Below are 72089 nucleotides of genomic sequence, written 5' to 3' on the forward strand. Positions count from 1 at the left end.
CTTCACGCTCGTGCCTCTCTACTGTTTCCCCGCTATCGCCTCTCTACTGCTTCACGCTCGTGCCTCTCTACTGATTCACGCTCGCGCCTCTCTACTGCTTCACGCTTGTGCCTCTCTACTGATTCACGCTCGCGCCTCTCTACTGTTTCCCGCTATCGCCTCTCTACTACTTCACGCGCGTGCCTCTCTACTGATTCACGCTATCGCCTCTCTACTGCTTCACGCTCGCGCCTCTCTACTGATCTACGCTATCACCTCTCTACTGCTTCACGCTCGCGCCTCTCTACTGCTTCACGCTCGCGCCTCTCTACTGATCCACGCTATCACCTCTCTACTGCTTCACGCTCGCGCCTCTCTACTGCTTCACGCTCGCGCCTCTCTACTGATTCACGCTCGCGCCTCTCTACTGCTTCACGCTCATGCCTGTCTACTGTTTCCCCGCTATCGCCTCTCTACTGCTTCACGCTCGTGCCTGTCTACTGATTCACGCTATCGCCTCTCTACTACTTCACGCTCGTGCCTCTCTACTGATTCACGCTCGCGCCTCTCTATTGTTTCCCGCTATCGCCTCTCTTCTACTTCACGCGCGTGCCTCTCTACTGATTCACGCTCGCGCCTCTCTACTGCTTCACGCTCGTGCCTCTCTACTGATTCACGCTCGCGCCTCTCTACTGTTTCCCGCTATCGCCTCTCTGCTACTTCACGCGCGTGCCTCTCTACTGATTCACGCTCGCGCCTCTCTACTGCTTCACGCTCGCGCCTCTCTACTTTTTCTCGCTATCGCCTCTCTACTGCTTCACGCTCGTGCCTCTACTGTTTCTCGCTGTCACCTCTCTACAGCTTCACGCTCGTGCCTCTCTACTGATTCACGCTCGCGCCTCTCTACTGCTTCACGCTCGTGCCTCTCTACTGTTTCCCCGCTATCGCCTATCTACTGCTTCACGCTCGTGCCTCTCTACTGATTCACGCTATCGGCTCTCTACTACATCACGCTCGCGCCTCTCTACTGCTTCACGCTCGCGCCTCTCTACTGTTTCTCGCTATCGCCTCTCTACTGCTTCACGCTCGTGCCTCTCTACTGTTTCTCGCTATTGCCTCTCTACTCCTTCCCGCTCGCGCCTCTCTACTGCTTCACGCTCGCGCCTCTCTACTGATTCACGCTCGCGCCTCTCTACTGCTTCACGCTCGTGCCTCTCTACTGTTTCCCCGCTATCGCCTCTCTACTGCTTCACGCTCGTGCCTGTCTACTGATTCACGCTATCGCCTCTCTACTGCTTCACGCTCGCGCCTCTCTACTGCTTCACGCTCGTGCCTCTCTACTGCTTCACGCTCGCGCCTCTCTACTGCTTCACGCTCGCGCCTCTCTACTGATTCACGCTCGTGCCTGTCTACTACTTCCCGCTCGCGCCTCTCTACTGCTTCACGCTCGTGCCTCTCTACTGATTCACGCTCGCGCCTCTCTACTGCTTCACGCTCGCGCCTCTCTACTGATTCACGCTCGCACCTCTCTACTGTTTCTCGCTATCGCCTCTCTACTGCTTCACGCTGGCGCCTCTCTACTGCTTCACGCTCGCGCCTCTCGACTGATTCATGCTATCGCCTCTCTACTGCTTCACGCTCGCGCCTCTCTACTGCTTCACGCTCGTGCCTCTCTACTGCTTCACGCTCGTGCCTCTCTACTTATTCACGCTCGTGCCTGTCTACTACTTCCCGCTCGTGCCTCTCTACTGATTCATGCTCGCGCCTCTCTACTGCTTCACGCTCGCGCCTCTCTACTGTTTCTCGCTATCGCCTCTCTACTGCTTCACGCTCGTGCCTCTCTACTGTTTCTCGCTATCGCCTCTCTACTGCTTCACGCTCGCGCCTCTCTACTGCTTCACGCTCGTGCCTCTCTACTGATTCACGCTCGCGCCTCTCTACTGTTTCTCGCTATCGCCTCTCTACTGCTTCACGCTCGCGCCTCTCTACTGCTTCACGCTCGTGCCTCTCTACTGCTTCACGCTCGTACCTCTCTACTGCTTCACGCTCGTGCCTCTACTGCTTCACGCTCGCGCCTCTCTACTGCTTCACGCTCGTGCCTCTCTACTGATTCACGCTATCGCCTCTCTACTGCTTCACGCTCGCGCCTCTATACTGATCTACGCTATCACCTCTCTACTGCTTCACGATCGCGCCTCTCTACTGATTCACGCTCGCGCCTCTCTACTGCTTCACGCTCGCGCCTCTACTGCTTCACGCTCATGCCTCTCTACTGTTTCCCCGCTATCGCCTCTCTACTGCTTCACGCTCGTGCCTGTCTACTGATTCACGCTATCGCCTCTCTACTACTTCACGCTCGTGCCTCTCTACTGATTCACGCTCGCGGCTCTCTACTGTTTCCCGCTATCGCCTCTCTACTACTTCACGCGCGTGCCTCTCTACTGATTCACGCTCGCGCCTCTCTACTGCTTCACGCTCATGCCTCTCTACTGTTTCCCCGCTATCGCCTCTCTACGGCTTCACGCTCGTGCCTCTCTACTGATTCACGCTCGCGCCTCTCTACTGCTTCACGCTTGTGCCTCTCTACTGATTCACGCTCGCGCCTCTCTACTGTTTCCCGCTATCGCCTCTCTACTACTTCACGCGCGTGCCTCTCTACTGATTCACGCTCGCGCCTCTCTACTGCTTCACGCTGGCGCCTCTCTACTGCTTCACGCTATCGCCTCTCTACTGCTTCACGCTCACGCCTCTCTACTGCGTCACGCTCACGCCTCTCTACTGCTTCACGCTCGCGCCTCTCAACTGCTTCACGCTCGCGCCTCTCTACTGCTTCACGCTCGTGCTTCTCTACTTCTTCACGCTCGCGCCTCTCTACTGCTTCACGCTCACGCCTCTCTACTGATTCACGCTATCGCCTCTCTACTGCTTCACGTTCGCGCCTCTCTACTGATCCACGCTATCGCCTCTCTACTGCTTCACGCTCGCGCCTCTCTACTGCTTCACGCTCGCGCCTCTCTACTGATTCACGCTCGCGCCTCTCTACTGCTTCACGCTCGTGCCTCTCTACTGTTTCCCCGCTGTCGCCTCTCTACTGCTTCACGCTCGTGCCTGTCTACTGATTCACGCTCGCGCCTCTCTACTGTTTCTCGCTATCGCCTCTCTACTACTTCACGCGCGCGCCTCTCTACTGTTTCTCGCTATCGCCTCTCTACTGCTTCACGCTCGCGCCTCTCTACTGATTCACGCTCGCGCCTCTCTACTGTTTCATGCTCGCGCCTATCTACTGATTCACGCTCGCGCCTCTCTACTGCTTCATGCTCGTGCCTCTCTACTGATTCACGCTATCACCTCTCTACTGCTTCACGCGCGTGCCTCTCTACTGATTCACGCGCGTGCCTCTCTACTGATTCACGCTCGCGCCTCTCTACTGCTTCACGCTCGTGCCTCTCTACTGATTCACGCTATCGCCTCTCTACTGCTTCACGCTCGCGCCTCTCTACTGATTCACGCTCGTGCCTCTCTACTGCTTCACGCTCGTGCCTCTCTACTGATTCACGCTCGTGCCTGTCTACTGATTCACGCTCGTGCCTCTCTACTGATTCACGCTCGCGCCTCTCTACTGATTCACAGCTCGCGCCTCTCTACTGATTCACGCTCGCGCCTCTCTACTGCTTCACGCTCGCGCCTCTCTACTGATTCACGCTCGTGCCTCTCTACTGCTTCACGCTCGCGCCTCTCTACTGCTTCACGCTCGCGCCTCTCTACTGCTTCACGCTCGCGCCTCTCTACTACTTCCCGCTCGCGCCTCTCTACTGATTCACGCTCGTGCCTCTCTACTGATTCACGCTCGCGCCTCTCTACTGCTTCACGCTCGTGCCTCTCTACTGATTCACGCTCGCGCCTCTCTACTGTTTCTCGCTATCGCCTCTCTAATGCTTCACGCTCGTGCCTCTCTACTGATTCACGCTCGCGCCTCTCTACTGCTTCACGCTCGCGCCTCTCTACTGATTCACGCTCGCGCCTCTCTACTGATTCACGCTATCGGCTCTCTACTACTTCACGCTCGTGCCTCTCTACTGATTCACGCTCGCGCCTCTCTACTGCTTCACGCTCGTGCCTCTCTACTGATTCACGCTCGCGCCTCTCTACTGATTCACGCTCGTGCCTCTCTTCTGCTTCACGCGCGTGCCTCTCTACTGATTCACGCTCGCGCCTGTCTACTACTTCACGCTCGTGCCTCTCTACTGATTCACGCTATCGCCTCTCTACTGCTTCACGCTCGCGCCTCTCTACTGCTTCACGCTCGTGCCTCTCTACTGCTTTACGCTCGTGCCTCTCTACTGATTCACGCTCGTGCCTGTCTACTACTTCCCGCTCGTGCCTCTCTACTGATTCACGCTCGCGCCTCTCTACTGCTTCACGCTCGCGCCTCTCTACTGTTTCTCGCTATCGCCACTCTACTGCTTCACGCTCGTGCCTCTCTACTGTTTCTCGCTATTGCCTCTCTACTGCTTCCCGCTCGCGCCTCTCTACTGCTTCACGCTCGCGCCTCTCTACTGATTCACGCTCGCGCCTCTCTACTGCTTCACGCTCGTGCCTCTCTACTGTTTCCCCGCTATCGCCTCTCTACTGCTTCACGCTCGTGCCTGTCTACTGATTCACGCTATCGCCTCTCTACTGCTTCACGCTCGTGCCTCTCTACTGCTTCACGCTCGCGCCTCTCTACTGCTTCACGCTCGCGCCTCTCTACTGATTCACGCTCGTGCCTGTCTACTACTTCCCGCTCGCGCCTCTCTACTGCTTCACGCTCGTGCCTCTCTACTGATTCACGCTCGCGCCTCTCTACTGCTTCACGCTCGTGCCTCTCTACTGATTCACGCTCGTGCCTCTCTACTGTTTCTCGCTATCGCCTCTCTAATGCTTCACGCTCGTGCCTCTCTACTGCTTCACGCTCGCGCCTCTCTACTGCTTCACGCTCGCGCCTCTCTACTGATTCACGCTCGCGCCTCTCTACTGTTTCTCGCTATCGCCTCTACTGCTTCACGCTGGCGCCTCTCTACTGCTTCACGCTCGCGCCTCTCGACTGATTCACGCTATCGCCTCTCTACTGCTTCACGCTCGCGCCTCTCTACTGCTTCACGCTCGTGCCTCTCTACTGCTTCACGCTCGTGCCTCTCTACTTATTCACGCTCGTGCCTGTCTACTACTTCCCGCTCGTGCCTCTCTACTGATTCATGCTCGCGCCTCTCTACTGCTTCACGCTCGCGCCTCTACTGTTTCTCGCTATGCCTCTCTACTGCTTCACGCTCGTGCCTCTCTACTGTTTCTCGCTATCGCCTCTCTACTCCTTCACGCTCGCGCCTCTCTACTGCTTCACGCTCGTGCCTCTGTACTGATTCACGCTCGCGCCTCTCTACTGTTTCTCGCTATCGCCTCTCTACTGCTTCACGCTCGTGCCTCTCTACTGTTTCTCGCTATCGCCTCTCTACTGCTTCACGCTCGCGCCTCTCTACTGCTTCACGCTCGTGCCTCTCTACTGCTTCACGCTCGTACCTCTCTACTGCTTCACGCTCGTGCCTCTACTGCTTCACGCTCGCGCCTCTACTGCTTCACGCTCGTGCCTCTCTAATGATTCACGCTATCGCCTCTCTACTGCTTCACGCTCGCGCCTCTCTACTGATCCACGCTATCACCTCTCTACTGCTTCACGCTCGCGCCTCTCTACTGCTTCACGCTCGCGCCTCTCTACTGATTCACGCTCGCGCCTCTCTACTGCTTCACGCTCATGCCTCTCTACTGTTTCCCCGCTATCGCCTCTCTACTGCTTCACGCTCGTGCCTGTCTACTGATTCACGCTATCGCCTCTCTACTACTTCACGCTCGTGCCTCTCTACTGATTCACGCTCGCGCCTCTCTACTGTTTCCCGCTATCGCCTCTCTACTACTTCACGCGCGTGCCTCTCTACTGTTTCCCGCTATCGCCTCTCTACTGCTTCACGCTCGTGCCTCTCTACTGATTCACGCTCGCGCCTCTCTACTGTTTCCCGCTATCGCCTCTCTACTACTTCACGCTCGCGCCTCTTTACTGATTCACGCTCGCGCCTCTCTACTGCTTCACGCTCGCGCCTCTCTACTGTTTCTCGCTATCGCCTCTCTACTGCTTCACGCTCGTGCCTCTCTACTGTTTCTCGCTATCGCCGCTCTACTGCTTCACGCTCGTGCCTCTCTACTGATTCACGCTCGCGCCTCTTTACTGCTTCACGCTCGTGCCTCTCTACTGATTCACGCTCGCGCCTCTCTACTGTTTCTCGCTATCGCCTCTCTACTGCTTCACGCTCACGCCTCTCTACTGTTTCTCGCTATCGCCTCTCTACTGCTTCACGCTCGCGCCTCTCAACTGCTTCACGCTCGTGCCTCTCTACTGCTTCACGCTCGCGCCTCTCTACTGCTTCACGCTCGCGCCTCTCTACTGATTCACGCTATCGCCTCTCTACTGCTTCACGTTCGCGCCTCTCTACTGATCCACGCTATCGCCTCTCTACTGCTTCACGCTCGCGCCTCTCTACTGCTTCACGCTCGCGCCTCTCTACTGATTCACGCTCGCGCCTCTCTACTACTTCACGCTCGTGCCTCTCCACTGTTTCCCCGCTATCGCCTCTCTACTGCTTCACGCTCGTGCCTGTCTACTGATTCACGCTCGCGCCTCTCTACTGTTTCCCGCTATCGCCTCTCTACTACTTCACGCGCGCGCCTCTCTACTGTTTCTCGCTATCGCCTCTCTACTGCTTCACGCTCGTGCCTCTACTGTTTCTCGCTATCGCCTCTCTACTGCTTCACGCTCGTGCCTCTCTACTGATTCACGCTCGCGCCTCTCTACTGCTTCACGCTCGCGCCTCTCTACTGATTCACGCTCGCGCCTCTCTACTGCTTCATGCTCGTGCCTCTCTACTGATTCACGCTATCGCCTCTCTACTGCTTCACGCGCGTGCCTCTCTACTGATTCACGCTCGCGCCTCTCTACTGCTTCACGCTCGTGCCTCTCTACTGATTCACGCTATCGCCTCTCTACTGCTTCACGCTCGCGCCTCTCTACTGCTTCACGCTCGTGCCTCTCTACTGCTTCACGCTCGTGCCTCTCTGATTCACGCTCGTGCCTGTCTACTACTTCCCGCTCGTGCCTCTCTACTGATTCACGCTCGCGCCTCTCTACTGATTCACGCTCGTGCCTCTCTACTGATTCACGCTCGCGCCTCTCTACTGCTTCACGCTCGCGCCTCTCTACTGATTCACGCTCGCGCCTCTCTACTGCTTCACGCTCGCGCCTCTCTACTGCTTCACGCTCGTGCCTCTCTACTGCTTCACGCTCGCGCCTCTCTACTGCTTCACGCTCGCGCCTCTCTACTGATTCACGCTCGTGCCTGTCTACTACTTCCCGCTCGCGCCTGTCTACTGCTTCACGCTTGTGCCTCTCTACTGATTCACGCTCGCGCCTCTCTACTGCTTCACGCTCGTGCCTCTCTACTGATTCACGCTCGTGCCTCTCTACTGTTTCTCGCTATCGCCTCTCTAATGCTTCACGCTCGTGCCTCTCTACTGATTCACGCTCGCGCCTCTCTACTGCTTCACGCTCGCGCCTCTCTACTGATTCACGCTCGCGCCTCTCTACTGATTCACGCTATCGGCTCTCTACTACTTCACGCTCGTGCCTCTCTACTGATTCACGCTCGCGCCTCTCTACTGCTCCACGCTCGTGCCTCTCTACTGCTTCACGCGCGTGCCTCTCTACTGATTCACGCTCGCGCCTGTCTACTACTTCACGCTCGTGCCTCTCTACTGATTCACGCTATCGCCTCTCTACTGCTTCACGCTTGCGCCTCTCTACTGCTTCACGCTCGTGCCTCTCTACTGCTTTACGCTCGTGCCTCTCTACTGATTCACGCTCGTGCCTGTCTACTACTTCCCGCTCGCGCCTCTCTACTGCTTCACGCTCGTGCCTCTCTACTGATTCACGCTCGTGCCTCTCTACATTTTCTCGCTATCGCCTCTCTAATGCTTCACGCTCGTGCCTCTCTACTGCTTCACGCTCGCGCCTCTCTACTGCTTCACGCTCGCGCCTCTCTACTGATTCACGCTCGCGCCTCTCTACTGTTTCTCGCTATCGCCTCTACTGCTTCACGCTGGCGCCTCTCTACTGCTTCACGCTCGCGCCTCTCTACTGCTTCACGCTCGCGCCTCTCGACTGATTCACGCTATCGCCTCTCTACTGCTTCACGCTCGCGCCTCTCTACTGCTTCACGCTCGTGCCTCTCTACTGCTTCACGCTCGTGCCTCTCTACTGTTTCTCGCTATTGCCTCTCTACTGCTTCCCGCTCGCGCCTCTCTACTGCTTCACGCTCGCGCCTCTCTACTGATTCACGCTCGCGCCTCTCTACTGCTTCACGCTCGTGCCTCTCTACTGTTTCCCCACTATCGCCTCTCTACTGCTTCACGCTCGTGCCTGTCTACTGATTCACGCTATCGCCTCTCTACTGCTTCACGCTCGCGCCTCTCTACTGCTTCACGCTCGTGCCTCTCTACTGCTTCACGCTCGCGCCTCTCTACTGCTTCACGCTCGCGCCTCTCTACTGATTCACGCTCGTGCCTGTCTACTACTTCCCGCTCGCGCCTCTCTACTGCTTCACGCTCGTGCCTCTCTACTGATTCACGCTCGCGCCTCTCTACTGCTTCACGCTCGTGCCTCTCTACTGATTCACGCTCGTGCCTCTCTACTGTTTCTCGCTATCGCCTCTCTAATGCTTCACGCTCGTGCCTCTCTACTGCTTCACGCTCGCGCCTCTCTACTGCTTCACGCTCGCGCCTCTCTACTGATTCACGCTCGCGCCTCTCTACTGTTTCTCGCTATCGCCTCTACTGCTTCACGCTGGCGCCTCTCTACTGCTTCACGCTCGCGCCTCTCGACTGATTCACGCTATCGCCTCTCTACTGCTTCACGCTCGCGCCTCTCTACTGCTTCACGCTCGTGCCTCTCTACTGCTTCACGCTCGTGCCTCTCTACTTATTCACGCTCGTGCCTGTCTACTACTTCCCGCTCGTGCCTCTCTACTCATGCTCGCGCCTCTCTACTGCTTCACGCTCGCGCCTCTACTGTTTCTCGCTATCGCCTCTCTACTGCTTCACGCTCGTGCCTCTCTACTGTTTCTCGCTATCGCCTCTCTACTCCTTCACGCTCGCGCCTCTCTACTGCTTCACGCTCGTGCCTCTCTACTGATTCACGCTCGCGCCTCTCTACTGTTTCTCGCTATCGCCTCTCTTCTACTTCACGCGCGTGCCTCTCTACTGATTCACGCTCGCGCCTCTCTACTGCTTCACGCTCGTGCCTCTCTACTGATTCACGCTCGCGTCTCTCTACTGTTTCCCGCTATCGCCTCTCTGCTACTTCACGCGCGTGCCTCTCTACTGATTCACGCTCGCGCCTCTCTACTGATTCACGCTCGCGCCTCTCTACTTTTTCTCGCTATCGCCTCTCTACTGCTTCACGCTCGTGCCTCTACTGTTTCTCGCTGTCGCCTCTCTACAGCTTCACGCTCGTGCCTCTCTACTGATTCACGCTCGCGCCTCTCTACTGCTTCACGCTCGTGCCTCTCTACTGTTTCCCCGCTATCGCCTATCTACTGCTTCACGCTCGTGCCTCTACTGATTCACGCTATCGGCTCTCTACTACATCACGCTCGCGCCTCTCTACTGCTTCACGCTCGCGCCTCTCTACTGTTTCTCGCTATCGCCTCTCTACTGCTTCACGCTCGTGCCTCTCTACTGTTTCTCGCTATTGCCTCTCTACTCCTTCCCGCTCGCGCCTCTCTACTGCTTCACGCTCGCGCCTCTCTACTGATTCACGCTCGCGCCTCTCTACTGCTTCACGCTCGTGCCTCTCTACTGTTTCCCCGCTATCGCCTCTCTACTGCTTCACGCTCGTGCCTGTCTACTGATTCACGCTATCGCCTCTCTACTGCTTCACGCTCGCGCCTCTCTACTGATTCACGCTCGTGCCTCTCTACTGATTCACGCTCGCGCCTCTCTACTGCTTCACGCTCGCGCCTCTCTACTGATTCACGCTCGCGCCTCTCTACTGCTTCACGCTCGCGCCTCTCTACTGCTTCACGCTCGTGCCTCTCTACTGCTTCACGCTCGCGCCTCTCTACTGCTTCACGCTCGCGCCTCTCTACTGATTCACGCTCGTGCCTGTCTACTACTTCCCGCTCGCGCCTGTCTACTGCTTCACGCTTGTGCCTCTCTACTGATTCACGCTCGCGCCTCTCTACTGCTTCACGCTCGTGCCTCTCTACTGATTCACGCTCGTGCCTCTCTACTGTTTCTCGCTATCGCCTCTCTAATGCTTCACGCTCGTGCCTCTCTACTGATTCACACTCGCGCCTCTCTACTGCTTCACGCTCGCGCCTCTCTACTGATTCACGCTCGCGCCTCTCTACTGATTCACGCTATCGGCTCTCTACTACTTCACGCTCGTGCCTCTCTACTGATTCACGCTCGCGCCTCTCTACTGCTCCACGCTCGTGCCTCTCTACTGCTTCACGCGCGTGCCTCTCTACTGATTCACGCTCGCGCCTGTCTACTACTTCACGCTCGTGCCTCTCTACTGATTCACGCTATCGCCTCTCTACTGCTTCACGCTTGCGCCTCTCTACTGCTTCACGCTCGTGCCTCTCTACTGCTTTACGCTCGTGCCTCTCTACTGATTCACGCTCGTGCCTGTCTACTACTTCCCGCTCGCGCCTCTCTACTGCTTCACGCTCGTGCCTCTCTACTGATTCACGCTCGTGCCTCTCTACTTTTTCTCGCTATCGCCTCTCTAATGCTTCACGCTCGTGCCTCTCTACTGCTTCACGCTCGCGCCTCTCTACTGCTTCACGCTCGCGCCTCTCTACTGATTCACGCTCGCGCCTCTCTACTGTTTCTCGCTATCGCCTCTACTGCTTCACGCTGGCGCCTCTCTACTGCTTCACGCTCGCGCCTCTCTACTGCTTCACGCTCGCGCCTCTCGACTGATTCACGCTATCGCCTCTCTACTGCTTCACGCTCGCGCCTCTCTACTGCTTCACGCTCGTGCCTCTCTACTGCTTCACGCTCGTGCCTCTCTACTGTTTCTCGCTATTGCCTCTCTACTGCTTCCCGCTCGCGCCTCTCTACTGCTTCACGCTCGCGCCTCTCTACTGATTCACGCTCGCGCCTCTCTACTGCTTCACGCTCGTGCCTCTCTACTGTTTCCCCACTATCGCCTCTCTACTGCTTCACGCTCGTGCCTGTCTACTGATTCACGCTATCGCCTCTCTACTGCTTCACGCTCGCGCCTCTCTACTGCTTCACGCTCGTGCCTCTCTACTGCTTCACGCTCGCGCCTCTCTACTGCTTCACGCTCGCGCCTCTCTACTGATTCACGCTCGTGCCTGTCTACTACTTCCCGCTCGCGCCTCTCTACTGCTTCACGCTCGTGCCTCTCTACTGATTCACGCTCGCGCCTCTCTACTGCTTCACGCTCGTGCCTCTCTACTGATTCACGCTCGTGCCTCTCTACTGTTTCTCGCTATCGCCTCTCTAATGCTTCACGCTCGTGCCTCTCTACTGCTTCACGCTCGCGCCTCTCTACTGCTTCACGCTCGCGCCTCTCTACTGATTCACGCTCGCGCCTCTCTACTGTTTCTCGCTATCGCCTCTACTGCTTCACGCTGGCGCCTCTCTACTGCTTCACGCTCGCGCCTCTCGACTGATTCACGCTATCGCCTCTCTACTGCTTCACGCTCGCGCCTCTCTACTGCTTCACGCTCGTGCCTCTCTACTGCTTCACGCTCGTGCCTCTCTACTTATTCACGCTCGTGCCTGTCTACTACTTCCCGCTCGTGCCTCTCTACTCATGCTCGCGCCTCTCTACTGCTTCACGCTCGCGCCTCTACTGTTTCTCGCTATCGCCTCTCTACTGCTTCACGCTCGTGCCTCTCTACTGTTTCTCGCTATCGCCTCTCTACTCCTTCACGCTCGCGCCTCTCTACTGCTTCACGCTCGTGCCTCTCTACTGATTCACGCTCGCGCCTCTCTACTGTTTCTCGCTATCGCCTCTCTTCTACTTCACGCGCGTGCCTCTCTACTGATTCACGCTCGCGCCTCTCTACTGCTTCACGCTCGTGCCTCTCTACTGATTCACGCTCGCGTCTCTCTACTGTTTCCCGCTATCGCCTCTCTGCTACTTCACGCGCGTGCCTCTCTACTGATTCACGCTCGCGCCTCTCTACTGATTCACGCTCGCGCCTCTCTACTTTTTCTCGCTATCGCCTCTCTACTGCTTCACGCTCGTGCCTCTACTGTTTCTCGCTGTCGCCTCTCTACAGCTTCACGCTCGTGCCTCTCTACTGATTCACGCTCGCGCCTCTCTACTGCTTCACGCTCGTGCCTCTCTACTGTTTCCCCGCTATCGCCTATCTACTGCTTCACGCTCGTGCCTCTACTGATTCACGCTATCGGCTCTCTACTACATCACGCTCGCGCCTCTCTACTGCTTCACGCTCGCGCCTCTCTACTGTTTCTCGCTATCGCCTCTCTACTGCTTCACGCTCGTGCCTCTCTACTGTTTCTCGCTATTGCCTCTCTACTCCTTCCCGCTCGCGCCTCTCTACTGCTTCACGCTCGCGCCTCTCTACTGATTCACGCTCGCGCCTCTCTACTGCTTCACGCTCGTGCCTCTCTACTGTTTCCCCGCTATCGCCTCTCTACTGCTTCACGCTCGTGCCTGTCTACTGATTCACGCTATCGCCTCTCTACTGCTTCACGCTCGCGCCTCTCTACTGCTTCACGCTCGTGCCTCTCTACTGCTTCACGCTCGCGCCTCTCTACTGCTTCACGCTCGCGCCTCTCTACTGATTCACGCTCGTGCCTGTCTACTACTTCCCGCTCGCGCCTCTCTACTGCTTCACGCTCGTGCCTCTCTACTGATTCACGCTCGCGCCTCTCTACTGCTTCACGCTCGCGCCTCTCTACTGATTCACGCTCGCGCCTCTCTACTGTTTCTCGCTATCGCCTCTCTACTGCTTCACGCTGGCGCCTCTCTACTGCTTCACGCTCGCGCCTCTCGACTGATTCACGCTATCGCCTCTCTACTGCTTCACGCTCGCGCCTCTCTACTGCTTCACGCTCGTGCCTCTCTACTGCTTCACGCTCGTGCCTCTCTACTTATTCACGCTCGTGCCTGTCTACTACTTCCCGCTCGTGCCTCTCTACTGATTCATGCTCGCGCCTCTCTACTGCTTCACGCTCGCGCCTCTCTACTGTTTCTCGCTATCGCCTCTCTACTCCTTCACGCTCGTGCCTCTCTACTGTTTCTCGCTATCGCCTCTCTACTGCTTCACGCTCGCGCCTCTCTACTGCTTCACGCTCGTGCCTCTCTACTGATTCACGCTCGCGCCTCTCTACTGTTTCTCGCTATCGCCTCTCTACTGCTTCGCGCTCGTGCCTCTCTACTGTTTCTCGCTATCGCCTCTCTACTGCTTCACGCTCGCGCCTCTCTACTGCTTCACGCTCGTGCCTCTCTACTGCTTCACGCTCGTACCTCTCTACTGCTTCACGCTCGTGCCTCTACTGCTTCACGCTCGCGCCTCTCTACTGCTTCACGCTCGTGCCTCTCTACTGATTCACGCTATCGCCTCTCTACTGCTTCACGCTCGCGCCTCTCTACTGATCCACGCTATCACCTCTCTACTGCTTCACGCTCGCGCCTCTCTACTGATTCACGCTCGCGCCTCTCTACTGCTTCACGCTCGCGCCTCTACTGCTTCACGCTCATGCCTCTCTACTGTTTCCCCGCTATCGCCTCTCTACTGCTTCACGCTCGTGCCTGTCTACTGATTCACGCTATCGCCTCTCTACTACTTCACGCTCGTGCCTCTCTACTGATTCACGCTCGCGGCTCTCTACTGTTTCCCGCTATCGCCTCTCTACTACTTCACGCGCGTGCCTCTCTACTGATTCACGCTCGCGCCTCTCTACTGCTTCACGCTCATGCCTCTCTACTGTTTCCCCGCTATCGCCTCTCTACTGCTTCACGCTCGTGCCTCTCTACTGATTCACGCTCGCGCCTCTCTACTGCTTCACGCTTGTGCCTCTCTACTGATTCACGCTCGCGCCTCTCTACTGTTTCCCGCTATCGCCTCTCTACTACTTCACGCGCGTGCCTCTCTACTGATTCACGCTCGCGCCTCTCTACTGCTTCACGCTGGCGCCTCTCTACTGCTTCACGCTCGCGCCTCTCGACTGATTCACGCTATCGCCTCTCTACTGCTTCACGCTCGTGCCTCTCTACTGTTTCCCCACTATCGCCTCTCTACTGCTTCACGCTCGTGCCTGTCTACTGATTCACGCTATCGCCTCTCTACTGCTTCACGCTCGCGCCTCTCTACTGCTTCACGCTCGTGCCTCTCTACTGCTTCACGCTCGCGCCTCTCTACTGCTTCACGCTCGCGCCTCTCTACTGCTTCACGCTCGTGCCTGTCTACTGATTCACGCTATCGCCTCTCTACTACTTCACGCTCGTGCCTCTCTACTGATTCACGCTCGCGGCTCTCTACTGTTTCCCGCTATCGCCTCTCTACTACTTCACGCGCGTGCCTCTCTACTGATTCACGCTCGCGCCTCTCTACTGCTTCACGCTCATGCCTCTCTACTGTTTCCCCGCTCGCGCCTCTCGACTGATTCACGCTATCGCCTCTCTACTGCTTCACGCTCGCGCCTCTCTACTGCTTCACGCTCGTGCCTCTCTACTGCTTCACGCTCGTGCCTCTCTACTTATTCACGCTCGTGCCTGTCTACTACTTCCCGCTCGTGCCTCTCTACTGATTCATGCTCGCGCCTCTCTACTGCTTCACGCTCGCGCCTCTCTACTGTTTCTCGCTATCGCCTCTCTACTCCTTCACGCTCGTGCCTCTCTACTGTTTCTCGCTATCGCCTCTCTACTGCTTCACGCTCGCGCCTCTCTACTGCTTCACGCTCGTGCCTCTCTACTGATTCCCGCTCGCGCCTCTCTACTGTTTCTCGCTATCGCCTCTCTACTGCTTCGCGCTCGTGCCTCTCTACTGTTTGTCGCTATCGCCTCTCTACTGCTTCACGCTCGCGCCTCTCTACTGCTTCACGCTCGTGCCTCTCTACTGCTTCACGCTCGTACCTCCCTACTGCTTCACGCTCGTGCCTCTACTGCTTCACGCTCGCGCCTCTCTACTGCTTCACGCTCGTGCCTCTCTACTGATTCACGCTATCGCCTCTCTACTGCTTCACGCTCGCGCCTCTCTACTGATCCACGCTATCACCTCTCTACTGCTTCACGCTCGCGCCTCTCTACTGATTCACGCTCGCGCCTCTCTACTGCTTCACGCTCGCGCCTCTACTGCTTCACGCTCATGCCTCTCTACTGTTTCCCCGCTATCGCCTCTCTACTGCTTCACGCTCGTGCCTGTCTACTGATTCACGCTATCGCCTCTCTACTACTTCACGCTCGTGCCTCTCTACTGATTCACGCTCGCGGCTCTCTACTGTTTCCCGCTATCGCCTCTCTACTACTTCACGCGCGTGCCTCTCTACTGATTCACGCTCGCGCCTCTCTACTGCTTCACGCTCATGCCTCTCTACTGTTTCCCCGCTATCGCCTCTCTACTGCTTCACGCTCGTGCCTCTCTACTGATTCACGCTCGCGCCTCTCTACTGCTTCACGCTTGTGCCTCTCTACTGATTCACGCTCGCGCCTCTCTACTGTTTCCCGCTATCGCCTCTCTACTACTTCACGCGCGTGCCTCTCTACTGCTTCACGCTCGCGCCTCTCTACTGCTTCACGCTCGTGCCTCTCTACTGCTTCACGCTCGTGCCTCTCTACTTATTCACCCTCGTGCCTGTCTACAACTTCCCGCTCGTGCCTCTCTACTGATTCATGCTCGCGCCTCTCTACTGCTTCACGCTCGCGCCTCTCTACTGTTTCTCGCTATCGCCTCTCTACTCCTTCACGCTCGTGCCTCTCTACTGTTTCTCGCTATCGCCTCTCTACTGCTTCACGCTCGCGCCTCTCTACTGCTTCACGCTCGTGCCTCTCTACTGATTCACGCTCGCGCCTCTCTACTGTTTCTCGCTATCGCCTCTCTACTGCTTCGCGCTCGTGCCTCTCTACTGTTTCTCGCTATCGCCTCTCTACTGCTTCACGCTCGCGCCTCTCTACTGCTTCACGCTCGTGCCTCTTTACTGCTTCACGCTCGTACCTCTCTACTGCTTCACGCTCGTGCCTCTACTGCTTCACGCTCGCGCCTCTCTACTGCTTCACGCTCGTGCCTCTCTACTGATTCACGCTATCGCCTCTCTACTGCTTCACGCTCGCGCCTCTCTACTGATCCACGCTATCACCTCTCTACTGCTTCACGCTCGCGCCTCTCTACTGATTCACGCTCGCGCCTCTCTACTGCTTCACGCTCGCGCCTCTACTGCTTCACGCTCATGCCTCTCTACTGTTTCCCCGCTATCGCCTCTCTACTGCTTCACGCTCGTGCCTGTCTACTGATTCACGCTATCGCCTCTCTACTACTTCACGCTCGTGCCTCTCTACTGATTCACGCTCGCGGCTCTCTACTGTTTCCCGCTATCGCCTCTCTACTACTTCACGCGCGTGCCTCTCTACTGATTCACGCTCGCGCCTCTCTACTGCTTCACGCTCATGCCTCTCTACTGTTTCCCCGCTATCGCCTCTCTACTGCTTCACGCTCGTGCCTCTCTACTGATTCACGCTCGCGCCTCTCTACTGCTTCACGCTTGTGCCTCTCTACTGATTCACGCTCGCGCCTCTCTACTGTTTCCCGCTATCGCCTCTCTACTACTTCACGCGCGTGCCTCTCTACTGATTCACGCTCGCGCCTCTCTACTGCTTCACGCTGGCGCCTCTCTACTGCTTCACGCTCGCGCCTCTCGACTGATTCACGCTATCGCCTCTCTACTGCTTCACGCTCGTGCCTCTCTACTGTTTCCCCACTATCGCCTCTCTACTGCTTCACGCTCGTGCCTGTCTACTGATTCACGCTATCGCCTCTCTACTGCTTCACGCTCGCGCCTCTCTACTGCTTCACGCTCGTGCCTCTCTACTGATTCACGCTCGCGTCTCTCTACTGTTTCCCGCTATCGCCTCTCTGCTACTTCACGCGCGTGCCTCTCTACTGATTCACGCTCGCGCCTCTCTACTGCTTCACGCTCGCGCCTCTCTACTTTTTCTCGCTATCGCCTCTCTACTGCTTCACGCTCGTTCCTCTACTGTTTCTCGCTGTCGCCTCTCTACAGCTTCACGCTCGTGCCTCTCTACTGATTCACGCTCGCGCCTCTCTACTGCTTCACGCTCGTGCCTCTCTACTGTTTCCCCGCTATCGCCTATCTACTGCTTCACGCTCGTGCCTCTACTGATTCACGCTATCGGCTCTCTACTACATCACGCTCGCGCCTCTCTACTGCTTCACGCTCGCGCCTCTCTACTGTTTCTCGCTATCGCCTCTCTACTGCTTCACGCTCGTGCCTCTCTACTGTTTCTCGCTATTGCCTCTCTACTCCTTCCCGCTCGCGCCTCTCTACTGCTTCACGCTCGCGCCTCTCTACTGATTCACGCTCGCGCCTCTCTACTGCTTCACGCTCGTGCCTCTCTACTGTTTCCCCGCTATCGCCTCTCTACTGCTTCACGCTCGTGCCTGTCTACTGATTCACGCTATCGCCTCTCTACTGCTTCACGCTCGCGCATCTCTACTGCTTCACGCTCGTGCCTCTCTACTGCTTCACGCTCGCGCCTCTCTACTGCTTCACGCTCGCGCCTCTCTACTGATTCACGCTCGTGCCTGTCTACTACTTCCCGCTCGCGCCTCTCTACTGCTTCACGCTCGTGCCTCTCTACTGATTCACGCTCGCGCCTCTCTACTGCTTCACGCTCGCGCCTCTCTACTGATTCACGCTCGCGCCTCTCTACTGTTTCTCGCTATCGCCTCTCTACTGCTTCACGCTGGCGCCTCTCTACTGCTTCACGCTCGCGCCTCTCGACTGATTCACGCTATCGCCTCTCTACTGCTTCACGCTCGCGCCTCTCTACTGCTTCACGCTCGTGCCTCTCTACTGCTTCACGCTCGTGCCTCTCTACTTATTCACGCTCGTGCCTGTCTACTACTTCCCGCTCGTGCCTCTCTACTGATTCATGCTCGCGCCTCTCTACTGCTTCACGCTCGCGCCTCTCTACTGTTTCTCGCTATCGCCTCTCTACTCCTTCACGCTCGTGCCTCTCTACTGTTTCTCGCTATCGCCTCTCTACTGCTTCACGCTCGCGCCTCTCTACTGCTTCACGCTCGTGCCTCTCTACTGATTCACGCTCGCGCCTCTCTACTGTTTCTCGCTATCGCCTCTCTACTGCTTCGCGCTCGTGCCTCTCTACTGTTTCTCGTTATCGCATCTCTACTGCTTCACGCTCGCGCCTCTCTACTGCTTCACGCTCGTGCCTCTCTACTGCTTCACGCTCGTACCTCTCTACTGCTTCACGCTCGTGCCTCTACTGCTTCACGCTCGCGCCTCTCTACTGCTTCACGCTCGTGCCTCTCTACTGATTCACGCTATCGCCTCTCTACTGCTTCACGCTCGTGCCTCTCTACTGATCCACGCTATCACCTCTCTACTGCTTCACGCTCGCGCCTCTCTACTGATTCACGCTCGCGCCTCTCTACTGCTTCACGCTCGCGCCTCTACTGCTTCACGCTCATGCCTCTCTACTGTTTCCCCGCTATCGCCTCTCTACAGCTTCACGCTCGTGCCTGTCTACTGATTCACGCTATCGCCTCTCTACTACTTCACGCTCGTGCCTCTCTACTGATTCACGCTCGCGGCTCTCTACTGTTTCCCGCTATCGCCTCTCTACTGCTTCACGCTCATGCCTCTCTACTGTTTCCCCGCTATCGCCTCTCTACTGCTTCACGCTCGTGCCTCTCTACTGATTCACGCTCGCGCCTCTCTACTGCTTCACGCTTGTGCCTCTCTACTGATTCACGCTCGCGCCTCTCTACTGTTTCCCGCTATCGCCTCTATACTACTTCACGCGCGTGCCTCTCTACTGATTCACGCTCGCGCCTCTCTACTGCTTCACGCTGGCGCCTCTCTACTGCTTCACGCTCGCGCCTCTCGACTGATTCACGCTATCGCCTCTCTACTGCTTCACGCTCGTGCCTCTCTACTGTTTCCCCACTATCGCCTCTCTACTGCTTCACGCTCGTGCCTGTCTACTGATTCACGCTATCGCCTCTCTACTGCTTCACGCTCGCGCCTCTCTACTGCTTCACGCTCGTGCCTCTCTACTGCTTCACGCTCGCGCCTCTCTACTGCTTCACGCTCGCGCCTCTCTACTGCTTCACGCTCGTGCCTGTCTACTGATTCACGCTATCGCCTCTCTACTACTTCACGCTCGTGCCTCTCTACTGATTCACGCTCGCGGCTCTCTACTGTTTCCCGCTATCGCCTCTCTACTACTTCACGCACGTGCCTCTCTACTGATTCACGCTCGCGCCTCTCTACTGCTTCACGCTCATGCCTCTCTACTGTTTCCCCGCTCGCGCCTCTCGACTGATTCACGCTATCGCCTCTCTACTGCTTCACGCTCGCGCCTCTCTACTGCTTCACGCTCGTGCCTCTCTACTGCTTCACGCTCGTGCCTCTCTACTTATTCACGCTCGTGCCTGTCTACTACTTCCCGCTCGTGCCTCTCTACTGATTCATGCTCGCGCCTCTCTACTGCTTCACGCTCGCGCCTCTCTACTGTTTCTCGCTATCGCCTCTCTACTCCTTCACGCTCGTGCCTCTCTACTGTTTCTCGCTATCGCCTCTCTACTGCTTCACGCTCGCGCCTCTCTACTGCTTCACGCTCGTGCCTCTCTACTGATTCACGCTCGCGCCTCTCTACTGTTTCTCGCTATCGCCTCTCTACTGCTTCGCGCTCGTGCCTCTCTACTGTTTGTCGCTATCGCCTCTCTACTGCTTCACGCTCGCGCCTCTCTACTGCTTCACGCTCGTGCCTCTCTACTGCTTCACGCTCGTACCTCTCTACTGCTTCACGCTCGTGCCTCTACTGCTTCACGCTCGCGCCTCTCTACTGCTTCACGCTCGTGCCTCTCTACTGATTCACGCTATCGCCTCTCTACTGCTTCACGCTCGCGCCTCTCTACTGATCCACGCTATCACCTCTCTACTGCTTCACGCTCGCGCCTCTCTACTGATTCACGCTCGCGCCTCTCTAACTGCTTCACGCTCGCGCCTCTACTGCTTCACGCTCATGCCTCTCTACTGTTTCCCCGCTATCGCCTCTCTACTGCTTCACGCTCGTGCCTGTCTACTGATTCACGCTATCGCCTCTCTACTACTTCACGCTCGTGCCTCTCTACTGATTCACGCTCGCGGCTCTCTACTGTTTCCCGCTATCGCCTCTCTACTACTTCACGCGCGTGCCTCTCTACTGATTCACGCTCGCGCCTCTCTACTGCTTCACGCTCATGCCTCTCTACTGTTTCCCCGCTATCGCCTCTCTACTGCTTCACGCTCGTGCCTCTCTACTGATTCACGCTCGCGCCTCTCTACTGCTTCACGCTTGTGCCTCTCTACTGATTCACGCTCGCGCCTCTCTACTGTTTCCCGCTATCGCCTCTCTACTACTTCACGCGCGTGCCTCTCTACTGCTTCACGCTCGCGCCTCTCTACTGCTTCACGCTCGTGCCTCTCTACTGCTTCACGCTCGTGCCTCTCTACTTATTCACGCTCGTGCCTGTCTACTACTTTCCCGCTCGTGCCTCTCTACTGATTCATGCTCGCGCCTCTCTACTGCTTCACGCTCGCGCCTCTCTACTGTTTCTCGCTATCGCCTCTCTACTCCTTCACGCTCGTGCCTCTCTACTGTTTCTCGCTATCGCCTCTCTACTGCTTCACGCTCGCGCCTCTCTACTGCTTCACGCTCGTGCCTCTCTACTGATTCACGCTCGCGCCTCTCTACTGTTTCTCGCTATCGCCTCTCTACTGCTTCGCGCTCGTGCCTCTCTACTGTTCTCGCTATCGCCTCTCTACTGCTTCACGCTCGCGCCTATCTACTGCTTCACGCTCGTGCCTCTTTACTGCTTCACGCTCGTACCTCTCTACTGCTTCACGCTCGTGCCTCTACTGCTTCACGCTCGCGCCTCTCTACTGCTTCACGCTCGTTGCCTCTCTACTGATTCACGCTATCGCCTCTCTACTGCTTCACGCTCGCGCCTCTCTACTGATCACGCTATCACCTCTCTACTGCTTCACGCTCGCGCCTCTCTACTGATTCACGCTCGCGCCTCTCTACTGCTTCACGCTCGCGCCTCTACTGCTTCACGCTCATGCCTCTCTACTGTTTCCCCGCTATCGCCTCTCTACTGCTTCACGCTCGTGCCTGTCTACTGATTCACGCTATCTCCTCTCTACTACTTCACGCTCGTGCCTCTCTACTGATTCACGCTCGCGCTCTCTACTGTTTCCCGCTATCGCCTCTCTACTACTTCACGCGCGTGCCTCTCTACTGATTCACGCTCGCGCCTCTCTACTGCTTCACGCTCATGCCTCTCTACTGTTTCCCCGCTATCGCCTCTCTATACTGCTTCACGCTCGTGCCTCTCTACTGATTCACGCTCGCGCCTCTCTACTGCTTCACGCTTGAGCCTCTCTACTGATTCACGCTCGCGCCTCTCTACTGTTTCCCGCTATCGCCTCTCTACTACTTCACGCGCGTGCCTCTCTACTGATTCACGCTCGCGCCTCTCTACTGCTTCACGCTGGCGCCTCTCTACTGCTTCACGCTCGCGCCTCTCGACTGATTCACGCTATCGCCTCTCTACTGCTTCACGCTCGTGCCTCTCTACTGTTTCCCCACTATCGCCTCTCTACTGCTTCACGCTCGTTGCCTGTCTACTGATTCACGCTATCGCCTCTCTACTGCTTCACGCTCGCGCCTCTCTTCTGCTTCACGCTCGTGCCTGTCTACTGATTCACGCTATCGCCTCTCTACTGCTTCACGCTCGCGCCTCTCTACTGCTTCACGCTCGTGCCTCTCTACTGCTTCACGCTCGCGCCTCTCTACTGATTCACGCTCGTGCCTGTCTACTACTTCCCGCTCGCGCCTCTCTACTGCTTCACGCTCGTGCCTCTCTACTGATTCACGCTCGCGCCTCTCTACTGCTTCACGCTCGTGCCTCTCTACTGATTCACGCTCGTGCCTCTCTACTGTTTCTCGCTATCGCCTCTCTAATGCTTCACGCTCGTGCCTCTCTACTGCTTCACGCTCGCGCCTCTCTACTGCTTCACGCTCGCGCCTCTCTACTGATTCACGCTCGCGCCTCTCTACTGTTTCTCGCTATCGCCTCTACTGCTTCACGCTGGCGCCTCTATACTGCTTCACGCTCGCGCCTCTCGACTGATTCACGCTATCGCCACTCTACTGCTTCACGCTCGCGCCTCTCTACTGCTTCACGCTCGTGCCTCTCTACTGCTTCACGCTCGTGCCTCTCTACTTATTCACGCTCGTGCCTGTCTACTACTTCCCGCTCGTGCCTCTCTACTCATGCTCGCGCCTCTCTACTGCTTCACGCTCGCGCCTCTACTGTTTCTCGCTATCGCCTCTCTACTGCTTCACGCTCGTGCCTCTCTACTGTTTCTCGCTATCGCCTCTCTACTCCTTCACGCTCGCGCCTCTCTACTGCTTCACGCTCGTGCCTCTCTACTGATTCACGCTCGCGCCTCTCTACTGTTTCTCGCTATCGCCTCTCTACTGCTTCACGCTCGTGCCTCTCTACTGTTTCTCGCTATCGCCTCTCTACTGCTTCACGCTCGCGCCTCTCTACTGCTTCACGCTCGTACCTCTCTACTGCTTCACGCTTGTGCCTCTACTGCTTCACGCTCGCGCCTCTCTACTGCTTCACGCTCGTGCCTCTCTACTGATTCACGCTATCGCCTCTCTACTGCTTCACGCTCGCGCCTCTCTACTGATCCACGCTATCACCTCTCTACTGCTTCACGCTCGCGCCTCTCTACTGCTTCACGCTCGCGCCTCTCTACTGATTCACGCTCGCGCCTCTCTACTGCTTCACGCTCATGCCTGTCTACTGTTTCCCCGCTATCGCCTCTCTACTGCTTCACGCTCGTGCCTGTCTACTGATTCACGCTATCGCCTCTCTACTACTTCACGCTCGTGCCTCTCTACTGATTCACGCTCGCGCCTCTCTATTGTTTCCCGCTATCGCCTCTCTTCTACTTCACGCGCGTGCCTCTCTACTGATTCACGCTCGCGCCTCTCTACTGCTTCACGCTCGTGCCTCTCTACTGATTCACGCTCGCGCCTCTCGACTGTTTCCCGCTATCGCCTCTCTGCTACTTCACGCGCGTGCCTCTCTACTGATTCACGCTCGCGCCTCTCTACTGCTTCACGCTCGCGCCTCTCTACTTTTTCTCGCTATCGCCTCTCTACTGCTTCACGCTCGTGCCTCTACTGTTTCTCGCTGTCGCCTCTCTACAGCTTCACGCTCGTGCCTCTCTACTGATTCACGCTCGCGCCTCTCTACTGCTTCACGCTCGTGCCTCTCTACTGTTTCCCCGCTATCGCCTATCTACTGCTTCACGCTCGTGCCTCTACTGATTCACGCTATCGGCTCTCTACTACATCACGCTCGCGCCTCTCTACTGCTTCACGCTCTCGCCTCTCTACTGTTTCTCGCTATCGCCTCTCTACTGCTTCACGCTCGTGCCTCTCTACTGTTTCTCGCTATTGCCTCTCTACTCCTTCCCGCTCGCGCCTCTCTACTGCTTCACGCTCGCGCCTCTCTACTGATTCACGCTCGCGCCTCTCTACTGCTTCACGCTCGTGCCTCTCTACCGTTTCCCCGCTATCGCCTCTCTACTGCTTCACGCTCGTGCCTGTCTACTGATTCACGCTATCGCCTCTCTACTGCTTCACGCTCGCGCCTCTCTACTGCTTCACGCTCGTGCCTCTCTACTGCTTCACGCTCGCGCCTCTCTACTGCTTCACGCTCGCGCCTCTCTACTGATTCACGCTCGTGCCTGTCTACTACTTCCCGCTCGCGCCTCTCTACTGCTTCAAGCTCGTGCCTCTCTACTGATTCACGCTCGCGCCTCTCTACTGCTTCACGCTCGCGCCTCTCTACTGATTCACGCTCGCGCCTCTCTACTGTTTCTCGCTATCGCCTCTCTACTGCTTCACGCTGGCGCCTCTCTACTGCTTCACGCTCGCGCCTCTCGACTGATTCACGCTATCGCCTCTCTACTGCTTCACGCTCGCGCCTCTCTACTGCTTCACGCTCGTGCCTCTCTACTGCTTCACGCTCGTGCCTCTCTACTTATTCACGCTCGTGCCTGTCTACTACTTCCCGCTCGTGCCTCTCTACTGATTCATGCTCGCGCCTCTCTACTGCTTCACGCTCGCGCCTCTCTACTGTTTCTCGCTATCGCCTCTCTACTCCTTCACGCTCGTGCCTCTCTACTGTTTCTCGCTATCGCCTCTCTACTGCTTCACGCTCGCGCCTCTCTACTGCTTCACGCTCGTGCCTCTCTACTGATTCACGCTCGCGCCTCTCTACTGTTTCTCGCTATCGCCTCTCTACTGCTTCGCGCTCGTGCCTCTCTACTGTTTCTCGCTATCGCCTCTCTACTGCTTCACGCTCGCGCCTCTCTACTGCTTCACGCTCGTGCCTCTCTACTGCTTCACGCTCGTACCTCTCTACTGCTTCACGCTCGTGCCTCTACTGCTTCACGCTCGCGCCTCTCTACAGCTTCACGCTCGTGCCTCTCTACTGATTCACGCTATCGCCTCTCTACTGCTTCACGCTCGCGCCTCTCTACTGATCCACGCTATCACCTCTCTACTGCTTCACGCTCGCGCCTCTCTACTGATTCACGCTCGCGCCTCTCTACTGCTTCACGCTCGTGCCTCTCTACTGCTTCACGCTCGTGCCTCTCTACTTATTCACGCTCGTGCCTGTCTACTACTTCCCGCTCGTGCCTCTCTACTGATTCATGCTCGCGCCTCTCTACTGCTTCACGCTCGCGCCTCTCTACTGTTTCTCGCTATCGCCTCTCTACTCCTTCACGCTCGTGCCTCTCTACTGTTTCTCGCTATCGCCTCTCTACTGCTTCACGCTCGCGCCTCTCTACTGCTTCACGCTCGTGCCTCTCTACTGATTCACGCTCGCGCCTCTCTACTGTTTCTCGCTATCGCCTCTCTACTGCTTCGCGCTCGTGCCTCTCTACTGTTTCTCGCTATCGCCTCTCTACTGCTTCACGCTCGCGCCTCTCTACTGCTTCACGCTCGTGCCTCTTTACTGCTTCACGCTCGTACCTCTCTACTGCTTCACGCTCGTGCCTCTACTGCTTCACGCTCGCGCCTCTCTACTGCTTCACGCTCGTGCCTCTCTACTGATTCACGCTATCGCCTCTCTACTGCTTCACGCTCGCGCCTCTCTACTGATCCACGCTATCACCTCTCTACTGCTTCACGCTCGCGCCTCTCTACTGATTCACGCTCGCGCCTCTCTACTGCTTCACGCTCGCGCCTCTACTGCTTCACGCTCATGCCTCTCTACTGTTTCCCCGCTATCGCCTCTCTACTGCTTCACGCTCGTGCCTGTCTACTGATTCACGCTATCGCCTCTCTACTACTTCACGCTCGTGCCTCTCTACTGATTCACGCTCGCGGCTCTCTACTGTTTCCCGCTATCGCCTCTCTACTACTTCACGCGCGTGCCTCTCTACTGATTCACGCTCGCGCCTCTCTACTGCTTCACGCTCATGCCTCTCTACTGTTTCCCCGCTATCGCCTCTCTACTGCTTCACGCTCGTGCCTCTCTACTGATTCACGCTCGCGCCTCTCTACTGCTTCACGCTTGTGCCTCTCTACTGATTCACGCTCGCGCCTCTCTACTGTTTCCCGCTATCGCCTCTCTACTACTTCACGCGCGTGCCTCTCTACTGATTCACGCTCGCGCCTCTCTACTGCTTCACGCTGGCGCCTCTCTACTGCTTCACGCTCGCGCCTCTCGACTGATTCACGCTATCGCCTCTCTACTGCTTCACGCTCGTGCCTCTCTACTGTTTCCCCACTATCGCCTCTCTACTGCTTCACGCTCGTGCCTGTCTACTGATTCACGCTATCGCCTCTCTACTGCTTCACGCTCGCGCCTCTCTACTGCTTCACGCTCGTGCCTGTCTACTGATTCACGCTATCGCCTCTCTACTGCTTCACGCTCGCGCCTCTCTACTGCTTCACGCTCCTGCCTCTCTACTGCTTCACGCTCGCGCCTCTCTACTGATTCACGCTCGTGCCTGTCTACTACTTCCCGCTCGCGCCTCTCTACTGCTTCACGCTCGTGCCTCTCTACTGATTCACGCTCGCGCCTCTCTACTGCTTCACGCTCGTGCCTCTCTACTGATTCACGCTCGTGCCTCTCTACTGTTTCTCGCTATCGCCTCTCTAATGCTTCACGCTCGTGCCTCTCTACTGCTTCACGCTCGCGCCTCTCTACTGCTTCACGCTCGCGCCTCTCTACTGATTCACGCTCGCGCCTCTCTACTGTTTCTCGCTATCGCCTCTACTGCTTCACGCTGGCGCCTCTCTACTGCTTCACGCTCGCGCCTCTCGACTGATTCACGCTATCGCCTCTCTACTGCTTCACGCTCGCGCCTCTCTACTGCTTCACGCTCGTGCCTCTCTACTGCTTCACGCTCGTGCCTCTCTACTTATTCACGCTCGTGCCTGTCAACTACTTCCCGCTCGTGCCTCTCTACTCATGCTCGCGCCTCTCTACTGCTTCACGCTCGCGCCTCTACTGTTTCTCGCTATCGCCTCTCTACTGCTTCACGCTCGTGCCTCTCTACTGTTTCTCGCTATCGCCTCTCTACTCCTTCACGCTCGCGCCTCTCTACTGCTTCACGCTCGTGCCTCTCTACTGATTCACGCTCGCGCCTCTCTACTGTTTCTCGCTATCGCCTCTCTACTGCTTCACGCTCGTGCCTCTCTACTGTTTCTCGCTATCGCCTCTCTACTGCTTCACGCTCGCGCCTCTCTACTGCTTCACGCTCGTACCTCTCTACTGCTTCACGCTTGTGCCTCTACTGCTTCACGCTCGCGCCTCTCTACTGCTTCACGCTCGTGCCTCTCTACTGATTCACGCTATCGCCTCTCTACTGCTTCACGCTCGCGCCTCTCTACTGATCCACGCTATCACCTCTCTACTGCTTCACGCTCGCGCCTCTCTACTGCTTCACGCTCGCGCCTCTCTACTGATTCACGCTCGCGCCTCTCTACTGCTTCACGCTCATGCCTGTCTACTGTTTCCCCGCTATCGCCTCTCTACTGCTTCACGCTCGTGCCTGTCTACTGATTCACGCTATCGCCTCTCTACTACTTCACGCTCGTGCCTCTCTACTGATTCACGCTCGCGCCTCTCTATTGTTTCCCGCTATCGCCTCTCTTCTACTTCACGCGCGTGCCTCTCTACTGATTCACGCTCGCGCCTCTCTACTGCTTCACGCTCGTGCCTCTCTACTGATTCACGCTCGCGCCTCTCTACTGTTTCCCGCTATCGCCTCTCTGCTACTTCACGCGCGTGCCTCTCTACTGATTCACGCTCGCGCCTCTCTACTGCTTCACGCTCGCGCCTCTCTACTTTTTCTCGCTATCGCCTCTCTACTGCTTCACGCTCGTGCCTCTACTGTTTCTCGCTGTCGCCTCTCTACAGCTTCACGCTCGTGCCTCTCTACTGATTCACGCTCGCGCCTCTCTACTGCTTCACGCTCGTGCCTCTCTACTGTTTCCCCGCTATCGCCTATCTACTGCTTCACGCTCGTGCCTCTACTGATTCACGCTATCGGCTCTCTACTACATCACGCTCGCGCCTCTCTACTGCTTCACGCTCTCGCCTCTCTACTGTTTCTCGCTATCGCCTCTCTACTGCTTCACGCTCGTGCCTCTCTACTGTTTCTCGCTATTGCCTCTCTACTCCTTCCCGCTCGCGCCTCTCTACTGCTTCACGCTCGCGCCTCTCTACTGATTCACGCTCGCGCCTCTCTACTGCTTCACGCTCGTGCCTCTCTACTGTTTCCCCGCTATCGCCTCTCTACTGCTTCACGCTCGTGCCTGTCTACTGATTCACGCTATCGCCTCTCTACTGCTTCACGCTCGCGCCTCTCTACTGCTTCACGCTCGTGCCTCTCTACTGCTTCACGCTCGCGCCTCTCTACTGCTTCACGCTCGCGCCTCTCTACTGATTCACGCTCGTGCCTGTCTACTACTTCCCGCTCGCGCCTCTCTACTGCTTTAAGCTCGTGCCTCTCTACTGATTCACGCTCGCGCCTCTCTACTGCTTCACGCTCGCGCCTCTCTACTGATTCACGCTCGCGCCTCTCTACTGTTTCTCGCTATCGCCTCTCTACTGCTTCACGCTGGCGCCTCTCTACTGCTTCACGCTCGCGCCTCTCGACTGATTCACGCTATCGCCTCTCTACTGCTTCACGCTCGCGCCTCTCTACTGCTTCACGCTCGTGCCTCTCTACTGCTTCACGCTCGTGCCTCTCTACTTATTCACGCTCGTGCCTGTCTACTACTTCCCGCTCGTGCCTCTCTACTGATTCATGCTCGCGCCTCTCTACTGCTTCACGCTCGCGCCTCTCTACTGTTTCTCGCTATCGCCTCTCTACTCCTTCACGCTCGTGCCTCTCTACTGTTTCTCGCTATCGCCTCTCTACTGCTTCACGCTCGCGCCTCTCTACTGCTTCACGCTCGTGCCTCTCTACTGATTCACGCTCGCGCCTCTCTACTGTTTCTCGCTATCGCCTCTCTACTGCTTCGCGCTCGTGCCTCTCTACTGTTTCTCGCTATCGCCTCTCTACTGCTTCACGCTCGCGCCTCTCTACTGCTTCACGCTCGTGCCTCTCTACTGCTTCACGCTCGTACCTCTCTACTGCTTCACGCTCGTGCCTCTACTGCTTCACGCTCGCGCCTCTCTACAGCTTCACGCTCGTGCCTCTCTACTGATTCACGCTATCGCCTCTCTACTGCTTCACGCTCGCGCCTCTCTACTGATCCACGCTATCACCTCTCTACTGCTTCACGCTCGCGCCTCTCTACTGATTCACGCTCGCGCCTCTCTACTGCTTCACGCTCGCGCCTCTACTGCTTCACGCTCATGCCTCTCTACTGTTTCCCCGCTATCGCCTCTCTACTGCTTCACGCTCGTGCCTGTCTACTGATTCACGCTATCGCCTCTCTACTACTTCACGCTCGTGCCTCTCTACTGATTCACGCTCGCGGCTCTCTACTGTTTCCCGCTATCGCCTCTCTACTACTTCACGCGCGTGCCTCTCTACTGATTCACGCTCGCGCCTCTCTACTGCTTCACGCTCATGCCTCTCTACTGTTTCCCCGCTATCGCCTCTCTACTGCTTCACGCTCGTGCCTCTCTACTGCTTCACGCTTGTGCCTCTCTACTGATTCACGCTCGCGCCTCTCTACTGTTTCCCGCTATCGCCTCCCTACTACTTCACGCGCGTGCCTCTCTACTGCTTCACGCTCGCGCCTCTCTACTGCTTCACGCTCGTGCCTCTCTACTGCTTCACGCTCGTGCCTCTCTACTTATTCACGCTCGTGCCTGTCTACTACTTCCCGCTCGTGCCTCTCTACTGATTCATGCTCGCGCCTCTCTACTGCTTCACGCTCGCGCCTCTCTACTGTTTCTCGCTATCGCCTCTCTACTCCTTCACGCTCGTGCCTCTCTACTGTTTCTCGCTATCGCCTCTCTACTGCTTCACGCTCGCGCCTCTCTACTGCTTCACGCTCGTGCCTCTCTACTGATTCACGCTCGCGCCTCTCTACTGTTTCTCGCTATCGCCTCTCTACTGCTTCGCGCTCGTGCCTCTCTACTGTTTCTCGCTATCGCCTCTCTACTGCTTCACGCTCGCGCCTCTCTACTGCTTCACGCTCGTGCCTCTCTACTGCTTCACGCTCGTACCTCTCTACTGCTTCACGCTCGTGCCTCTACTGCTTCACGCTCGCGCCTCTCTACTGCTTCACGCTCGTGCCTCTCTACTGATTCACGCTATCGCCTCTCTACTGCTTCACGCTCGCGCCTCTCTACTGATCCACGCTATCACCTCTCTACTGCTTCACGCTCGCGCCTCTCTACTGATTCACGCTCGCGCCTCTCTACTGCTTCACGCTCGCGCCTCTACTGCTTCACGCTCGTGCCTCTCTACTGATTCACGCTCGTGCCTCTCTACTGTTTCTCGCTATCGCCTCTCTAATGCTTCACGCTCGTGCCTCTCTACTGCTTCACGCTCGCGCCTCTCTACTGCTTCACGCTCGCGCCTCTCTACTGATTCACGCTCGCGCCTCTCTACTGTTTCTCGCTATCGCCTCTACTGCTTCACGCTGGCGCCTCTCTACTGCTTCACGCTCGCGCCTCTCGACTGATTCACGCTATCGCCTCTCTACTGCTTCACGCTCGCGCCTCTCTACTGCTTCACGCTCGTGCCTCTCTACTGCTTCACGCTCGTGCCTGTCTACTACTTCCCGCTCGTGCCTCTCTACTGATTCATGCTCGCGCCTCTCTACTGCTTCACGCTCGCGCCTCTACTGTTTCTCGCTATCGCCTCTCTACTGCTTCACGCTCGTGCCTCTCTACTGTTTCTCGCTATCGCCTCTCTACTCCTTCACGCTCGCGCCTCTGTACTGCTTCACGCTCGTGCCTCTCTACTGATTCACGCTCGCGCCTCTCTACTGTTTCTCGCTATCGCCTCTCTACTGCTTCACGCTCGTGCCTCTCTACTGTTTCTCGCTATCGCCTCTCTACTGCTTCACGCTCGCGCCTCTCTACTGCTTCACGCTCGTGCCTCTCTACTGCTTCACGCTCGTACCTCTCTACTGCTTCACGCTCGTGCCTCTACTGCTTCACGCTCGCGCCTCTCTACTGCTTCACGCTCGTGCCTCTCTACTGATTCACGCTATCGCCTCTCTACTGCTTCACGCTCGCGCCTCTCTACTGATCCACGCTATCACCTCTCTACTGCTTCACGCTCGCGCCTCTCTACTGCTTCACGCTCGCGCCTCTCTACTGATTCACGCTCGCGCCTCTCTACTGCTTCACGCTCATGCCTGTCTACTGTTTCCCCGCTATCGCCTCTCTACTGCTTCACGCTCGTGCCTGTCTACTGATTCACGCTATCGCCTCTCTACTACTTCACGCTCGTGCCTCTCTACTGATTCACGCTCGCGCCTCTCTATTGTTTCCCGCTATCGCCTCTCTTCTACTTCACGCGCGTGCCTCTCTACTGATTCACGCTCGCGCCTCTCTACTGCTTCACGCTCGTGCCTCTCTACTGATTCACGCTCGCGCCTCTCTACTGTTTCCCGCTATCGCCTCTCTGCTACTTCACGCGCGTGCCTCTCTACTGATTCACGCTCGCGCCTCTCTACTGCTTCACGCTCGCGCCTCTCTACTTTTTCTCGCTATCGCCTCTCTACTGCTTCATGCTCGTGCCTCTACTGTTTCTCGCTGTCGCCTCTCTACAGCTTCACGCTCGTGCCTCTCTACTGATTCACGCTCGCGCCTCTCTACTGCTTCACGCTCGTGCCTCTCTACTGTTTCCCCGCTATCGCCTATCTACTGCTTCACGCTCGTGCCTCTCTACTGATTCACGCTATCGGCTCTCTACTACATCACGCTCGCGCCTCTCTACTGCTTCACGCTCGCGCCTGTCTACTGTTTCTCGCTATCGCCTCTCTACTGCTTCACGCTCGTGCCTCTCTACTGTTTCTCGCTATTGCCTCTCTACTCCTTCCCGCTCGCGCCTCTCTACTGCTTCACGCTCGCGCCTCTCTACTGATTCACGCTCGCGCCTCTCTACTGCTTCACGCTCGTGCCTCTCTACTGTTTCCCCGCTATCGCCTCTCTACTGCTTCACGCTTGCGCCTCTCAACTGCTTCACGCTCGTGCCTCTCTACTGCTTCACGCTCGCGCCTCTCTACTGCTTCACGCTCGCGCCTCTCTACTGATTCACGCTCGTGCCTGTCTTCTACTTCCCGCTCGCGCCTCTCTACTGCTTCACGCTCGTGTCTCTCTACTGATTCACGCTCGCGCCTCTCTACTGCTTCACGCTCGCGCCTCTCTACTGATTCACGCTCGCGCCTCTCTACTGTTTCTCGTTATCGCCTCTCTACTGCTTCACGCTGGCGCCTCTCTACTGCTTCACGCTCGCGCCTCTCGACTGATTCACGCTATCGCCTCTCTACTGCTTCACGCTCGCGCCTCTCTACTGCTTCACGCTCGTGCCTCTCTACTGCTTCACGCTCGTGCCTCTCTACTTATTCACGCTCGTGCCTGTCTACTACTTCCCGCTCGTGCCTCTCTACTGATTCATGCTCGCGCCTCTCTACTGCTTCACGCTCGCGCCTCTCTACTGTTTCTCGCTATCGCCTCTCTACTGCTTCACGCTCGCGCCTCTCTACTGTTTCTCGCTATCGCCTCTCTACTGCTTCGCGCTCGTGCCTCTCTACTGTTTCTCGCTATCGCCTCTCTACTGCTTCACGCTCGCGCCTCTCTACTGCTTCACGCTCGTGCCTCTCCACTGCTCCACGCTCGTACCGCTCTACTGCTTCACGCTCGTGCCTCTACTGCTTCACGCTCGCGCCTCTCTACTGCTTCACGCTCGTGCCTCTCTACTGATTCACGCTATCGCCTCTCTACTGCTTCACGCTCGCGCCTCTCTACTGATCCACGCTATCACCTCTCTACTGCTTCACGCTCGCGCCTCTCTACTGATTCACGCTCGCGCCTCTCTACTGCTTCACGCTCGCGCCTCTACTGCTTCACGCTCATGCCTCTCTACTGTTTCCCCGCTATCGCCTCTCTACTGCTTCACGCTCGTGCCTGTCTACTGATTCACGCTATCGCCTCTCTACTACTTCACGCTCGTGCCTCTCTACTGATTCACGCTCGCGGCTCTCTACTGTTTCCCGCTATCGCCTCTCTACTACTTCACGCGCGTGCCTCTCTACTGATTCACGCTCGCGCCTCTCTACTGCTTCACGCTCATGCCTCTCTACTGTTTCCCCGCTATCGCCTCTCTACTGCTTCACGCTCGTGCCTCTCTACTGATTCACGCTCGCGCCTCTCTACTGCTTCACGCTTGTGCCTCTCTACTGATTCACGCTCGCGCCTCTCTACTGTTTCCCGCTATCGCCTCTCTACTACTTCACGCGCGTGCCTCTCTACTGATTCACGCTCGCGCCTCTCTACTGCTTCACGCTTGCGCCTCTCTACTGCTTCACGCTCGCGCCTCTCGACTGATTCACGCTATCGCCTCTCTACTGCTTCACGCTCGCGCCTCTCTACTGCTTCACGCTCGTGCCTCTCTACTGCTTCACGCTCGTACCTCTCTACTACTTCCCGCTCGTGCCTCTCTACTGATTCATGCTCGCGCCTCTCTACTGCTTCACGCTCGTGCCTCTCCACTGCTTCACGCTCGTACCTCTCTACTGCTTCACGCTCGTGCCTCTACTGCTTCACGCTCGTGCCTCTCTACTGCTTCACGCTCGTGCCTCTCTACTGATTCACGCTATCGCCTCTCTACTGCTTCACGCTCGCGCCTCCCTACTGATCCACGCTATCACCTCTCTACTGCTTCACGCTCGCGCCTCTCTACTGCTTCAGGCTCGCGCCTCTCTACTGATTCACACTCGCGCCTCTCTACTGCTTCACGCTCATGCCTCTCTACTGTTTCCCCGCTATCGCCTCTCTACTGCTTCACGCTCGTGCCTGTCTACTGATTTACGCTATCGCCTCTCTACTACTTCACACTCGTGCCTCTCTACTGATTCACGCTCGCGCCTCTCTACTGTTTCCCGCTATCGCCTCTCTACTACTTCACGCGCGTGCCTCTCTACTGATTCACGCTCGCGCCTCTCTACTGCTTCACGCTCATGCCTCTCTACTGTTTCCCCGCTATCGCCTCTCTACTGCTTCACGCTCGTGCCTCTCTACTGATTCACGCTCGCGCCTCTCTACTGCTTCACGCTCGTGCCTCTCTACTGATTCACGCTCGCGCCTCTCTACTGTTTCCCGCTATCGCCTCTCTACTACTTCACGCGCGTGCCTCTCTACTGATTCACGCTCGCGCCTCTCTACTGCTTCACGCTCGCGCCTCTCTACTTTTTCTCGCTATCGCCTCTCTACTGCTTCACGCTCGTGCCTCTCTACTGATTCACGCTATCGCCTCTCTACTGCTTCACGCTCGCGCCTCTCTACTGATCCACGCTATCACCTCTCTACTGCTTCACGCTCGCGCCTCTCTACTGCTTCACGCTCGCGCCTCTCTACTGATTCACGCTCGCGCCTCTCTACTGCTTCACGCTCATGCCTCTCTACTGTTTCCCCGCTATCGCCTCTCTACTGCTTCACGCTCGTGCCTCTCTACTGATTCACGCTATCGCCTCTCTACTGCTTCACGCTCGCGCCTCTCTACTGATCCACGCTATCACCTCTCTACTGCTTCACGCTCGCGCCTCTCTACTGCTTCACGCTCGCGCCTCTCTACTGATTCACGCTCGCGCCTCTCTACTGCTTCACGCTCATGCCTCTCTACTGTTTCCCCGCTATCGCCTCTCTACTGCTTCACGCTCGTGCCTGTCTACTGATTCACGCTATCGCCTCTCTACTACTTCACGCTCGTGCCTCTCTACTGTTTCTCGCTATCGCCTCTCTACTGCTTCACGCTCGCGCTACTCTACTGCTTCACGCTCGTGCCTCTCCACTGCTTCACGCTCGTACCTCTCTACTGCTTCACGCTCGTGCCTCTACTGCTTCACGCTCGCGCCTCTCTACTGCTTCACGCTCGTGCCTCTCTACTGATTCACGCTATCGCCTCTCTACTGCTTCACGCTCGCGCCTCTCTACTCATCCACGCTATCACCTCTCTACTGCTTCACGCTCGCGCCTCTCTACTGATTCACGCTCGCGCCTCTCTACTGCTTCACGCTCGCGCCTCTACTGCTTCACGCTCATGCCTCTCTACTGTTTCCCCGCTATCGCCTCTCTACTGCTTCACGCTCGTGCCTGTCTACTGATTCGCGCTATCGCCTCTCTACTACTTCACGCTCGTGCCTCTCTACTGATTCACGCTCGCGGCTCTCTACTGTTTCCCGCTATCGCCTCTCTACTACTTCACGCGCGTGCCTCTCTACTGATTCACGCTCGCGCCTCTCTACTGCTTCACGCTCATGCCTCTCTACTGTTTCCCCGCTATCGCCTCTCTACTGCTTCACGCTCGTGCCTCTCTACTGATTCACGCTCGCGCCTCTCTACTGCTTCACGCTTGTGCCTCTCTACTGATTCACGCTCGCGCCTCTCTACTGTTTCCCGCTATCGCCTCTCTACTACTTCACGCGCGTGCCTCTCTACTGATTCACGCTCGCGCCTCTCTACTGCTTCACGCTTGCGCCTCTCTACTGCTTCACGCTCGCGCCTCTCGACTGATTCACGCTATCGCCTCTCTACTGCTTCACGCTCGTGCCTCTCTACTGATTCACGCTCGCGCCTCTCTACTGTTTCCCGCTATCGCCTCTCTACTACTTCACGCGCGTGCCTCTCTACTGATTCACGCTCGCGCCTCTCTACTGCTTCACGCTCGCGCCTCTCTACTTTTTCTCGCTATCGCCTCTCTACTGCTTCACGCTCGTGCCTCTCTACTGATTCACGCTATCGCCTCTCTACTGCTTCACGCTCGCGCCTCTCTACTGATCCACGCTATCACCTCTCTACTGCTTCACGCTCGCGCCTCTCTACTGCTTCACGCTCGCGCCTCTCTACTGATTCACGCTCGCGCCTCTCTACTGCTTCACGCTCATGCCTCTCTACTGTTTCCCCGCTATCGCCTCTCTACTGCTTCACGCTCGTGCCTCTCTACTGATTCACGCTCGCGCCTCTCTACTGCTTCACGCTCGTGCCTCTCTACTGATTCACGCTCGCGCCTCTCTACTGTTTCCCGCTATCGCCTCTCTACTACTTCACGCGCGTGCCTCTCTACTGATTCACGCTCGCGCCTCTCTACTGCTTCACGCTCGCGCCTCTCTACTTTTTCTCGCTATCGCCTCTCTACTGCTTCACGCTCGTGCCTCTCTACTGATTCACGCTATCGCCTCTCTACTGCTTCACGCTCGCGCCTCTCTACTGATCCACGCTATCACCTCTCTACTGCTTCACGCTCGCGCCTCTCTACTGCTTCACGCTCGCGCCTCTCTACTGATTCACGCTCGCGCCTCTCTACTGCTTCACGCTCATGCCTCTCTACTGTTTCCCCGCTATCGCCTCTCTACTGCTTCACGCTCGTGCCTCTCTACTGATTCACGCTATCGCCTCTCTACTGCTTCACGCTCGCGCCTCTCTACTGATCCACGCTATCACCTCTCTACTGCTTCACGCTCGCGCCTCTCTACTGCTTCACGCTCGCGCCTCTCTACTGATTCACGCTCGCGCCTCTCTACTGCTTCACGCTCATGCCTCTCTACTGTTTCCCCGCTATCGCCTCTCTACTGCTTCACGCTCGTGCCTGTCTACTGATTCACGCTATCGCCTCTCTACTACTTCACGCTCGTGCCTCTCTACTGTTTCTCGCTATCGCCTCTCTACTGCTTCACGCTCGCGCCTCTCTACTGCTTCACGCTCGTGCCTCTCCACTGCTTCACGCTCGTACCTCTCTACTGCTTCACGCTCGTGCCTCTACTGCTTCACGCTCGCGCCTCTCTACTGCTTCACGCTCGTGCCTCTCTACTGATTAACGCTATCGCCTCTCTACTGCTTCACGCTCGCGCCTCTCTACTCATCCACGCTATCACCTCTCTACTGCTTCACGCTCGCGCCTCTCTACTGATTCACGCTCGCGCCTCTCTACTGCTTCACGCTCGCGCCTCTACTGCTTCACGCTCATGCCTCTCTACTGTTTCCCCGCTATCGCCTCTCTACTGCTTCACGCTCGTGCCTGTCTACTGATTCGCGCTATCGCCTCTCTACTACTTCACGCTCGTGCCTCTCTACTGATTCACGCTCGCGGCTCTCTACTGTTTCCCGCTATCGCCTCTCTACTACTTCACGCGCGTGCCTCTCTACTGATTCACGCTCGCGCCTCTCTACTGCTTCACGCTCATGCCTCTCTACTGTTTCCCCGCTATCGCCTCTCTACTGCTTCACGCTCGTGCCTCTCTACTGATTCACGCTCGCGCCTCTCTACTGCTTCACGCTTGTGCCTCTCTACTGATTCACGCTCGCGCCTCTCTACTGTTTCCCGCTATCGCCTCTCTACTACTTCACGCGCGTGCCTCTCTACTGATTCACGCTCGCGCCTCTCTAGTGCTTCACGCTTGCGCCTCTCTACTGCTTCACGCTCGCGCCTCTCGACTGATTCACGCTATCGCCTCTCTACTGCTTCACGCTCGCGCCTCTCTACTGCTTCACGCTCGTGCCTCTCTACTGCTTCACGCTCGTACCTCTCTACTACTTCCCGCTCGTGCCTCTCTACTGATTCATGCTCGCGCCTCTCTACTGCTTCACGCTCGCGCCTCTCTACTGTTTCTCGCTATCGCCTCTCTACTGCTTCACGCTCGTGCCTCTCTACTGTTTCTCGCTATCGCCTCTCTACTGCTTCACGCTCGCGCCTCTCTACTGCTTCACGCTCGTGCCTCTCTACTGATTCACGCTCGCGCCTCTCTACTGTTTCTCGCTATCGCCTCTCTACTGCTTCACGCTCGTGCCTCTCTACTGTTTCTCGCTATCGCCTCTCTACTGCTTCACGCTCGCGCCTCTCTACTGCTTCACGCTCGTGCCTCTCTACTGCTTCACGCTCGTACCTCTCTACTGCTTCACGCTCGTGCCTCTACTGCTTCACGCTCGCGCCTCTCTACTGCTTCACGCTCGTGCCTCTCTACTGATTCACGCTATCGCCTCTCTACTGCTTCACGCTCGCGCCTCCCTACTGATCCACGCTATCACCTCTCTACTGCTTCACGCTCGTGCCTCTACTGCTTCACGCTCGCGCCTCTCTACTGCTTCACGCTCGTGCCTCTCTACTGATTCACGCTATCGCCTCTCTACTGCTTCACGCTCGCGCCTCTCTACTGATCCACGCTATCACCTCTCTACTGCTTCACGCTCGCGCCTCTCTACTGCTTCACGCTCGCGCCTCTCTACTGATTCACGCTCGCGCCTCTCTACTGCTTCACGCTCATGCCTGTCTACTGTTTCCCCGCTATCGCCTCTCTACTGCTTCACGCTCGTGCCTGTCTACTGATTCACGCTATCGCCTCTCTACTACTTCACGCTCGTGCCTCTCTACTGATTCACGCTCGCGCCTCTCTATTGTTTCCCGCTATCGCCTCTCTTCTACTTCACGCGCGTGCCTCTCTACTGATTCACGCTCGCGCCTCTCTACTGCTTCACGCTCGTGCCTCTCTACTGATTCACGCTCGCGCCTCTCTACTGTTTCCCGCTATCGCCTCTCTGCTACTTCACGCGCGTGCCTCTCTACTGATTCACGCTCGCGCCTCTCTACTGCTTCACGCTCGCGCCTCTCTACTTTTTCTCGCTATCGCCTCTCTACTGCTTCATGCTCGTGCCTCTACTGTTTCTCGCTGTCGCCTCTCTACAGCTTCACGCTCGTGCCTCTCTACTGATTCACGCTCGCGCCTCTCTACTGCTTCACGCTCGTGCCTCTCTACTGTTTCCCCGCTATCGCCTATCTACTGCTTCACGCTCGTGCCTCTCTACTGATTCACGCTATCGGCTCTCTACTACATCACGCTCGCGCCTCTCTACTGCTTCACGCTCGCGCCTGTCTACTGTTTCTCGCTATCGCCTCTCTACTGCTTCACGCTCGTGCCTCTCTACTGTTTCTCGCTATTGCCTCTCTACTCCTTCCCGCTCGCGCCTCTCTACTGCTTCACGCTCGCGCCTCTCTACTGATTCACGCTCGCGCCTCTCTACTGCTTCACGCTCGTGCCTCTCTACTGTTTCCCCGCTATCGCCTCTCTACTGCTTCACGCTTGCGCCTCTCAACTGCTTCACGCTCGTGCCTCTCTACTGCTTCACGCTCGCGCCTCTCTACTGCTTCACGCTCGCGCCTCTCTACTGATTCACGCTCGTGCCTGTCTTCTACTTCCCGCTCGCGCCTCTCTACTGCTTCACGCTCGTGTCTCTCTACTGATTCACGCTCGCGCCTCTCTACTGCTTCACGCTCGCGCCTCTCTACTGATTCACGCTCGCGCCTCTCTACTGTTTCTCGTTATCGCCTCTCTACTGCTTCACGCTGGCGCCTCTCTACTGCTTCACGCTCGCGCCTCTCGACTGATTCACGCTATCGCCTCTCTACTGCTTCACGCTCGCGCCTCTCTACTGCTTCACGCTCGTGCCTCTCTACTGCTTCACGCTCGTGCCTCTCTACTTATTCACGCTCGTGCCTGTCTACTACTTCCCGCTCGTGCCTCTCTACTGATTCATGCTCGCGCCTCTCTACTGCTTCACGCTCGCGCCTCTCTACTGTTTCTCGCTATCGCCTCTCTACTGCTTCACGCTCGCGCCTCTCTACTGTTTCTCGCTATCGCCTCTCTACTGCTTCGCGCTCGTGCCTCTCTACTGTTTCTCGCTATCGCCTCTCTACTGCTTCACGCTCGCGCCTCTCTACTGCTTCACGCTCGTGCCTCTCCACTGCTCCACGCTCGTACCGCTCTACTGCTTCACGCTCGTGCCTCTACTGCTTCACGCTCGCGCCTCTCTACTGCTTCACGCTCGTGCCTCTCTACTGATTCACGCTATCGCCTCTCTACTGCTTCACGCTCGCGCCTCTCTACTGATCCACGCTATCACCTCTCTACTGCTTCACGCTCGCGCCTCTCTACTGATTCACGCTCGCGCCTCTCTACTGCTTCACGCTCGCGCCTCTACTGCTTCACGCTCATGCCTCTCTACTGTTTCCCCGCTATCGCCTCTCTACTGCTTCACGCTCGTGCCTGTCTACTGATTCACGCTATCGCCTCTCTACTACTTCACGCTCGTGCCTCTCTACTGATTCACGCTCGCGGCTCTCTACTGTTTCCCGCTATCGCCTCTCTACTACTTCACGCGCGTGCCTCTCTACTGATTCACGCTCGCGCCTCTCTACTGCTTCACGCTCATGCCTCTCTACTGTTTCCCCGCTATCGCCTCTCTACTGCTTCACGCTCGTGCCTCTCTACTGATTCACGCTCGCGCCTCTCTACTGCTTCACGCTTGTGCCTCTCTACTGATTCACGCTCGCGCCTCTCTACTGTTTCCCGCTATCGCCTCTCTACTACTTCACGCGCGTGCCTCTCTACTGATTCACGCTCGCGCCTCTCTACTGCTTCACGCTTGCGCCTCTCTACTGCTTCACGCTCGCGCCTCTCGACTGATTCACGCTATCGCCTCTCTACTGCTTCACGCTCGCGCCTCTCTACTGCTTCACGCTCGTGCCTCTCTACTGCTTCACGCTCGTACCTCTCTACTACTTCCCGCTCGTGCCTCTCTACTGATTCATGCTCGCGCCTCTCTACTGCTTCACGCTCGTGCCTCTCCACTGCTTCACGCTCGTACCTCTCTACTGCTTCACGCTCGTGCCTCTACTGCTTCACGCTCGTGCCTCTCTACTGCTTCACGCTCGTGCCTCTCTACTGATTCACGCTATCGCCTCTCTACTGCTTCACGCTCGCGCCTCCCTACTGATCCACGCTATCACCTCTCTACTGCTTCACGCTCGCGCCTCTCTACTGCTTCAGGCTCGCGCCTCTCTACTGATTCACACTCGCGCCTCTCTACTGCTTCACGCTCATGCCTCTCTACTGTTTCCCCGCTATCGCCTCTCTACTGCTTCACGCTCGTGCCTGTCTACTGATTTACGCTATCGCCTCTCTACTACTTCACACTCGTGCCTCTCTACTGATTCACGCTCGCGCCTCTCTACTGTTTCCCGCTATCGCCTCTCTACTACTTCACGCGCGTGCCTCTCTACTGATTCACGCTCGCGCCTCTCTACTGCTTCACGCTCATGCCTCTCTACTGTTTCCCCGCTATCGCCTCTCTACTGCTTCACGCTCGTGCCTCTCTACTGATTCACGCTCGCGCCTCTCTACTGCTTCACGCTCGTGCCTCTCTACTGATTCACGCTCGCGCCTCTCTACTGTTTCCCGCTATCGCCTCTCTACTACTTCACGCGCGTGCCTCTCTACTGATTCACGCTCGCGCCTCTCTACTGCTTCACGCTCGCGCCTCTCTACTTTTTCTCGCTATCGCCTCTCTACTGCTTCACGCTCGTGCCTCTCTACTGATTCACGCTATCGCCTCTCTACTGCTTCACGCTCGCGCCTCTCTACTGATCCACGCTATCACCTCTCTACTGCTTCACGCTCGCGCCTCTCTACTGCTTCACGCTCGCGCCTCTCTACTGATTCACGCTCGCGCCTCTCTACTGCTTCACGCTCATGCCTCTCTACTGTTTCCCCGCTATCGCCTCTCTACTGCTTCACGCTCGTGCCTCTCTACTGATTCACGCTATCGCCTCTCTACTGCTTCACGCTCGCGCCTCTCTACTGATCCACGCTATCACCTCTCTACTGCTTCACGCTCGCGCCTCTCTACTGCTTCACGCTCGCGCCTCTCTACTGATTCACGCTCGCGCCTCTCTACTGCTTCACGCTCATGCCTCTCTACTGTTTCCCCGCTATCGCCTCTCTACTGCTTCACGCTCGTGCCTGTCTACTGATTCACGCTATCGCCTCTCTACTACTTCACGCTCGTGCCTCTCTACTGTTTCTCGCTATCGCCTCTCTACTGCTTCACGCTCGCGCTACTCTACTGCTTCACGCTCGTGCCTCTCCACTGCTTCACGCTCGTACCTCTCTACTGCTTCACGCTCGTGCCTCTACTGCTTCACGCTCGCGCCTCTCTACTGCTTCACGCTCGTGCCTCTCTACTGATTCACGCTATCGCCTCTCTACTGCTTCACGCTCGCGCCTCTCTACTCATCCACGCTATCACCTCTCTACTGCTTCACGCTCGCGCCTCTCTACTGATTCACGCTCGCGCCTCTCTACTGCTTCACGCTCGCGCCTCTACTGCTTCACGCTCATGCCTCTCTACTGTTTCCCCGCTATCGCCTCTCTACTGCTTCACGCTCGTGCCTGTCTACTGATTCGCGCTATCGCCTCTCTACTACTTCACGCTCGTGCCTCTCTACTGATTCACGCTCGCGGCTCTCTACTGTTTCCCGCTATCGCCTCTCTACTACTTCACGCGCGTGCCTCTCTACTGATTCACGCTCGCGCCTCTCTACTGCTTCACGCTCATGCCTCTCTACTGTTTCCCCGCTATCGCCTCTCTACTGCTTCACGCTCGTGCCTCTCTACTGATTCACGCTCGCGCCTCTCTACTGCTTCACGCTTGTGCCTCTCTACTGATTCACGCTCGCGCCTCTCTACTGTTTCCCGCTATCGCCTCTCTACTACTTCACGCGCGTGCCTCTCTACTGATTCACGCTCGCGCCTCTCTACTGCTTCACGCTTGCGCCTCTCTACTGCTTCACGCTCGCGCCTCTCGACTGATTCACGCTATCGCCTCTCTACTGCTTCACGCTCGTGCCTCTCTACTGATTCACGCTCGCGCCTCTCTACTGTTTCCCGCTATCGCCTCTCTACTACTTCACGCGCGTGCCTCTCTACTGATTCACGCTCGCGCCTCTCTACTGCTTCACGCTCGCGCCTCTCTACTTTTTCTCGCTATCGCCTCTCTACTGCTTCACGCTCGTGCCTCTCTACTGATTCACGCTATCGCCTCTCTACTGCTTCACGCTCGCGCCTCTCTACTGATCCACGCTATCACCTCTCTACTGCTTCACGCTCGCGCCTCTCTACTGCTTCACGCTCGCGCCTCTCTACTGATTCACGCTCGCGCCTCTCTACTGCTTCACGCTCATGCCTCTCTACTGTTTCCCCGCTATCGCCTCTCTACTGCTTCACGCTCGTGCCTCTCTACTGATTCACGCTCGCGCCTCTCTACTGCTTCACGCTCGTGCCTCTCTACTGATTCACGCTCGCGCCTCTCTACTGTTTCCCGCTATCGCCTCTCTACTACTTCACGCGCGTGCCTCTCTACTGATTCACGCTCGCGCCTCTCTACTGCTTCACGCTCGCGCCTCTCTACTTTTTCTCGCTATCGCCTCTCTACTGCTTCACGCTCGTGCCTCTCTACTGATTCACGCTATCGCCTCTCTACTGCTTCACGCTCGCGCCTCTCTACTGATCCACGCTATCACCTCTCTACTGCTTCACGCTCGCGCCTCTCTACTGCTTCACGCTCGCGCCTCTCTACTGATTCACGCTCGCGCCTCTCTACTGCTTCACGCTCATGCCTCTCTACTGTTTCCCCGCTATCGCCTCTCTACTGCTTCACGCTCGTGCCTCTCTACTGATTCACGCTATCGCCTCTCTACTGCTTCACGCTCGCGCCTCTCTACTGATCCACGCTATCACCTCTCTACTGCTTCACGCTCGCGCCTCTCTACTGCTTCACGCTCGCGCCTCTCTACTGATTCACGCTCGCGCCTCTCTACTGCTTCACGCTCATGCCTCTCTACTGTTTCCCCGCTATCGCCTCTCTACTGCTTCACGCTCGTGCCTGTCTACTGATTCACGCTATCGCCTCTCTACTACTTCACGCTCGTGCCTCTCTACTGTTTCTCGCTATCGCCTCTCTACTGCTTCACGCTCGCGCCTCTCTACTGCTTCACGCTCGTGCCTCTCCACTGCTTCACGCTCGTACCTCTCTACTGCTTCACGCTCGTGCCTCTACTGCTTCACGCTCGCGCCTCTCTACTGCTTCACGCTCGTGCCTCTCTACTGATTCACGCTATCGCCTCTCTACTGCTTCACGCTCGCGCCTCTCTACTCATCCACGCTATCACCTCTCTACTGCTTCACGCTCGCGCCTCTCTACTGATTCACGCTCGCGCCTCTCTACTGCTTCACGCTCGCGCCTCTACTGCTTAACGCTCATGCCTCTCTACTGTTTCCCCGCTATCGCCTCTCTACTGCTTCACGCTCGTGCCTGTCTACTGATTCGCGCTATCGCCTCTCTACTACTTCACGCTCGTGCCTCTCTACTGATTCACGCTCGCGGCTCTCTACTGTTTCCCGCTATCGCCTCTCTACTACTTCACGCGCGTGCCTCTCTACTGATTCACGCTCGCGCCTCTCTACTGCTTCACGCTCATGCCTCTCTACTGTTTCCCCGCTATCGCCTCTCTACTGCTTCACGCTCGTGCCTCTCTACTGATTCACGCTCGCGCCTCTCTACTGCTTCACGCTTGTGCCTCTCTACTGATTCACGCTCGCGCCTCTCTACTGTTTCCCGCTATCGCCTCTCTACTACTTCACGCGCGTGCCTCTCTACTGATTCACGCTCGCGCCTCTCTAGTGCTTCACGCTTGCGCCTCTCTACTGCTTCACGCTCGCGCCTCTCGACTGATTCACGCTATCGCCTCTCTACTGCTTCACGCTCGCGCCTCTCTACTGCTTCACGCTCGTGCCTCTCTACTGCTTCACGCTCGTACCTCTCTACTACTTCCCGCTCGTGCCTCTCTACTGATTCATGCTCGCGCCTCTCTACTGCTTCACGCTCGCGCCTCTCTACTGTTTCTCGCTATCGCCTCTCTACTGCTTCACGCTCGTGCCTCTCTACTGTTTCTCGCTATCGCCTCTCTACTGCTTCACGCTCGCGCCTCTCTACTGCTTCACGCTCGTGCCTCTCTACTGATTCACGCTCGCGCCTCTCTACTGTTTCTCGCTATCGCCTCTCTACTGCTTCACGCTCGTGCCTCTCTACTGTTTCTCGCTATCGCCTCTCTACTGCTTCACGCTCGCGCCTCTCTACTGCTTCACGCTCGTGCCTCTCTACTGCTTCACGCTCGTACCTCTCTACTGCTTCACGCTCGTGCCTCTACTGCTTCACGCTCGCGCCTCTCTACTGCTTCACGCTCGTGCCTCTCTACTGATTCACGCTATCGCCTCTCTACTGCTTCACGCTCGCGCCTCCCTACTGATCCACGCTATCACCTCTCTACTGCTTCACGCTCGCGCCTCTCTACTGCTTCACGCTCGCGCCTCTCTACTGATTCACACTCGCGCCTCTCTACTGCTTCACGCTCATGCCTCTCTACTGTTTCCCCGCTATCACCTCTCTACTGCTTCACGCTCGTGCCTGTCTACTGATTCACGCTATCGCCTCTCTACTACTTCACACTCGTGCCTCTCTACTGATTCACGCTCGCGCCTCTCTACTGTTTCCCGCTATCGCCTCTCTACTACTTCACGCGCGTGCCTCTCTACTGATTCACGCTCGCGCCTATCTACTGCTTCACGCTCATGCCTCTCTACTGTTTCCCCGCTATCGCCTCTCTACTGCTTCACGCTCGTGCCTCTCTACTGATTCACGCTCGCGCCTCTCTACTGCTTCACGCTCGTGCCTCTCTACTGATTCACGCTCGCGCCTCTCTACTGTTTCCCGCTATCGCCTCTCTACTACTTCACGCGCGTGCCTCTCTACTGATTCACGCTCGCGCCTCTCTACTGCTTCACGCTCGCGCCTCTCTACTTTTTCTCGCTATCGCCTCTCTACTGCTTCACGCTCGTGCCTCTCTACTGATTCACGCTATCGCCTCTCTACTGCTTCACGCTCGCGCCTCTCTACTGATCCACGCTATCACCTCTCTACTGCTTCACGCTCGCGCCTCTCTACTGCTTCACGCTCGCGCCTCTCTACTGATTCACGCTCGCGCCTCTCTACTGCTTCACGCTCATGCCTCTCTACTGTTTCCCCGCTATCGCCTCTCTACTGCTTCACGCTCGTGCCTCTCTCCTGATTCACGCTATCGCCTCTCTACTGCTTCACGCTCGCGCCTCTCTACTGATCCACGCTATCACCTCTCTACTGCTTCACGCTCGCGCCTCTCTACTGCTTCACGCTCGCGCCTCTCTACTGATTCACGCTCGCGCCTCTCTACTGCTTCACGCTCATGCCTCTCTACTGTTTCCCCGCTATCGCCTCTCTACTGCTTCACGCTCGTGCCTGTCTACTGATTCACGCTATCGCCTCTCTACTACTTCACGCTCGTGCCTCTCTACTGATTCACGCTCGCGCCTCTCTACTGTTTCCCGCTATCGCCTCTCTACTACTTCACGCGCGTGCCTCTCTACTGATTCACGCTCGCGCCTCTCTACTGCTTCACGCTCATGCCTCTCTACTGTTTCCCCGCTATCGCCTCTCTACTGCTTCACGCTCGTGCCTCTCTACTTCTTCACGCTCGTGCCTCTCTACTGATTCACGCTCGCGCCTCTCTACTGCTTCACGCTCGTGCCTCTCTACTGTTTCCCCGCTATCGCCTATCTACTGCTTCACGCTCGTGCCTCTCTACTGATTCACGCTATCGGCTCTCTACTACATCACGCTCGTGCCTCTCTACTGATTCACGCTCGCGCCTCTACTGTTTCCCGCTATCGCCTCTCTACTACTTCACGCGCGTGCCTCTCTACTGATTCACGCTCGCTCCTCTCTACTGCTTCACGCTCGTGCCTCTCTACTGTTTCTCGCTATTGCCTCTCTACTGCTTCCCGCTCGCGCCTCTCTACTGCTTCACGCTCGCGCCTCTCTACTGATTCACGCTCGCGCCTCTCTACTGCTTCACGCTCGTGCCTGTCTACTGATTCACGCTATCGCCTCTCTACTGCTTCACGCTCGCGCCTCTCTACTACTTCCCGCTCGCGCCTCTCTACTGCTTCACGCTCGTGCCTCTCTACTGATTCACGCTCGCGCCTCTCTTCTGCTTCACGCTCGTGCCTCTCTACTGATTCACGCTAGTGCCTCTCTACTGTTTCTCGCTATCGCCTCTCTAATGCTTCACGCTATCGCCTCTCTACTTATTCACGCTCGTGCCTGTCTACTACTTCCCGCTCGTGCCTCTCTACTGATTCATGCTCGCGCCTCTCTACTGCTTCACGCTCGCGCCTCTCTACTGTTTCTCGCTATCGCCTCTCTACTGCTTCACGCTCGTGCCTCTCTACTGTTTCTCGCTATCGCCTCTCTACTGCTTCACGCTTGCGCCTCTCTACTGCTTCACGCTCGTGCCTCTCTACTGATTCACGCTCGAGCCTCTCTACTGTTTCTCGCTATCGCCTCTCTACTGCTTCACGCTCGTGCCTCTCTACTGTTTCTCGCTATCGCCTCTCTACTGCTTCACGCTCGCGCCTCTCTACTGCTTCACGCTCGTGCCTCTCTACTGCTTCACGCTCGTACCTCTCTACTGCTTCACGCTCGTGCCTCTACTGCTTCACGCTCGCGCCTCTCTACTGCTTCACGCTCGTGCCTCTCTACTGATTCACGCTATCGCCTCTCTACTGCTTCACGCTCGCGCCTCTCTACTGATCCACGCTATCACCTCTCTACTGCTTCGTGCTCGCGCCTCTCTACTGCTTCACGCTCGCGCCTCTCTACTGATTCACGCTCGCGCCTCTCTACTGTTTCCCGCTATCGCCTCTCTACTACTTCACGCGCGTGCCTCTCTACTGATTCACGCTCGCGCCTCTCTACTGCTTCACGCTCATGCCTCTCTACTGTTTCCCCGCTATCGCCTCTCTACTACTTCACGCTCGTGCCTCTCTACTGATTCACGCTCGCGCCTCTCTACTGTTTCCCGCTATCGCCTCTCTACTACTTCACGCGCGTGCCTCTCTACTGATTCACGCTCGCGCCTCTCTACTGCTTCACGCTCATGCCTCTCTACTGTTTCCCCGCTATCGCCTCTCTACTGCTTCACGCTCGTGCCTCTCTACTGATTCACGCTCGCGCCTCTCTACTGCTTCACGCTCGTGCCTCTCTACTGATTCACGCTCGCGCCTCTCTACTGTTTCCCGCTATCGCCTCTCTACTACTTCACGCGCGTGCCTCTCTACTGATTCACGCTCGCGCCTCTCTACTGCTTCACGCTCGCGCCTCTCTACTTTTTCTCGCTATCGCCTCTCTACTGCTTCACGCTCGTGCCTCTACTGTTTCTCGCTGTCGCCTCTCTACTGCTTCACGCTCGTGCCTCTCTACTGATTCACGCTCGCGCCTCTCTACTGCTTCACGCTCGTGCCTCTCTACTGTTTCCCCGCTATCGCCTATCTACTGCTTCACGCTCGTGCCTCTCTACTGATTCACGCTATCGGCTCTCTACTACATCACGCTCGTGCCTCTCTACTGATTCACGCTCGCGCCTCTACTGTTTCCCGCTATCGCCTCTCTACTACTTCACGCGCGTGCCTCTCTACTGATTCACGCTCGCTCCTCTCTACTGCTTAACGCTCGTGCCTCTCTACTGTTTCTCGCTATTGCCTCTCTACTGCTTCCCGCTCGCGCCTCTCTACTGCTTCACGCTCGCGCCTCTCTACTGATTCACGCTCGCGCCTCTCTACTGCTTCACGCTCGCGCCTCTCTACTGTTTCTCGCTATCGCCTCTCTACTGCTTCACGCTCGTGCCTGTCTACTGATTCACGCTATCGCCTCTCTACTGCTTCACGCTCGCGCCTCTCTACTGCTTCACGCTCGTGCCTCTCTACTGCTTCACGCTCGCGCCTCTCTACTGCTTCACGCTCGCGCCTCTCTACTGATTCACGCTCGTGCCTGTCTACTACTTCCCGCTCGCGCCTCTCTACTGCTTCACGCTCGTGCCTCTCTACTGATTCACGCTCGCGCCTCTCTACTGCTTCACGCTCGTGCCTCTCTACTGATTCACGCTAGTGCCTCTCAACTGTTTCTCGCTATCGCCTCTCTAATGCTTCACGCTCGTGCCTCTCTACTGCTTCACGCTCGCGCCTCTCTACTGCTTCACGCTCGCGCCTCTCTACTGCTTCACGCTCGCGCCTCTCTACTGATTCACGCTCGCTCCTCTCTACTGTTTCTCGCTATCGCCTCTCTACTGCTTCACGCTGGCGCCTCTCTACTGTTTCACGCTGGCGCCTCTCTACTGCTTCACGCTCGCGCCTCTCGACTGATTCACGCTATCGCCTCTCTACTGCTTCACGGTCGCGCCTCTCTACTGCTTCACGCTCGTGCCTCTCTACTGCTTCACGTTCGTGCCTCTCTACTTATTCACGCTCGTGCCTGTCTACTACTTCCCGCTCGTGCCTCTCTACTGATTCATGCTCGCGCCTCTCTACTGCTTCACGCTCGCGCCTCTCTACTGTTTCTCGCTATCGCCTCTCTACTGCTTCACGCTCGTGCCTCTCTACTGTTTCTCGCTATCGCCTCTCTACTGCTTCACGCTTGCGCCTCTCTACTGCTTCACGCTCGTGCCTCTCTACTGATTCACGCTCGAGCCTCTCTACTGTTTCTCGCTATCGCCTCTCTACTGCTTCACGCTCGTGCCTCTCTACTGTTTCTCGCTATCGCCTCTCTACTGCTTCACGCTCGCGCCTCTCTACTGCTTCACGCTCGTGCCTCTCTACTGCTTCACGCTCGTACCTCTCTACTGCTTCACGCTCGTGCCTCTACTGCTTCACGCTCGCGCCTCTCTACTGCTTCACGCTCGTGCCTCTCTACTGATTCACGCTATCGCCTCTCTACTGCTTCACGCTCGTGCCTCTCTACTGATTCACGCTATCGGCTCTCTACTACATCACGCTCGTGCCTCTCTACTGATTCACGCTCGCGCCTCTACTGTTTCCCGCTATCGCCTCTCTACTACTTCACGCGCGTGCCTCTCTACTGATTCACGCTCGCTCCTCTCTACTGCTTAACGCTCGTGCCTCTCTACTGTTTCTCGCTATTGCCTCTCTACTGCTTCCCGCTCGCGCCTCTCTACTGCTTCACGCTCGCGCCTCTCTACTGATTCACGCTCGCGCCTCTCTACTGATTCACGCTCGCGCCTCTCTACTGTTTCTCGCTATCGCCTCTCTACTGCTTCACGCTCGTGCCTGTCTACTGATTCACGCTATCGCCTCTCTACTGCTTCACGCTCGCGCCTCTCTACTGCTTCACGCTCGTGCCTCTCTACTGCTTCACGCTCGCGCCTCTCTACTGCTTCACGCTCGCGCCTCTCTACTGGTTCACGCTCGTGCCTGTCTACTACTTCCCGCTCGCGCCTCTCTACTGCTTCACGCTCGTGCCTCTCTACTGATTCACGCTCGCGCCTCTCTACTGCTTCACGCTCGTGCCTCTCTACTGATTCACGCTAGTGACTCTCAACTGTTTCTCGCTATCGCCTCTCTAATGCTTCACGCTCGTGCCTCTCTACTGCTTCACGCTCGCGCCTCTCTACTGCTTCACGCTCGCGCCTCTCTACTGCTTCACGCTCGCGCCTCTCTACTGATTCACGCTCGCGCCTCTCTACTGTTTCTCGCTATCGCCTCTCTACTGCTTCACGCTGGCGCCTCTCTACTGCTTCACGCTGGCGCCTCTCTACTGCTTCACGCTCGCGCCTCTCGACTGATTCACGCTATCGCCTCTCTACTGCTTCACGCTCGCGCCTCTCTACTGCTTCACGCTCGTGCCTCTCTACTGCTTCACGTTCGTGCCTCTCTACTTATTCACGCTCGTGCCTGTCTACTACTTCCCGCTCGTGCCTCTCTACTGATTCATGCTCGCGCCTCTCTACTGCTTCACGCTCGCGCCTCTCTACTGTTTCTCGCTATCGCCTCTCTACTGCTTCACGCTCGTGCCTCTCTACTGTTTCTCGCTATCGCCTCTCTACTGCTTCACGCTCGCGCCTCTCTACTGCTTCACGCTCGTGCCTCTCTACTGCTTCACGCTCGTACCTCTCTACTGCTTCACGCTCGTGCCTCTACTGCTTCACGCTCGCGCCTCTCTACTGCTTCACGCTCGTGCCTCTCTACTGATTCACGCTATCGCCTCTCTACTGCTGCACGCTCGCGCCTCTCTACTGATCCACGCTATCACCTCTCTACTGCTTCGTGCTCGCGCCTCTCTACTGCTTCACGCTCGCGCCTCTCTACTGATTCACGCTCGCGCCTCTCTACTGTTTCCCGCTATCGCCTCTCTACTACTTCACGCGCGTGCCTCTCTACTGATTCACGCTCGCGCCTCTCTACTGCTTCACGCTCATGCCTCTCTACTGTTTCCCCGCTATCGCCTCTCTACTACTTCACGCTCGTGCCTCTCTACTGATTCACGCTCGCGCCTCTCTACTGTTTCCCGCTATCGCCTCTCTACTACTTCACGCGCGTGCCTCTCTACTGATTCACGCTCGCGCCTCTCTACTGCTTCACGCTCATGCCTCTCTACTGTTTCCCCGCTATCGCCTCTCTACTGCTTCACGCTCGTGCCTCTCTACTGATTCACGCTCGCGCCTCTCTACTGCTTCACGCTCGTGCCTCTCTACTGATTCACGCTCGCGCCTCTCTACTGTTTCCCGCTATCGCCTCTCTACTACTTCACGCGCGTGCCTCTCTACTGATTCACGCTATCGCCTCTCTACTGCTTCACGCTCGCGCCTCTCTACTGATCCACGCTATCACCTCTCTACTGCTTCACGCTCGCGCCTCTCTACTGCTTCACGCTCGCGCCTCTCTACTGATTCACGCTCGCGCCTCTCTACTGCTTCACGCTCATGCCTCTCTACTGTTTCCCCGCTATCGCCTCTCTACTGCTTCACGCTCGTGCCTCTCTACTGATTCACGCTATCGCCTCTCTACTGCTTCACGCTCGTGCCTCTCTACTGATTCACGCTCGCGCCTTTCTACTGTTTCCCGCTATCGCCTCTCTACTACTTCACGCGCGTGCCTCTCTACTGATTCACGCTATCGCCTCTCTACTGCTTCACGCTCGCGCCTCTCTACTGATCCACGCTATCACCTCTCTACTGCTTCACGCTCGCGCCTCTCTACTGCTTCACGCTCGCGCCTCTCTACTGATTCACGCTCGCGCCTCTCTACTGCTTCACGCTCATGCCTCTCTACTGTTTCCCCGCTATCGCCTCTCTACTGCTTCACGCTCGTGCCTCTCTACTGATTCACGCTATCGCCTCTCTACTGCTTCACGCTCGCACCTCTCTACTGCTTCACGCTCATGCCTCTCTACTGTTTCCCCGCTATCGCCTCTCTACTGCTTCACGCTCGTGCCTGTCTACTGATTCACGCTATCGCCTCTCTACTACTTCACGCTCGTGCCTCTCTACTGTTTCTCGCTATCGCCTCTCTACTGCTTCACGCTCGCGCCTCTCTACTGCTTCACGCTCGTGCCTCTCCACTGCTTCACGCTCGTACCTCTCTACTGCTTCACGCTCGTGCCTCTACTGCTCCACGCTCGCGCCTCTCTACTGCTTCACGCTCGTGCCTCTCTACTGATTCACGCTATCGCCTCTCTACTGCTTCACGCTCGCGCCTCTCTACTGATCCACGCTATCACCTCTCTACTGCTTCACGCTCGCGCCTCTCTACTGATTCACGCTCGCGCCTCTCTACTGCTTCACGCTCGCGCCTCTACTGCTTCACGCTCATGCCTCTCTACTGTTTCCCCGCTATCGCCTCTCTACTGCTTCACGCTCGTGCCTCTCTACTGATTCACGCTCGCGCCTCTCTACTGCTTCACGCTTGTGCCTCTCTACTGATTCACGCTCGCGCCTCTCTACTGTTTCCCGCTATCGCCTCTCTACTACTTCACGCGCGTGCCTCTCTACTGATTCACGCTCGCGCCTCTCTACTGCTTCACGCTTGCGCCTCTCTACTGCTTCACGCTCGCGCCTCTCGACTGATTCACGCTATCGCCTCTCTACTGCTTCACGCTCGCGCCTCTCTACTGCTTCACGCTCGTGCCTCTCTACTGCTTCACGCTCGTACCTCTCTACTACTTCCCGCTCGTGCCTCTCTACTGATTCATGCTCGCGCCTCTCTACTGCTTCATGCTCGCGCCTCTCTACTGTTTCTCGCTATCGCCTCTCTACTGCTTCACGCTCGTGCCTCTCTACTGTTTCTCGCTATCGCCTCTCTACTGCTTCACGCTCGCGCCTCTCTACTGCTTCACGCTCGTGCCTCTCTACTGATTCACGCTCGCGCCTCTCTACTGTTTCTCGCTATCGCCTCTCTACTGCTTCACGCTCGTGCCTCTCTACTGTTTCTCGCTATCGCCTCTCTACTGCTTCACGCTCGCGCCTCTCTACTGCTTCACGCTCGTGCCTCTCTACTGCTTCACGCTCGTACCTCTCTACTGCTTCACGCTCGTTCCTCTACTGCTTCACGCTCGCGCCTCTCTACTGCTTCACGCTCGTGCCTCTCTACTGATTCACGCTATCGCCTCTCTACTGCTTCACGCTCGCGCCTCCCTACTGATCCACGCTATCACCTCTCTACTGCTTCACGCTCGCGCCTCTCTACTGCTTCACGCTCGCGCCTCTCTACTGATTCACACTCGCGCCTCTCTACTGCTTCACGCTCATGCCTCTCTACTGTTTCCTCGCTATCGCCTCTCTACTGCTTCACGCTCGTGCCTGTCTACTGATTCACGCTATCGCCTCTCTACTACTTCACACTCGTGCCTCTCTACTGATTCACGCTCGCGCCTCTCTACTGTTTCCCGCTATCGCCTCTCTACTACTTCACGCGCGTGCCTCTCTACTGATTCACGCTCGCGCCTCTCTACTGCTTCACGCTCATGCCTCTCTACTGTTTCCCCGCTATCGCCTCTCTACTGCTTCACGCTCATGCCTCTCTACTGATTCACGCTCGCGCCTCTCTACTGCTTCACGCTCGTGCCTCTCTACTGATTCACGCTCGCGCCTCTCTACTGTTTCCCGCTATCGCCTCTCTACTACTTCACGCGCGTGCCTCTCTACTGATTCACGCTCGCGCCTCTCTACTGCTTCACGCTCGCGCCTCTCTACTTTTTCTCGCTATCGCCTCTCTACTGCTTCACGCTCGTGCCTCTCTACTGATTCACGCTATCGCCTCACTACTGCTTCACGCTCGCGCCTCTCTACTGATCCACGCTATCACCTCTCTACTGCTTCACGCTCGCGCCTCTCTACTGATTCACGCTCGCGCCTCTCTACTGCTTCACGCTCATGCCTCTCTACTGTTTCCCCGCTATCGCCTCTCTACTGCTTCACGCTCGTGCCTCTCTACTGATTCACGCTATCGCCTCTCTACTGCTTCACGCTCGCGCCTCTCTACTGATCCACGCTATCACCTCTCTACTGCTTCACGCTCGCGCCTCTCTACTGCTTCACGCTCGCGCCTCTCTACTGATTCACGCTCGCGCCTCTACTGCTTCACGCTCATGCCTCTCTACTGTTTCCCCGCTATCGCCTCTCTACTGCTTCACGCTCGTGCCTCTCTACTGCTTCACGTTCGTGCCTCTCTACTTATTCACGCTCGTGCCTGTCTACTACTTCCCGCTCGTGCCTCTCTACTGATTCATGCTCGCGCCTCTCTACTGCTTCACGCTCGCGCCTCTCTACTGTTTCTCGCTATCGCCTCTCTACTGCTTCACGCTCGTGCCTCTCTACTGTTTCTCGCTATCGCCTCTCTACTGCTTCACGCTTGCGCCTCTCTACTGCTTCACGCTCGTGCCTCTCTACTGATTCACGCTCGAGCCTCTCTACTGTTTCTCGCTATCGCCTCTCTACTGCTTCACGCTCGTGCCTCTCTACTGTTTCTCGCTATCGCCTCTCTACTGCTTCACGCTCGCGCCTCTCTACTGCTTCACGCTCGTGCCTCTCTACTGCTTCACGCTCGTACCTCTCTACTGCTTCACGCTCGTGCCTCTACTGCTTCACGCTCGCGCCTCTCTACTGCTTCACGCTCGTGCCTCTCTACTGATTCACGCTATCGCCTCTCTACTGCTTCACGCTCGTGCCTCTCTACTGATTCACGCTATCGGCTCTCTACTACATCACGCTCGTGCCTCTCTACTGATTCACGCTCGCGCCTCTACTGTTTCCCGCTATCGCCTCTCTACTACTTCACGCGCGTGCCTCTCTACTGATTCACGCTCGCTCCTCTCTACTGCTTAACGCTCGTGCCTCTCTACTGTTTCTCGCTATTGCCTCTCTACTGCTTCCCGCTCGCGCCTCTCTACTGCTTCACGCTCGCGCCTCTCTACTGATTCACGCTCGCGCCTCTCTACTGATTCACGCTCGCGCCTCTCTACTGTTTCTCGCTATCGCCTCTCTACTGCTTCACGCTCGTGCCTGTCTACTGATTCACGCTATCGCCTCTCTACTGCTTCACGCTCGCGCCTCTCTACTGCTTCACGCTCGTGCCTCTCTACTGCTTCACGCTCGCGCCTCTCTACTGCTTCACGCTCGCGCCTCTCTACTGGTTCACGCTCGTGCCTGTCTACTACTTCCCGCTCGCGCCTCTCTACTGCTTCACGCTCGTGCCTCTCTACTGATTCACGCTCGCGCCTCTCTACTGCTTCACGCTCGTGCCTCTCTACTGATTCACGCTAGTGACTCTCAACTGTTTCTCGCTATCGCCTCTCTAATGCTTCACGCTCGTGCCTCTCTACTGCTTCACGCTCGCGCCTCTCTACTGCTTCACGCTCGCGCCTCTCTACTGCTTCACGCTCGCGCCTCTCTACTGATTCACGCTCGCGCCTCTCTACTGTTTCTCGCTATCGCCTCTCTACTGCTTCACGCTGGCGCCTCTCTACTGCTTCACGCTGGCGCCTCTCTACTGCTTCACGCTCGCGCCTCTCGACTGATTCACGCTATCGCCTCTCTACTGCTTCACGCTCGCGCCTCTCTACTGCTTCACGCTCGTGCCTCTCTACTGCTTCACGTTCGTGCCTCTCTACTTATTCACGCTCGTGCCTGTCTACTACTTCCCGCTCGTGCCTCTCTACTGATTCATGCTCGCGCCTCTCTACTGCTTCACGCTCGCGCCTCTCTACTGTTTCTCGCTATCGCCTCTCTACTGCTTCACGCTCGTGCCTCTCTACTGTTTCTCGCTATCGCCTCTCTACTGCTTCACGCTCGCGCCTCTCTACTGCTTCACGCTCGTGCCTCTCTACTGCTTCACGCTCGTACCTCTCTACTGCTTCACGCTCGTGCCTCTACTGCTTCACGCTCGCGCCTCTCTACTGCTTCACGCTCGTGCCTCTCTACTGATTCACGCTATCGCCTCTCTACTGCTGCACGCTCGCGCCTCTCTACTGATCCACGCTATCACCTCTCTACTGCTTCGTGCTCGCGCCTCTCTACTGCTTCACGCTCGCGCCTCTCTACTGATTCACGCTCGCGCCTCTCTACTGTTTCCCGCTATCGCCTCTCTACTACTTCACGCGCGTGCCTCTCTACTGATTCACGCTCGCGCCTCTCTACTGCTTCACGCTCATGCCTCTCTACTGTTTCCCCGCTATCGCCTCTCTACTACTTCACGCTCGTGCCTCTCTACTGATTCACGCTCGCGCCTCTCTACTGTTTCCCGCTATCGCCTCTCTACTACTTCACGCGCGTGCCTCTCTACTGATTCACGCTCGCGCCTCTCTACTGCTTCACGCTCATGCCTCTCTACTGTTTCCCCGCTATCGCCTCTCTACTGCTTCACGCTCGTGCCTCTCTACTGATTCACGCTCGCGCCTCTCTACTGCTTCACGCTCGTGCCTCTCTACTGATTCACGCTCGCGCCTCTCTACTGTTTCCCGCTATCGCCTCTCTACTACTTCACGCGCGTGCCTCTCTACTGATTCACGCTATCGCCTCTCTACTGCTTCACGCTCGCGCCTCTCTACTGATCCACGCTATCACCTCTCTACTGCTTCACGCTCGCGCCTCTCTACTGCTTCACGCTCGCGCCTCTCTACTGATTCACGCTCGCGCCTCTCTACTGCTTCACGCTCATGCCTCTCTACTGTTTCCCCGCTATCGCCTCTCTACTGCTTCACGCTCGTGCCTCTCTACTGATTCACGCTATCGCCTCTCTACTGCTTCACGCTCGTGCCTCTCTACTGATTCACGCTCGCGCCTTTCTACTGTTTCCCGCTATCGCCTCTCTACTACTTCACGCGCGTGCCTCTCTACTGATTCACGCTATCGCCTCTCTACTGCTTCACGCTCGCGCCTCTCTACTGATCCACGCTATCACCTCTCTACTGCTTCACGCTCGCGCCTCTCTACTGCTTCACGCTCGCGCCTCTCTACTGATTCACGCTCGCGCCTCTCTACTGCTTCACGCTCATGCCTCTCTACTGTTTCCCCGCTATCGCCTCTCTACTGCTTCACGCTCGTGCCTCTCTACTGATTCACGCTATCGCCTCTCTACTGCTTCACGCTCGCACCTCTCTACTGCTTCACGCTCATGCCTCTCTACTGTTTCCCCGCTATCGCCTCTCTACTGCTTCACGCTCGTGCCTGTCTACTGATTCACGCTATCGCCTCTCTACTACTTCACGCTCGTGCCTCTCTACTGTTTCTCGCTATCGCCTCTCTACTGCTTCACGCTCGCGCCTCTCTACTGCTTCACGCTCGTGCCTCTCCACTGCTTCACGCTCGTACCTCTCTACTGCTTCACGCTCGTGCCTCTACTGCTCCACGCTCGCGCCTCTCTACTGCTTCACGCTCGTGCCTCTCTACTGATTCACGCTATCGCCTCTCTACTGCTTCACGCTCGCGCCTCTCTACTGATCCACGCTATCACCTCTCTACTGCTTCACGCTCGCGCCTCTCTACTGATTCACGCTCGCGCCTCTCTACTGCTTCACGCTCGCGCCTCTACTGCTTCACGCTCATGCCTCTCTACTGTTTCCCCGCTATCGCCTCTCTACTGCTTCACGCTCGTGCCTCTCTACTGATTCACGCTCGCGCCTCTCTACTGCTTCACGCTTGTGCCTCTCTACTGATTCACGCTCGCGCCTCTCTACTGTTTCCCGCTATCGCCTCTCTACTACTTCACGCGCGTGCCTCTCTACTGATTCACGCTCGCGCCTCTCTACTGCTTCACGCTTGCGCCTCTCTACTGCTTCACGCTCGCGCCTCTCGACTGATTCACGCTATCGCCTCTCTACTGCTTCACGCTCGCGCCTCTCTACTGCTTCACGCTCGTGCCTCTCTACTGCTTCACGCTCGTACCTCTCTACTACTTCCCGCTCGTGCCTCTCTACTGATTCATGCTCGCGCCTCTCTACTGCTTCATGCTCGCGCCTCTCTACTGTTTCTCGCTATCGCCTCTCTACTGCTTCACGCTCGTGCCTCTCTACTGTTTCTCGCTATCGCCTCTCTACTGCTTCACGCTCGCGCCTCTCTACTGCTTCACGCTCGTGCCTCTCTACTGATTCACGCTCGCGCCTCTCTACTGTTTCTCGCTATCGCCTCTCTACTGCTTCACGCTCGTGCCTCTCTACTGTTTCTCGCTATCGCCTCTCTACTGCTTCACGCTCGCGCCTCTCTACTGCTTCACGCTCGTGCCTCTCTACTGCTTCACGCTCGTACCTCTCTACTGCTTCACGCTCGTTCCTCTACTGCTTCACGCTCGCGCCTCTCTACTGCTTCACGCTCGTGCCTCTCTACTGATTCACGCTATCGCCTCTCTACTGCTTCACGCTCGCGCCTCCCTACTGATCCACGCTATCACCTCTCTACTGCTTCACGCTCGCGCCTCTCTACTGCTTCACGCTCGCGCCTCTCTACTGATTCACACTCGCGCCTCTCTACTGCTTCACGCTCATGCCTCTCTACTGTTTCCTCGCTATCGCCTCTCTACTGCTTCACGCTCGTGCCTGTCTACTGATTCACGCTATCGCCTCTCTACTACTTCACACTCGTGCCTCTCTACTGATTCACGCTCGCGCCTCTCTACTGTTTCCCGCTATCGCCTCTCTACTACTTCACGCGCGTGCCTCTCTACTGATTCACGCTCGCGCCTCTCTACTGCTTCACGCTCATGCCTCTCTACTGTTTCCCCGCTATCGCCTCTCTACTGCTTCACGCTCATGCCTCTCTACTGATTCACGCTCGCGCCTCTCTACTGCTTCACGCTCGTGCCTCTCTACTGATTCACGCTCGCGCCTCTCTACTGTTTCCCGCTATCGCCTCTCTACTACTTCACGCGCGTGCCTCTCTACTGATTCACGCTCGCGCCTCTCTACTGCTTCACGCTCGCGCCTCTCTACTTTTTCTCGCTATCGCCTCTCTACTGCTTCACGCTCGTGCCTCTCTACTGATTCACGCTATCGCCTCACTACTGCTTCACGCTCGCGCCTCTCTACTGATCCACGCTATCACCTCTCTACTGCTTCACGCTCGCGCCTCTCTACTGATTCACGCTCGCGCCTCTCTACTGCTTCACGCTCATGCCTCTCTACTGTTTCCCCGCTATCGCCTCTCTACTGCTTCACGCTCGTGCCTCTCTACTGATTCACGCTATCGCCTCTCTACTGCTTCACGCTCGCGCCTCTCTACTGATCCACGCTATCACCTCTCTACTGCTTCACGCTCGCGCCTCTCTACTGCTTCACGCTCGCGCCTCTCTACTGATTCACGCTCGCGCCTCTACTGCTTCACGCTCATGCCTCTCTACTGTTTCCCCGCTATCGCCTCTCTACTGCTTCACGCTCGTGCCTGTCTACTGATTCACGCTATCGCCTCTCTACTACTTCACGCTCGTGCCTCTCTACTGATTCACGCTCGCGCCTCTCTACTGTTTCCCGCTATCGCCTCTCTACTACTTCACGCGCGTGCCTCTCTACTGATTCACGCTCGCGCCTCTCTACTGCTTCACGCTCATGCCTCTCTACTGTTTCCCCGCTATCGCCTCTCTACTGCTTCACGCTCGTGCCTCTCTACTGCTTCACGCTCGTGCCTCTGTACTGATTCACGCTCGCGCCTCTCTACTGCTTCACGCTCGTGCCTCTCTACTGTTTCCCCGCTATCGCCTATCTACTGCTTCACGCTCGTGCCTCTCTACTGATTCACGCTATCGGCTCTCTACTACATCACGCTCGTGCCTCTCTACTGATTCACGCTCGCGCCTCTACTGTTTCCCGCTATCGCCTCTCTACTACTTCACGCGCGTGCCTCTCTACTGATTCACGCTCGCTCCTCTCTACTGCTTCACGCTCGTGCCTCTCTACTGTTTCTCGCTATTGCCTCTCTACTGCTTCCCGCTCGCGCCTCTCTACTGCTTCACGCTCGCGCCTCTCTACTGATTCACGCTCGCGCCTCTCTACTGCTTCACGCTCGTGCCTGTCTACTGATTCACGCTAACGCCTCTCTACTGCTTCACGCTCGCGCCTCTCTACTACTTCCCGCTCGCGCCTCTCTACTGCTTCACGCTCGTGCCTCTCTACTGATTCACGCTCGCGCCTCTCTTCTGCTTCACGCTCGTGCCTCTCTACTGATTCACGCTAGTGCCTCTCTACTGTTTCTCGCTATCGCCTCTCTAATGCTTCACGCTATCGCCTCTCTACTTATTCACGCTCGTGCCTGTCTACTACTTCCCGCTCGTGCCTCTCTACTGATTCATGCTCGCGCCTCTCTACTGCTTCACGCTCGCGCCTCTCTACTGTTTCTCGCTATCGCCTCTCTACTGCTTCACGCTCGTGCCTCTCTACTGTTTCTCGCTATCGCCTCTCTACTGCTTCACGCTTGCGCCTCTCTACTGCTTCACGCTCGTGCCTCTCTACTGATTCACGCTCGAGCCTCTCTACTGTTTCTCGCTATCGCCTCTCTACTGCTTCACGCTCGTGCCTCTCTACTGTTTCTCGCTATCGCCTCTCTACTGCTTCACGCTCGCGCCTCTCTACTGCTTCACGCTCGTGCCTCTCTACTGCTTCACGCTCGTACCTCTCTACTGCTTCACGCTCGTGCCTCTACTGCTTCACGCTCGCGCCTCTCTACTGCTTCACGCTCGTGCCTCTCTACTGATTCACGCTATCGCCTCTCTACTGCTTCACGCTCGCGCCTCTCTACTGATCCACGCTATCACCTCTCTACTGCTTCACGCTCATGCCTCTCTACTGTTTCCCCGCTATCGCCTCTCTACTGCTTCACGCTCGTGCCTCTCTACTGATTCACGCTCGCGCCTCTCTACTGCTTCACGCTTGTGCCTCTCTACTGATTCACGCTCGCGCCTCTCTACTGTTTCCCGCTATCGCCTCTCTACTACTTCACGCGCGTGCCTCTCTACTGATTCACGCTCGCGCCTCTCTACTGCTTCACGCTTGCGCCTCTCTACTGCTTCACGCTCGCGCCTCTCGACTGATTCACGCTATCGCCTCTCTACTGCTTCACGCTCGCGCCTCTCTACTGCTTCACGCTCGTGCCTCTCTACTGCTTCACGCTCGTACCTCTCTACTACTTCCCGCTCGTGCCTCTCTACTGATTCATGCTCGCGCCTCTCTACTGCTTCATGCTCGCTCCTCTCTACTGTTTCTCGCTATCGCCTCTCTACTGCTTCACGCTCGTGCCTCTCTACTGTTTCTCGCTATCGCCTCTCTACTTCTTCACGCTCGCGCCTCTCTACTGCTTCACGCTCGTGCCTCTCTACTGATTCACGCTCGCGCCTCTCTACTGTTTCTCGCTATCGCCTCTCTACTGCTTCACGCTCGTGCCTCTCTACTGTTTCTCGCTATCGCCTCTCTACTGCTTCACGCTCGCGCCTCTCTACTGCTTCACGCTCGTGCCTCTCTACTGCTTCACGCTCGTACCTCTCTACTGCTTCACGCTCGTGCCTCTACTGCTTCACGCTCGCGCCTCTCTACTGCTTCACGCTCGTGCCTCTCTACTGATTCACGCTATCGCCTCTCTACTGCTTCACGCTCGCGCCTCCCTACTGATCCACGCTATCACCTCTCTACTGCTTCACGCTCGCGCCTCTCTACTGCTTCACGCTCGCGCCTCTCTACTGATTCACACTCGCGCCTCTCTACTGCTTCACGCTCATGCCTCTCTACTGTTTCCTCGCTATCGCCTCTCTACTGCTTCACGCTCGTGCCTGTCTACTGATTCACGCTATCGCCTCTCTACTACTTCACGCTCGTGCCTCTCTACTGATTCACGCTCGCGGCTCTCTACTGTTTCCCGCTATCGCCTCTCTACTACTTCACGCGCGTGCCTCTCTACTGATTCACGCTCGCGCCTCTCTACTGCTTCACGCTCATGCCTCTCTACTGTTTCCCCGCTATCGCCTCTCTACTGCTTCACGCTCGTGCCTCTCTACTGATTCACGCTCGCGCCTCTCTACTGCTTCACGCTTGTGCCTCTCTACTGATTCACGCTCGCGCCTCTCTACTGTTTCCCGCTATCGCCTCTCTACTACTTCACGCGCGTGCCTCTCTACTGATTCACGCTCGCGCCTCTCTACTGCTTCACGCTTGCGCCTCTCTACTGCTTCACGCTCGCGCCTCTCGACTGATTCACGCTATCGCCTCTCTACTGCTTCACGCTCGCGCCTCTCTACTGCTTCACGCTCGTGCCTCTCTACTGCTTCACGCTCGCACCTCTCTACTACTTCCCGCTCGTGCCTCTCTACTGATTCATGCTCGCGCCTCTCTACTGCTTCATGCTCGCGCCTCTCTACTGTTTCCCGCTATCGCCTCTCTACTACTTCACGCGCGTGCCTCTCTACTGATTCACGCTCGCGCCTCTCTACTGCTTCACGCTCGCGCCTCTCTACTTTTTCTCGCTATCGCCTCTCTACTGCTTCACGCTCGTGCCTCTCTACTGATTCACGCTATCGCCTCACTACTGCTTCACGCTCGCGCCTCTCTACTGATCCACGCTATCACCTCTCTACTGCTTCACGCTCGCGCCTCTCTACTGATTCACGCTCGCGCCTCTCTACTGCTTCACGCTCATGCCTCTCTACTGTTTCCCCGCTATCGCCTCTCTACTGCTTCACGCTCGTGCCTCTCTACTGATTCACGCTATCGCCTCTCTACTGCTTCACGCTCGCGCCTCTCTACTGATCCACGCTATCACCTCTCTACTGCTTCACGCTCGCGCCTCTCTACTGCTTCACGCTCGCGCCTCTCTACTGATTCACGCTCGCGCCTCTACTGCTTCACGCTCATGCCTCTCTACTGTTTCCCCGCTATCGCCTCTCTACTGCTTCACGCTCGTGCCTGTCTACTGATTCACGCTATCGCCTCTCTACTACTTCACGCTCGTGCCTCTCTACTGATTCACGCTCGCGCCTCTCTACTGTTTCCCGCTATCGCCTCTCTACTACTTCACGCGCGTGCCTCTCTACTGATTCACGCTCGCGCCTCTCTACTGCTTCACGCTCATGCCTCTCTACTGTTTCCCCGCTATCGCCTCTCTACTGCTTCACGCTCGTGCCTCTCTACTGCTTCACGCTCGTGCCTCTCTACTGATTCACGCTCGCGCCTCTCTACTGCTTCACGCTCGTGCCTCTCTACTGTTTCCCCGCTATCGCCTATCTACTGCTTCACGCTCGTGCCTCTCTACTGATTCACGCTATCGGCTCTCTACTACATCACGCTCGTGCCTCTCTACTGATTCACGCTCGCGCCTCTACTGTTTCCCGCTATCGCCTCTCTACTACTTCACGCGCGTGCCTCTCTACTGATTCACGCTCGCTCCTCTCTACTGCTTCACGCTCGTGCCTCTCTACTGTTTCTCGCTATTGCCTCTCTACTGCTTCCCGCTCGCGCCTCTCTACTGCTTCACGCTCGCGCCTCTCTACTGATTCACGCTCGCGCTTCTCTACTGCTTCACGCTCGTGCCTGTCTACTGATTCACGCTAACGCCTCTCTACTGCTTCACGCTCGCGCCTCTCTACTACTTCCCGCTCGCGCCTCTCTACTGCTTCACGCTCGTGCCTCTCTACTGATTCACGCTCGCGCCTCTCTTCTGCTTCACGCTCGTGCCTCTCTACTGATTCACGCTAGTGCCTCTCTACTGCTTCACGCTCGCGCCTCTCTACTGCTTCACGCTCGTGCCTCTCTACTGCTTCACGCTCGTACCTCTCTACTGCTTCACGCTCGTGCCTCTACTGCTTCACGCTCGCGCCTCTCTACTGCTTCACGCTCGTGCCTCTCTACTGATTCACGCTATCGCCTCTCTACTGCTTCACGCTCGCGCCTCTCTACTGATCCACGCTATCACCTCTCTACTGCTTCGTGCTCGCGCCTCTCTACTGCTTCACGCTCGCGCCTCTCTACTGATTCACGCTCGCGCCTCTCTACTGTTTCCCGCTATCGCCTCTCTACTACTTCACGCGCGTGCCTCTCTACTGATTCACGCTCGCGCCTCTCTACTGCTTCACGCTCATGCCTCTCTACTGTTTCCCCGCTATCGCCTCTCTACTACTTCACGCTCGTGCCTCTCTACTGATTCACGCTCGCGCCTCTCTACTGTTTCCCGCTATCGCCTCTCTACTACTTCACGCGCGTGCCTCTCTACTGATTCACGCTCGCGCCTCTCTACTGCTTCACGCTCATGCCTCTCTACTGTTTCCCCGCTATCGCCTCTCTACTGCTTCACGCTCGTGCCTCTCTACTGATTCACGCTCGCGCCTCTCTACTGCTTCACGCTCGTGCCTCTCTACTGATTCACGCTCGCGCCTCTCTACTGTTTCCCGCTATCGCCTCTCTACTACTTCACGCGCGTGCCTCTCTACTGATTCACGCTCGCGCCTCTCTACTGCTTCACGCTCGCGCCTCTCTACTTTTTCTCGCTATCGCCTCTCTACTGTTTCTCGCTGTCGCCTCTCTACTGCTTCACGCTCGTGCCTCTCTACTGATTCACGCTCGCGCCTCTCTACTGCTTCACGCTCGTGCCTCTCTACTGTTTCCCCGCTATCGCCTATCTACTGCTTCACGCTCGTGCCTCTCTACTGATTCACGCTATCGGCTCTCTACTACATCACGCTCGTGCCTCTCTACTGATTCACGCTCGCGCCTCTACTGTTTCCCGCTATCGCCTCTCTACTACTTCACGCGCGTGCCTCTCTACTGATTCACGCTCGCTCCTCTCTACTGCTTAACGCTCGTGCCTCTCTACTGTTTCTCGCTATTGCCTCTCTACTGCTTCCCGCTCGCGCCTCTCTACTGCTTCACGCTCGCGCCTCTCTACTGATTCACGCTCGCGCCTCTCTACTGCTTCACGCTCGCGCCTCTCTACTGTTTCTCGCTATCGCCTCTCTACTGCTTCACGCTCGTGCCTGTCTACTGATTCACGCTATCGCCTCTCTACTGCTTCACGCTCGCGCCTCTCTACTGCTTCACGCTCGTGCCTCTCTACTGCTTCACGCTCGCGCCTCTCTACTGCTTCACGCTCGCGCCTCTCTACTGATTCACGCTCGTGCCTGTCTACTACTTCCCGCTCGCGCCTCTCTACTGCTTCACGCTCGTGCCTCTCTACTGATTCACGCTCGCGCCTCTCTACTGCTTCACGCTCGTGCCTCTCTACTGATTCACGCTAGTGCCTCTCTACTGTTTCTCGCTATCGCCTCTCTAATGCTTCACGCTCGTGCCTCTCTACTGCTTCACGCTCGCGCCTCTCTACTGTTTCTCGCTATCGCCTCTCTACTGCTTCACGCTGGCGCCTCTCTACTGCTTCACGCTGGCGCCTCTCTACTGCTTCACGCTCGCGCCTCTCGACTGATTCACGCTATCGCCTCTCTACTGCTTCACGCTCGCGCCTCTCTACTGCTTCACGCTCGTGCCTCTCTACTGCTTCACGTTCGTGCCTCTCTACTTATTCACGCTCGTGCCTGTGTACTACTTCCCGCTCGTGCCTCTCTACTGATTCATGCTCGCGCCTCTCTACTGCTTCACGCTCGCGCCTCTCTACTGTTTCTCGCTATCGCCTCTCTACTGCTTCACGCTCGTGCCTCTCTACTGTTTCTCGCTATCGCCTCTCTACTGCTTCACGCTTGCGCCTCTCTACTGCTTCACGCTCGTGCCTCTACTGATTCACGCTCGAGCCTCTCTACTGTTTCTCGCTATCGCCTCTCTACTGCTTCACGCTCGTGCCTCTCTACTGTTTCTCGCTATCGCCTCTCTACTGCTTCACGCTCGCGCCTCTCTACTGCTTCACGCTCGTGCCTCTCTACTGCTTCACGCTCGTACCTCTCTACTGCTTCACGCTCGTGCCTCTACTGCTTCACGCTCGCGCCTCTCTACTGCTTCACGCTCGTGCCTCTCTACTGATTCACGCTATCGCCTCTCTACTGCTTCACGCTCGCGCCTCTCTACTGATCCACGCTATCACCTCTCTACTGCTTCGTGCTCGCGCCTCTCTACTGCTTCACGCTCGCGCCTCTCTACTGATTCACGCTCGCGCCTCTCTACTGCTTCACGCTCATGCCTCTCTACTGTTTCCCCGCTATCGCCTCTCTACTGCTTCACGCTCGTGCCTGTCTACTGATTCACGCAATCGCCTCTCTACTACTTCACGCTCGTGCCTCTCTACTGATTCACGCTCGCGCCTCTCTACTGTTTCCCGCTATCGCCTCTCTTCTACTTCACGCGCGTGCCTCTCTACTGATTCACGCTCGCGCCTCTCTACTGCTTCACGCTCGTGCCTCTCTACTGTTTCCCGCTATCGCCTCTCTACTACTTCACGCGCGTGCCTCTCTACTGATTCACGCTCGCGCCTCTCTACTGCTTCACGCTCGCGCCTCTCTACTTTTTCTCGCTATCGCCTCTCTACTGCTTCACGCTCGTGCCTCTACTGTTTCTCGCTGTCGCCTCTCTACTGCTTCACGCTCGTGCCTCTCTACTGATTCACGCTCGCGCCTCTCTACTGCTTCACGCTCGTGCCTCTCTACTGTTTCCCCGCTATCGCCTTTCTACTGTTTCACGCTCGTGCCTCTCTACTGATTCACGCTATCGGCTCTCTACTACATCACGCTCGTGCCTGTTTACTGATTCACGCTCGCGCCTCTACTGTTTCCCGCTATCGCCTCTCTACTACTTCACGCGCGTGCCTCTCTACGGATTCACGCTCGCTCCTCTCTACGGCTTCACGCTCGTGCCTCTCTACTGTTTCTCGCTATTGCCTCTCTACTGCTTCCCGCTCGCGCCTCTCTACTGCTTCACGCTCGCGCCTCTCTACTGATTCACGCTCGCGCCTCTCTACTGCTTCACGCTCGTGCCTCTCTACTGCTTCACGCTCGTGCCTCTCTAATGTTTCCCCGCTATCGCCTCTCTACTGCTTCACGCTCGTGCCTGTCTACTGATTCACGCTATCGCCTCTCTACTGCTTCACGCTCGCGCCTCTCTACTGTTTCACGCTCGTGCCTCTCTACTGCTTTACGCTCGTGCCTCTCTACTGATTCACGCTCGTGCCTGTCTACTACTTCCCGCTCGTGCCTCTCTACTGATTCACGCTCGCGCCTCTCTACTGCTTCACGCTCGCGCCTCTCTACTGTTTCTCGCTATCGCCTCTCTACTGCTTCACGCTCGTGCCTCTCTACTGTTTCTCGCTATTGCCTCTCTACTGCTTCCCGCTCGCGCCTCTCTACTGCTTCACGCTCGCGCCTCTCTACTGATTCACGCTCGCGCCTCTCTACTGCTTCACGCTCGTGCCTCTCTACTGTTTCCCGCTATCGCCTCTCTACTGCTTCACGCTCGTGCCTGTCTACTGATTCACGCTATCGCCTCTCTACTGCTTCACGCTCGCGCCTCTCTACTGCTTCATGCTCGTGCCTCTCTACTGCTTCACGCTCGCGCCTCTCTACTGCTTCACGCTCGCGCCTCTCTACTGATTCACGCTCGTGCCTGTATACTACTTCCCGCTCGCGCCTCTCTACTGCTTCACGGTCGTGCCTCTCTACTGATTCACGCTCGCGCCTCTCTACTGCTTCACGCTCGTGCCTCTCTACTGATTCACGCTCGTGCCTCTCTACTGTTTCTCGCTATCGCCTCTCTAATGCTTCACGCTCGTGCCTCTCTACTGCTTCACGCTCGCGCCTCTCTACTGCTTCACGCTCGCGCCTCTCTACTGATTCACGCTCGCGCCTCTCTACTGTTTCTCGCTATCGCCTCTCTACTGCTTCACGCTGGCGCCTCTCTACTGCTTCACGCTCGCGCCTCTCGACTGATTCACGCTATCGCCTCTCTACTGCTTCACGCTCGTGCCTCTCTACTGTTTCTCGCTATTGCCTCTCTACTGCTTCCCGCTCGCGCCTCTCTACTGCTTCACGCTCGTGCCTCTCTACTGTTTCCCCGCTATCGCCTATCTTCTGCTTCACGCTCGTGCCTCTCTACTGATTCACGCTATCGGCTCTCTACTACATCACGCTCGTGCCTCTCTACTGATTCACGCTCGCGCCTCTACTGTTTCCCGCTATCGCCTCTCTACTACTTCACGCGCGTGCCTCTCTACTGATTCACGCTCGCTCCTCTCTACTGCTTAACGCTCGTGCCTCTCTACTGTTTCTCGCTATTGCCTCTCTACTGCTTCCCGCTCGCGCCTCTCTACTGCTTCACGCTCGCGCCTCTCTACTGATTCACGCTCGCGCCTCTCTACTGCTTCACGCTCGCGCCTCTCTACTGTTTCTCGCTATCGCCTCTCTACTGCTTCACGCTCGTGCCTGTCTACTGATTCACGCTATCGCCTCTCTACTGCTTCACGCTCGCGCCTCTCTACTGCTTCACGCTCGTGCCTCTCTACTGCTTCACGCTCGCGCCTCTCTACTGCTTCACGCTCGCGCCTCTCTACTGATTCACGCTCGTGCCTGTCTACTACTTCCCGCTCGCGCCTCTCTACTGCTTCACGCTCGTGCCTCTCTACTGATTCACGCTCGCGCCTCTCTACTGCTTCACGCTCGTGCCTCTCTACTGATTCACGCTAGTGCCTCTCTACTGTTTCTCGCTATCGCCTCTCTAATGCTTCACGCTCGTGCCTCTCTACTGCTTCACGCTCGCGCCTCTCTACTGCTTCACGCTCGCGCCTCTCTACTCCTTCACGCTCGCGCCTCTCTACTGATTCACGCTCGCGCCTCTCTACTGTTTCTCGCTATCGCCTCTCTACTGCTTCACGCTGGCGCCTCTCTACTGCTTCACGCTCGCACCTCTCGACTGATTCACGCTATCGCCTCTCTACTGCTTCACGCTCGCGCCTCTCTACTGCTTCACGCTCGTGCCTCTCTACTGCTTCACGTTCGTGCCTCTCTACTTATTCACGCTCGTGCCTGTCTACTACTTCCCGCTCGTGCCTCTCTACTGATTCATGCTCGCGCCTCTCTACTGCTTCACGCTCGCGCCTCTCTACTGTTTCTCGCTATCGCCTCTCTACTGCTTCACGCTCGTGCCTCTCTACTGTTTCTCGCTATCGCCTCTCTACTGCTTCACGCTTGCGCCTCTCTACTGCTTCACGCTCGTGCCTCTCTACTGATTCACGCTCGAGCCTCTCTACTGTTTCTCGCTATCGCCTCTCTACTGCTTCACGCTCGTGCCTCTCTACTGTTTCTCGCTATCGCCTCTCTACTGCTTCACGCTCGCGCCTCTCTACTGCTTCACGCTCGTGCCTCTCTACTGCTTCACGCTCGTACCTCTCTACTGCTTCACGCTCGTGCCTCTACTGCTTCACGCTCGCGCCTCTCTACTGCTTCACGCTCGTGCCTCTCTACTGATTCACGCTATCGCCTCTCTACTGCTTCACGCTCGCGCCTCTCTACTGATCCACGCTATCACCTCTCTACTGCTTCGTGATCGCGCCTCTCTACTGCTTCACGCTCGCGCCTCTCTACTGATTCACGCTCGCGCCTCTCTACTGCTTCACGCTCATGCCTCTCTACTGTTTCCCCGCTATCGCCTCTCTACTGCTTCACGCTCGTGCCTGTCTACTGATTCACGCAATCGCCTCTCTACTACTTCACGCTCGTGCCTCTCTACTGATTCACGCTCGCGCCTCTCTACTGTTTCCCGCTATCGCCTCTCTTCTACTTCACGCGCGTGCCTCTCTACTGATTCACGCTCGCGCCTCTCTACTGTTTCCCGCTATCGCCTCTCTACTACTTCACGCGCGTGCCTCTCTACTGATTCACGCTCGCGCCTCTCTACTGCTTCACGCTCGCGCCTCTCTACTTTTTCTCGCTATCGCCTCTCTACTGCTTCACGCTCGTGCCTCTACTGTTTCTCGCTGTCGCCTCTCTACTGCTTCACGCTCGTGCCTCTCTACTGATTCACGCTCGCGCCTCTCTACTGCTTCACGCTCGTGCCTCTCTACTGTTTCCCCGCTATCGCCTATCTACTGCTTTCCGCTCGTGCCTCTCTACTGATTCACGCTATCGGCTCTCTACTACATCACGCTCGTGCCTCTCTACTGATTCACGCTCGCGCCTCTACTGTTTCCCGCTATCGCCTCTCTACTACTTCACGCGCGTGCCTCTCTACTGATTCACGCTCGCTCCTCTCTACTGCTTCACGCTCGTGCCTCTCTACTGATTCACGCTCGCGCCTCTCTACTGTTTCTCGCTATCGCCTCTCTACTGCTTCACGCTGGCGCCTCTCTACTGCTTCACGCTCGCGCCTCTCGACTGATTCACGCTATCGCCTCTCTACTGCTTCACGCTCGCGCCTCTCTACTGCTTCACGCTCGTGCCTCTCTACTGCTTCACGTTCGTGCCTCTCTACTTATTCACGCTCGTGCCTGTCTACTACTTCCCGCTCGTGCCTCTCTACTGATTCATGCTCGCGCCTCTCTACTGCTTCACGCTCGCGCCTCTCTACTGTTTCTCGCTATCGCCTCTCTACTGCTTCACGCTCGTGCCTCTCTACTGTTTCTCGCTATCGCCTCTCTACTGCTTCACGCTTGCGCCTCTCTACTGCTTCACGCTCGTGCCTCTCTACTGATTCACGCTCGAGCCTCTCTACTGTTTCTCGCTATCGCCTCTCTACTGCTTCACGCTCGTGCCTCTCTACTGTTTCTCGCTATCGCCTCTCTACTGCTTCACGCTCGCGCCTCTCTACTGCTTCACGCTCGTGCCTCTCTACTGCTTCACGCTCGTACCTCTCTACTGCTTCACGCTCGTGCCTCTACTGCTTCACGCTCGCGCCTCTCTACTGCTTCACGCTCGTGCCTCTCTACTGATTCACGCTATCGCCTCTCTACTGATCCACGCTATCACCTCTCTACTGCTTCGTGCTCGCGCCTCTCTACTGCTTCACGCTCGCGCCTCTCTACTGATTCACGCTCGCGCCTCTCTACTGCTTCACGCTCGTGCCTGTCTACTGATTCACGCAATCGCCTCTCTACTACTTCACGCTCGTGCCTCTCTACTGATTCACGCTCGCGCCTCTCTACTGTTTCCCGCTATCGCCTCTCTTCTACTTCACGCGCGTGCCTCTCTACTGATTCACGCTCGCGCCTCTCTACTGTTTCCCGCTATCGCCTCTCTACTACTTCACGCGCGTGCCTCTCTGCTGATTCACGCTCGCGCCTCTCTACTGCTTCACGCTCGCGCCTCTCTACTTTTTCTCGCTATCGCCTCTCTACTGCTTCACGCTCGTGCCTCTACTGTTTCTCGCTGTCGCCTCTCTACTGCTTCACGCTCGTGCCTCTCTACTGATTCACGCTCGCGCCTCTCTACTGCTTCACGCTCGTGCCTCTCTACTGTTTCCCCGCTATCGCCTATCTACTGCTTTCCGCTCGTGCCTCTCTACTGATTCACGCTATCGGCTCTCTACTACATCACGCTCGTGCCTCTCTACTGATTCACGCTCGCGCCTCTACTGTTTCCCGCTATCGCCTCTCTACTACTTCACGCGCGTGCCTCTCTACTGATTCACGCTCGCTCCTCTCTACTGCTTCACGCTCGTGCCTCTCTACTGTTTCTCGCTATTGCCTCTCTACTGCTTCCCGCTCGCGCCTCTCTACTGCTTCACGCTCGCGCCTCTCTACTGATTCACGCTCGCGCCTCTCTACTGCTTCACGCTCGTGCCTCTCTACTGTTTCCCCGCTATCGCCTCTCTACTGCTTCACGCTCGTGCCTGTCTACT

The sequence above is a fragment of the Dermacentor variabilis genome, chromosome 1 (assembly GCF_050947875.1).
Source record: "Dermacentor variabilis isolate Ectoservices chromosome 1, ASM5094787v1, whole genome shotgun sequence".
NCBI lineage: Eukaryota > Metazoa > Arthropoda > Arachnida > Ixodida > Ixodidae > Dermacentor > Dermacentor variabilis.